The sequence below is a fragment of the Eleutherodactylus coqui genome, chromosome 8, assembly GCF_035609145.1.
Source record: "Eleutherodactylus coqui strain aEleCoq1 chromosome 8, aEleCoq1.hap1, whole genome shotgun sequence".
NCBI lineage: Eukaryota > Metazoa > Chordata > Amphibia > Anura > Eleutherodactylidae > Eleutherodactylus > Eleutherodactylus coqui.
In genome coordinates this window covers 54,658,858-54,730,946 of record NC_089844.1, presented here as the reverse complement: position 1 = coordinate 54,730,946, position 72,089 = coordinate 54,658,858, and the positions used below count along the sequence as shown (strand labels likewise).

Below are 72,089 nucleotides of genomic sequence, written 5' to 3'. Positions count from 1 at the left end.
AATGTAGTGGAGTTTGCCTTGCCTCCCATGATGGCATACCGCAGGGGCCATAACTTTAAAGATACGTTGGTGCACAATTTTAACCATTTCCAATCCACTGTCTAATGTCTAAAGACATTCTGATTGAAGGCTGTACCGCTCCAATGTCGGAAGACGTCCGGCAGGGTATTCTTACTGTAGATTACTGGTCGGTTGGACCCTTCAGAATGTCACATACCGCAGTACTGGCTCTAGCCAGCAGATGGCGGAATTTTATAATGGCAGAAAGAGAAAACCCCAAAGGAAACCCTGAATCCAAAATTGGATTGCAAAGGGTTAAAAACAAAACCTTCCAATGATTCACAGTGCACGTTGGCGCCGATTAGAAACGGTTGTGTTCCTTGCTTGAATTGTGCAGCTTGTAGTAATTTCCTTAAAGGAGACCCTTCCGCACACCCCTACACTGATACTCAATACCGCATCAGAGGTCACTTTACATGTGCATCATCGTATGTATTTTATATGGTTACGTGCCCTTGCGGTACATTGCACATTACATGGTACATTGGAGAAACCATCACAGAAATATGCAAACGTATTGCCAATCATAAGAGTAGCATTAGGATTGGCAAAGTTGACCTGCCAGTGCCCAAGCATTTTATTGAATCTTGGCATTCGGTGAAACCATCACAGAAATACGCAAACGCATTGCCAATCATAAGAGTAGCATTAGGATTGGCAAAGTTGACCTGCCAGTGCCCAAGCATTTTATTGAATCTGGGCATTCGGTGAGTCAGCTCCGCTACAAGATCATAAATGCAGTTCCTTTAAATATACCTGGTGGCAACAGGGAGAAACAGCTAAGTCTCCTTGGGGTACGGTGGATCTTCCAGCTGGACACCTTACAGCCTAGGGGGTTGAATATAGATTATAACCCCCTGACGTACGCCATATAAATAAGATAGGGTTGTTGCTATGACTATAACTCTCAGGTCTCCCACCCACTGGCGATATTTTCTCAACTGCGATTCTAAAGTTAAAGTCTCGCATCGCAGTGCGAGAAAAAAATCGGCCTGACGCCGGGATATCAGCATCACGCCGACATATCGCCAGTCTTTTCAATGGGGCCAGCTAAGATATAGCTATTCATGAATGAATAGCTAAGAGCTATGTGTGATTGGCTGAGCCCTCAGCCAATAGCTAAGCAGTAGCTGCTATTGGCTGAGCCCTCAGCCAATCTGCACAGCCCTTTCAGGAGGCGGGGATTTTTAAATCCCCGACTGCTGAAAGAGCTTCATAGCAGTGCCGGGGAGCCAGCAGGAGGACGCGGCTGAGGAGAGGTGAGTAATATTTTTTTCATTTTTTCACCACTTATTGATGATTATCGGGGAAGGGCTTATATTTCAAGCCCTTCCCCAATAATCATTCTGCGGGGCTTGGCTGAAACCATTGATTTCAATGGGATCGGCAGCAGTGCCGATCCCATTGAAAGCAATAGAAGAGAATGCCGCGGACTTCTGCCACAGCTGTGACAGCTGTGGCAGAGGATTCCTTCATCCCCGCGGTCTCATATGGTTTCAATGGGGCTAGCTCTGCTGACGCTGGCCCCATTGAAACCACTTGCGATATGCTGGTTCTATACTGGCCTCTTTCTTGCGCTGCGAGGCGAGAGTTTTCTCGTGCTCTCGCAGCAAGCAAGAGAGAAAATATCGCCAGTGGGTGGGAACCCTCAGGGTGATGTTGTGGGTTGCTCTTTTAATCTGGTTTTTATTATTTCTGCTTTCCATAGATGCCCAGATGCAGGGTGCTGCATGCAGTATGGTCGTAACTAGATGACGGATCCCGACCATTGGGGACGACGAACGGACCTTTGAAAACAGTGGAATAGTTACAGCTATTATAATGTCTGAGTACTAGATGCGGGATGTCTTTTTGCACTTTATGTACTTTGAGATCAAAATTAAACTTTTAGAGCAAGTTATGAGCGCACTTTTTTCATCTACACCTCTGTATAAGGTTGATCGGCAATAGTGTGGTGTGATATAACATCTCAGCAATGTAGTATAAAGGTATAAGTAATGCTATACATATATGTCAATTGTATTAGAAATAACCCGCTGCTGCTGCCCTGTACACCTTGACGGCATCAGTCCCATTCTATACGTGCTCCCATGACAACAGCATATCACAGTGAGGAAGGGGTTAAATACATCAATTTATCATTTTTCTATAGATTTTGCTCTGCATGCACTGATCACGCAGAATTTTACACATGTGTGAGCCGACCTGTAGGCCAGTCTCAGGCACAGCGTGGGGAAAAGCTGCGATTTTGATAGCGGCGTTTTTCTGCGATTTTACCGTTGTTTTCTATTGCAGGTTACTATTAATCTGCAATAGTAACCCCATAATTGTGATGGGTGATGAGGGGCATTAAAATCACATAAATGCGGCAAAATAGAGCAGACAGCGCTCAAAAATCGCATAGTTTGAAAATGGTGCGTTTGAGTGCAGGTCTGTGAGGCTCCATTGAAGTCAATAGGAGTGTTCTGCTGTGATTACCGTGGCGTTCAGCATTTACGTTCGCACGTCTGCAGTGTATAATCGCCGGAAAGAACGTTTTTCGGCGATCACGAGCAGAGCTAGAAAGTGTATTCTCATCTGTTCCTACTTTTCAAACTATCTTTTTGGCAATCGTATATGCATTGGCGCATATTTCGGTCGCGTATGTTCTATTTTCTGCAGGTTGCTGTTTTTTACACGCCGTAAAATCGCCCGTGTGAACAAATACATTGGAAACCAATGCCTCAGATGGTCGCGTATATACGGTCGGGCGTAAAAACACACCGTTAATGCGCTTGTGTGAATGCACCCTAATGCTGTGTTTTAAATGCCGCGATAAATGCTGTAAGACACCTCCATTGATTTCAATGGGGCTTCTCAGAGAATCTTTTTATTAATTCACTTTTTATTGAAAGAGTTTTTCATACATGGTATTCAACTTTACATAAGTACCAGCTGTTTGTCTAAACTTCAGTAACATAGAGTTTCTTACAAAATTATATGCGTATGTTACCATCATAACATTATGTTCTTATCAAACTGACTTGTATCTGAACTGCCCATCCCGGCCAGACACTGGCACATAGGCTTTATTTATCTGGCCAGAGTGGGCATAAATCATCACATTCAAGTACCTAAACTAATCAAATCTCTACAACTTATCAGAAGAGTAAGGCTTAAAGGCAAGGGTGGGGGGGGGGGGGGTGGTCACAAGTCTCTGTATTCAGACTACAACCTTTAGTTCTGCGGTTAACGCCACTTGGGTGGGCGTGGTACGTAATCTGTTGTCTTCCACGCGACCCCTACTTTAATCCAAATGAGGATAATGAGGTTATTTCCCCATATCTCTAAGTCCCTGAGGCAAATTTCAGGATTAGTCGCATGTGTGTGGGCGGTCACGTCCCCACCGGGGGGGTGCAGGGACGCGAGCGCCCCAGCGACGTCCTCCCGACATCTCCCGATTGGCAGCTCTCTAGGCACCCTGAAACTCTGTGGTCTTACAAGCGGAAGGGGGTAGGTCTGTCATGTCTCAAGTCTTGTGAGGTGCTATAGCTCAGAGCTGGCGTGAGAAGATTGTTCTAGTGTATGGCTTTGGAGGATTGAGTTTGTTGTGTGAGGTGGATTATTTCCAGCTAGTATCTTTACTTGTTCGCTACTAGGCTTTGACTCTATTTCAGTGCAATCCGGACTCCTCTCAGGTTATATCAACTAGGAAGACTATTATGGAGGCTCCGGTGGAGTTACCTCCCTCAAATCAAGAGGGGTCCGCTGCGGGGAATCCGCCTTGTGTTGTGGTACTAGAGCAAGAGTCTACCCACGGCGACCATATTGTCAAAAATGTTGGATATGTCGAGTTTGTCCAACTAAGGATCTCCTCAAACTGGTATATCTGGTTGATCTTTGTTTTCCACATCGTAATAGGGGGGGGGGGGGGGTGCAGGGCTTTTCCAGTGGAGGGGTATTAACGCTTTAGCTGCCGCCACCATAAAAGCGGCTAGTTTGTCCTTTAGGGGATTGAATGACTTGTTTGGTCTATTTAAAATTATCGTGTCTGGAGTCAAGTCAATTGCTTTTCCCAAAATTCTATGCATTTCGCTTTCAATCGCTGACCAAAAGGGTTTAATTATTTTGCAATTCCACCAGATGTGTAAGTAAGATCCCACCTCCTCCTGGCATCTCCAGCACCTGTTTGAATCTGCTAGTTTGTAGTTATACAACCACTCGGGGGTTTTATACCATCTGGACAATAGTTTGTAGTTGTTTTCTTGGAGGCGAACGCAAGGGGAAGCGCCATAAGAAGCTTTAAATATCGTTTTAATTTCTATTTCCGATAACTTAATGTCCAGCTCCTTCTCCCACGAGGAGATATAAGATGGTCTACTTAATGTATGAGGTGTTGTGAAGTTTTTAAAAAGCGAGGAAATTTTCCTGAGTTCTGTATTCTGTGATTTTATTAACCTTTCAAATTCCGTAGTTGGTCTTGTGGAGGGGTAATCTTTTTTAAATGTAGCTATTGTGTTCGCAATATGCGCAATATGGAGATTTTGTAGTTTCTTTTGTATGCCTAGGGAGTTGATAATAGTGGTGGGTTCCTCGTGCATAATGTTTTGAAAATCCTGAATTGTATTTCCTTCAAAAATGTTCCAGAGGTTCTCTGGAATGCCAGTCTTAGGATTTTTGAGGGTGTTGGGGAGCAGGCTTAAAGGTGTGTATGGTGATGGCAGGGGGGCCAGTCTGTGGGATAGGGAGTCCCAGGTCTCGCAGATACCTCTCAGCAGGATGCTAAATTCTTTGGCTCTGTACTTTTTTGGGCAGGGAAGCCACAAATCTCTTATCAGGTTGTTACCATAAGTTTGTTGTGTGATTTTCCTTAACTTTTGGCTTTTGGTCGGGGCCACCATACCCAGCCATCTATTAAGGTTTATTGCCTTGTAGTATTCCATTATATTAGGGAGGCCCACACCTCCGTGTTGTCTTCTTCTAGACATTAACGAGTATGCTAGTCGCGGACGTTTGTATTTCCAGAAGAAACGCGAAAATTGTGAGTTGATTTCCTTGAAAAAGGATTTGGGTATGTGTATTGGTAGCATTTGTAATTTGTATAGAATTTTAGGTAGAATGTAAGTTTTAATGAGGTTTTTCCTCCCAAACCAAGAAATTATGGGAAAGTTATATGCGGTGAGAAGTGATGAGATTTCTGTAATTAACGGTCCCAAATTGATCTCATAAAGTTTGGACAGGTTATTTGAAATTTTGATACCTAAATAGTCTAATGAATGATCTGCCCATATATATGGTGATGATCTCTTCACTTCTTCTGCCCTGTGGGGGGGCAGCGAAATATTAAGTATTACCGATTTATTTGTATTCACTTTTAGGTTGGAGAAGCTGCCATATTCATCTAGCAAGAGATTTAAGCTATTGAGTCCCTGTGCCGGATTTGTGATCAGGAATAACACATCATCTGCAAATGCAGCAGATTGTATACAATCTCCTCCAACCTCCAGGCCTCGAATTTCTGGGGATTGTCTAACCGCCTGGAGGAGAATTTCCAGTGTAAGGATGAATAATGTGGGAGAAAGTGGGCATCCCTGGCGCGTGCCGTTTGTTATATTAAATGGTTGGGATAAGATATCATTAATTTTTATTCTGGCGTAGGGTTTTGCGTAGAGGGAGAAGATAGCGTCGGTTAGTTGGCTAGGGAAATTAAATTTGTCTAGAGTCGCTCTCATGAATGACCAATTAACTCTATCGAATGCTTTTTCAGCATCGATCCCCAGGAAAATTAGGGGGATGTTCTTTTTCTTAGCATATTGTATCGAATGTAGGAGTATGGCGGCGTTGTCCTTTCCCTCTCTACCTTTAACGAACCCTGACTGTTCATCAGAAACTAGTTTGGGTATAATGCTGCTCAGGCGATTAGCAATTATTTTTGCCCAGATTTTTATATCTACGTTCAGTAGAGAGATTGGGCGGTAGTTGTTACATAGGGTTGGGTCTTTGCCTTCTTTATGTATTAAGGCGATGTGGGCCTCCTGCGTTTGTGTGGGGAATGTGGCTCCGTTCATAATAGCGTTTAACGTAGTTCTAAGATGGGGTTCCAGACTTTGTAGTAGTGTTTTATAGTAGCCTGTAGTGAGGCCATCAGGGCCCGGGCTCTTGCCGTTAGGGAAGCTATTTATTACTTCTGTCAGTTCTTCTTGACTCACAGGAGTCAGTAGATCTGTGGCTTCTTCTGAGTTAATCTTGGGAAGGGTGAGCTTTTTAAGGAATATCTCCATGTTCTTGTGTTTTCTTTCAAGCTCTATTTGTGTGAGTTTGCCTTCAATGTTGTATAGATTTGTGTAGTAGTTATGGAATTCTGTCGCTATATCTTTAGATGATGTAGTTTTCCCTCCCGAGGCTTTTTTAATCTCTTTGATATGGGTTTTTTCCCTCGCTTTTTTAATGAGGGTTGACATCAGCTTTCCACCCTTGTCTCCGTGTGCATAGATCTTTTGTTTGTAATTTATAGAGGATTTAGTGAATTTTTTGTCAAGGATTGATCTTAATTGATCTCTGAGGGAATTAAGTTCGATTTGTGCCTTTTCTACAAGTGCTAGTTTTCTTTTTCGCTCTAAGACTGCAATTTTTGTTAATAGTTCATCTATTTTTTTTTGTTTCTGTTTCTTCAGTTTCGAACCCAGGGAAATGAATAAGCCTCTCACGAAAGCCTTGTGCGTTTCCCATATCAAGGGAGCATTTGTGTTGTCTTTTGAATTAATTTCGAAAAATTCAGAGAGATTTTTTATCAGCTCTTGTTTGTATTCCTCTTCTCTTAATATCGACTCGTTCAAGGACCATCTCCATTCCCCTAGGTTGTTCGAAAATATATTTAAACTCGTGTGCATTGGGGCATGGTCTGAAATTGTTATGCAATCTATTTGAGAACTGTGTATTGCTTTTAGTAGATTGTTTGACACAAAAATGTAATCGAGTCTCTGATGTGAGGTGTGAATGTGCGAGTAGAATGTAAAATCTTTTTCTCCTGGGTGTCTATATCTCCAGGAGTCAGTTATATTTAGTTCCTGCAAGGCTAAATGAATTTTTTTCAGCGCCCTCTGCGAGACCTGGGACTTGCCCCTCGAGGTGTCTAGTAACGGGTTTAATGTCACATTTAGATCCCCACCCAGAATCACCTGACCCTCTGCAAAAGCTCTCAGTGTATGCAGAGTATCCGAGAGCCACTTAGTTTGGTTCGTGTTGGGCCCATAGATGTTAGCTAGGGTGTATGGGACTCCTCTAATTTTGCCTTTAACGAATATAAAGCGTCCCTCTGTATCTGTTAGTTGTTTTTCACACTGGAATGGGAAATCTTTGTGAATTGCAATTGTGACTCCCTTAGAGGCTGAGGAGGGGTTGCAGCTGTGAAACCATTGTTTGAAATAGTTTTTGGGGAGGATTGGAATCTTGTTACTTTTAAAATGGGTCTCTTGGAGGAATGCGATTTTGGTTTTATTTTTCCTCAATAGCCATATCATATGGTGTCTTTTGTTAGGGGAGTTTAAGCCTTTAGCGTTGAAGGTGGTAAATGTTGTGCTACCTGTTTGGGGGGATGTGGAGAAACACTGTTGTTTTTTCTGTTTGTATTGTGGGGTATCGGCATTGTTAAGATGTCTTGCAGACATATTTCTGGGTTCTGTATACGTGTCTATTTGCGCGGAAAATGAGGGTGGAGGGGAAATCGGTTAAACTGTTAGCAGAAGGTCTGCAATTAACGTTGGGTTCTTGACTGGTGTGTATATGTCCAGTCAACTGTTGTATGTTCTGTGTTTGTTTTGTGTGGATCAGAAGCACCCCGACAACCTCCCCTTGCGGGTCTCTGTTGTCGGTGTCTTTCTCATCTCGGTATTGCCCTTGAATAAGGGCAGGTGTTGGAGTTCAGTGTGTGGTAAGTTCACTCACATGTGTGGCCTCCCCTGATGGCGCGTGGTCGGATGTTATTCTCTGTTCCGCTTGTGCCGTCTGGAGAATTTTTCTCCGCCCTCTGGGCGGGCACCTCCCTCCACCGGCAAAGTCCTGGTGTTTTTGGCTTAACCTGGGTATGGAGAAAGGCTAGTCGGAGCAGCAGAAAGTGGACGAGGTGAGAGGTAGAAGGAAAAAGAAAGGCACGTTAACATAGAACAATAATAAGTGCAACAGTATCCTTTGTAGCCCATATGACACATTCTGCCTAGGAACTTATTATAACTAGAGTAAGCTGGTGAGCCAACTTGATCAAACCGCTCTCGCGCTGTGATCCCCGGGCGGGGAGGGAACCCGGCGGGCCGACCCCCGTACGGCCCCCAGGCCCCACCCAGCCCCAGGACCCAGCCTCCTGGCCCAAACCCCCCAATGCACAATCCCGACCAATAAAGGCTAAATACCGCTGACAACACAGAATTTACTTAAAACATTTTGCTTTAACATCCGGTGCTCATACCCTCTTCTTATGCTGGTCTGGACGTACACGGGGAGGACAGCACGAGAAGTCCCCTGTGCATTCTTGAGTATTGCGAGGAGGAGCCCGCCAGCGTCTCTTTTTCAATAACGTTACTGTTGAAAAAGACAGTGTGAAGAGGTTCGCTCATTACTCAGAAAGTAAAAGTCTCGTGTCTGGGTCTCACTCTCATTAGTCCACAGTGCCACTCCTCTGGGGGACCATCACCACTCCAACAACGAGGAAAAGACTCTTAAAGTGTCCTAAGATGAGGTTTTTGCGCCATGTTTTTTGCTTCTGGGTGATTTGAGCTTTGTTGTTAACTTCCAAGGCTCTATCTCCGGAAGCGGTGGTATAGTTAGATCGTATTGTGTCGGCATCCAGGAAGGTATATATATTGGATCTATTTTCAGTTGTTGCCAAATCACCTCGAGATCTTTCGGGGTTCTGACCGTCAATCTGTGTCCTGCATCATTGATTGCTAGGCCAAATGGAAACAGCCAGGAGTATTGAATTCCTTTTGATTTCAGAGCTTCTAGAAGCGGTCGCAGTATCCGCCTTTTTGCCAGAGTAGATGGCGCGATGTCTTGGAAGAAGAGTAGTGTCGCATCGTTATATTTAAATGTCTGGTGAGTTCTTGCGGCATTTAAAATGGCACTTGTGTCTGTGAAGGAGAGCAGGCCGCAGATAACATCCCTTGGCGGGTCTCCGTTTTTTGGTTTGGGTCTAATTGCTCTGTGAATTCTTTCGATTTGGATGTGAGTGGCCCTCTCTTCGCCCAGTAAGTCAGTAAAAATCTCTTCAGCCACTTTGCGTAAGGATTCTGCTGCCCAGGATTCCGGTAGCCCTTTTATCCGGATGTTGCAGCGCCTGCTACGGTTTTCTTGATCTTCAATTAAGGTAAGCGCTCGGTCAAGGTATGAGCGGTGGACCCCCACCACTTGCGTGGTGGCTTTTGCATGTTCTATGATGGCTGAGCATGAACCTTCCAGGTCCTCCACTCTGTGGCCCATTTGTTGTAACTCGGTTTTGATGTCCGCTAGTTCTGACATTATTGGTTGGGTGACTTTCAGAAGTGCTTTTTGAAGGAAGGATTTAGATATTTGGGTATTGAGGTCGCACTCTTCCTCTTCCATGTCGCTGTCTAGCTCTGAATCTGGGGTTGCTTGGTCAGAGGTGTTTTGTGGGGGAAACGATTTTGCAGAGGTGCTTGGAGATTGTAAGTTTTTCTTTTTTAGAAATTTCTGCATGTCAACTTGATTTTTTTGTCCTCTTGGTGTATTTGGTGGATCACTACTGCGGTCTCTGCTACCCCTCACCATTTTATGCGATTGTAAGGGGTTTGTTGGAGTTTGTTTGACGGTCAGAAAGGTCCCGGGAATCAGCCGTATATTATCGTGCCCGGCGTTATGGGTCAGGTCAAGGTGCAACTTCTTCCACACTAGTTAGAATTCAGCCTGTCATCTTTGTAGGCGAGTTTCACCCCATGGGAAGATGGTGTTACAAGATGACAGAGGAAAAATTGAATTTTGCGGTTTTGGCAGACTTATTTCTATCGTCCTAAAAATTTTTTCACAGATCTGTGTGATACAGCTCCGTAGAAGGTTTGAACTATGCTTTTGGAGGGGTCTCTTCTTTTCTTTTCAGCGAGCCTGTGGGCTATTTGCTTGTTAGTGATGAAAAAAAAAAAATTGTTTTGTGGGTTGCAGTGCTAGCCTGCGTGCGTCTAAAGACTTCAAAAATTGAAAGAGTTTTGGAGCTGGATAAACCAGCTCCGAAAAAATTAGGGCAGTGCCCTTTAAAGAAATTTTGCCTTGCTAAAACTTGTGCCGTTTGGCCTGACAGCTCCTTTAATATAGAGCTACTGCACTCTGTAATGGCCGCAGGCACTGTGGGGGAAGAGGGAGGGGGGGGGGGCTGGATGGCGGGAAATTCTGGCGGGAAGCGGGTTTGCTGGCAGGGAATTGGCGTTCAGAGTAAAATAAGCGATCTTTAAGCCCTGGGGAGCATGCCTAGTATGTGGGAAGGCTTATCAGGGTCTCCGGTACTCACTACTTTTGAGAACGTTGTTTTCTCTCCTTCTTGCCTGTTGCCGTGGCTCCCGCTCGCGGGGCTGTCTGGATAAACGTCCTGTGAGCCGTTCCTATTCCCTGGGCTCTCCTCAGCTTCCCTCCACCAGCGCTGCCGGTAGGGGTACACCGGGGATCCTCCGCTATAGAGGAACAGTTCCTAAGCGACTCCTCTGCACACCCCGCTCTCTCTCCTCTCCTCCTCTTCCGTGCAGGACTCTGTGCCGGCTCCGCGCTCAGCGCACCGAGACTCCCAGACTGCCGGAGAAGTGTCCCGTGAGCCGCCCCTGTTCTCCTGGCTCTCCTCGGCTCACCTCCGCCGGCGCTGCCGACAGGCGCTCACCAGGGATCTTCCGCTGCAGGGAAACAGTTCCTCCGAGGCTTCTCTATGCGCACCGCTCTCTCTCCTTACTCCCGCTCCCTTGCCGGACTCCGTGCTGGCTCAGCGCACCGAGCCTCCCGATGTCCCGATTTCGTGGGGAAACCGCTCTGAATGATCTTCACACTGCAGGTAAGATCTTGCTGTTAGCGTGGGAAGCACTTGCTGGCTATAATATGCCAAAAGATGCCTTAAAAGCCTCTATGACTCCGGAGCCACGTTTCAGTGCGTCCTCACACTTTGCAGGCTTGGCCACGCCCCCCTCAGAGAATCTTTTTAACGCCGCGTTTTTTAAGTGCTGTCTGTTCGATTTTCAGACGTTTTAGTCTTTTTAAATGCGATGCATCACCCATTGTAATGAATGCGGGGCATTTTCAGCGCGGTCAGAAACGAATGTCAGCGCAGCTAAAACCGCAGTAAATGCTGCGTTAAAAAACACAGCATTTTTTCGAGCGCCTGTGTGAGGGTGACCTTGGCCCTGTTTTATTATATACTACATTCTCCATTTATATCAGTCACATTTCAAGCGCGGGGGATATTCACACACTCCCTAACAAGACAGAACTGAACTTTGGCCACATAAGACTTGTTTCATCCTGAAACTATGTGAAGGTCATTAGTAACAGACAACTCCTGCATATATTAATGTATCCAATAGAATCAATCTGCAAACATTAAACAACCAATAAGGATGAGGAGCTGATATATAATAATTCTGTATTATCTTGAACTGCGCTGTAGGTTACAAAGAAAAGTTATCTTCCCGAACTCCTTCCTGCTGTGTGCAGTAAATGTCTTATGTCTGACTATGGGCCCACTACCAGAGGGGATCTAATTACCATCTTCCAGGCCTTTAGGAGGTAAGTCATAGGGATTCCCCACTTTCCCTCCACCAAGTAAGTGGATTTAGCATTTCTTTTGATACTAATCTCTTGCATAATCGTATTCCCTATTCCTGAGCTTTGTTCTTCTCTCTTTGCCTATCTCTAGTGAGGGAAATTCCACAACCGTACAGATGTAGCAAAGTTTAAGTTGCCTGTAGAGATGAGCGAGCACGCTCGGATAAAGCAGATACTCGAGCGAGCATCGCTTTTCTTGAGTAACTGCTTACTGGTCCGAGCAGGCTCGGGGAGGGGGGGGGGGGGGGAGCGGGGGGCGGCAGGGGGTAGCGGGGGAAAGAGTGAGAGAGATCTCTCTCTCTACCCCCCGCTAACACCCGCTGCCCCCTGAGCCTGCTCGGACCAGTAAGCAGTTACTCTTTAAGTAACTGCTTTATCCGAGCGTGCTCGCTCATCTCTAGTTGCCTGTGATAACGTTCTGCAATTCCACCAAAAGGCTCAATGCACATGGATGGATTTGCATTGTGGAATCCGAAGCAGGCGTCCGCCTTCGGACTCCGCAGCAAATACCTGCCATAACATGCAATGTAAAAGCGGGTTTCCATGCCAATGAGCGGAAATCAATTGCGATTTTATGCTACCTAGGAGGGATAACTAATAGAGATGAGCGAACGTACTCGTCCGAGCTTGATACTCGTTCGAGTATTAGCGTGTTCGAGATGCTCGTTATTCGAAACGAGCACCACGCGATGTTCGAGTTACTTTCACTTTCATCTCTGAGACGTTAGCGCGCTTTTCTGGCCAATAGAAAGACAGGGAAGGCATTACAACTTCCCCCTGCGACGTTCAAGCCCTATACCACCCCCCTGCAGTGAGTGGCTGGCGAGATCAGGTGTCACCCGAGTATATAAATCGGCCCCTCCCGCGGCTCGCCACAGATGCATTCTGACATAGTTCAGGGAAAGTGCTGCTGGTGCCTGGAGCTGCTATAGGGAGAGCGTTAGGAGTTATTTTAGGCTCCAAGAACCCCAACGGTCCTTCTTAGTGCCACATCTAACCGTGCGCAGTAGTGTGGAGGCTGCTTTTTGCAGTGTTGCACATTTTTTCTTTTTTTGTATATCGGCCGTGCAGAGCATTGCGTCCTGCAGTAATTTTACAATGTCCAGGGCCAGTAGTGGTGAGGCAGGGACAGAAGACATATTTAGTGTATATAGGCAGTGGGCCTTTCCAAAAACATTTGGGAAAAAAAATCTATTTGGGCTGCCTGTGACCGTCCTCAGTGTACTGGGTCTCTGCTGGGGGTAGTTGTCCTAATTCATACGCAGCCAGCTAAGTGTTACAGCAGGCTTGCGCAAAATTCTTTCCTGCCTCTGCTGTGCGTTCCGTAAGCGAAGTCAGCCTCCAACCACAGGCCAATAAGCGGCACATTTAATTACAGCGTTCTGTTTCTGCACTACTGGTAATACAGCATGCTGAGGGGTAGGGGTAGGCCTAGAGGACGTGGACGCGGAGGCCCAAGTCAGGGTGTGGGCACAGGCCGAGCCAGTGCGGTGGCCAGGGGTAGAGGCAGGGCCAGACCGAATAATCCACCAACTGTTTCCCAAAGCGCCCCCTCGCGCCATGCCACCCTGCAGAGGCCAAGGTGCTCTAAGGTGTGGCAGTTTTTCACAGAGACGCCTGACGACCGACGAACAGTGGTGTGCAACCTTTGTCGCGCCAAGATCAGCTGGGGAGCCACCACCACCAGTATGCGCAGGCATATGATGGCCAAGCACCCCATAAGGTGGGACGAAGGCCGTTCACCGCCTCCGGTTTGCACCACTGCCTCTCCCCCTGTGCCCCAACCTGCCACTGAGATCCAACCCCCCTCTGAGGACACAGGCACGAGTGCCTACCGGCCTGCACCCACACCCTCACCTCCGCTGTCCTCGGCCCCATCCAGCAATGTCTCTCAGCGCAGCGTCCAGACGTCGCTAGCGCAACTGTTTGAGCGCAAGCGCAAGTACGCCGCCACGCACCCGCACGCTCAAGCGTTAAACGTGCACATAGCCAAATTGATCAGCCTGGAGATGCTGCCGTATAGGCTTGTGGAAATGGAGGCTTTCAAAAGCATGATGGCGGCGGCGGCCCCCTGCTACTCGGTTACCAGTCGCCACTACTTTTCCCGATGTGCCGTCCCAGCCCTGCACGACCACGTCTCCCGCAACATTGTTCGCGCCCTCACCAATGCGGTTACTGCCAAGGTCCACTTAACAACGGACACGTGGACAAGCACAGGCGGGCAGGGCCACTATATCTCCCTGACGGCACATAGGGTGAATTTAGTGGAGGCTGGGACAGAGTCAGAGCCTGGGACCGCTCACGTCCTACCCACCCCCAGAATTGCGGGCCCCAGCTCGGTGCTGGTATCTGCGGCGGTGTATGCTTCCTCCACTAAACCACCCTCCTCCTCCTCCTCCAACGCAACCTCTGTCTCGCAATCAAGATGTGTCAGCAGCAGCAGCAGCACGTCGCCAGCAGTCGGTGTCGCGCGGCGTGGCAGCACAGCGGTGAAACTACTCAGCTTAGGAGAGAAGAGGCACACAGCCCACGAACTGCTGCAGGGTCTGACAGAGCAGACCGACCGCTGGCTTTCGCCGCTGAGCCTCCAACCGGGCATGGTCGTGTGTGACAACGGCCGTAACCTGGTGGCGGCTCTGCAGCTCGGCAGCCTCACGCACGTGCCATGCCTGGCCCATGTCTTTAATTTGGTGGTTCGGCGCTTTCTGAAAAGCTACCCACACTTGTCAGACCTGCTCGGAAAGGTGCGCCGGGTCAGCGCACATTTCCGCAAGTCCAAGACGGACGCTGCCACCCTGCGGACCCTGCAACATCGGTTTAATCTGCCAGTGCACCGACTGCTGTGCGACGTGTCCACACGGTGGAACTCTATGCTCCACATGTTGGCCAGACTCTATGAGCAGCGTAGAGCTATAGTGGAATACCAACTCCAACATGGGCGGCGTAGTGGGAGTCAGCCTCCTCAATTCTTTACAGAAGAGTGGGCCTGGTTGGCAGCCATCTGCCAGGTCCTTGGAAACTTTGAGGAGTCTACCCAGATGGTGAGCGGGGATGCTGCAATCATTAGCGTCACCATTCCTCTGCTGTGCCTCTTGAGAAGTTCCCTGTAAAGCATAAAGGCAGACGCTTTGCGCTTGGAAACGGAGGCGGGGGAAGACAGTATGTCGCTGGATAGTCAGAGCACCCTCATGTCTATATCTCAGCGCGTTGAGGAGAAGGGGAAGAAGCATGAGGAGGAGGGGGAAGAGACAGCTTGGCCCACTGCTGAGGGTACCCATGCTGCTTGCCTGTCATCCTTTCAGCGTGTATGGCCGGAGGAGGAGGAGGAGGAGGAGGAGGAAGATCCTGAAAGTGATCTTCCTAGTGAGGACAGCCATGTGTTGCGTACAGGTACCCTGGCACACATGGCTGACTTCATGTTAGGATGCCTTTCTCGAGACCCTCGCGTTACACGCATTCTGGCCACTACGGATTACTGGGTGTACACACTGCTCGACCCACGGTATAAGGAGAACCTTTCCACTCTCATACCCGAAGAGGAAAGGGGTTCGAGAGTGATGCTATACCACAGGACCCTGGCGGACAAACTGATGGTAACATTCCCATCCGACAGCGCTAGTGGCAGAAGGTGCAGTTCCGAGGGCCAGGGGAGGCGCAGAGATCAGGCAGCATGTACAGCGCAGGCAGGGGAACATTCTCCAAGGCCTTTGCCAGCTTTATGGCTCCCCAGCAAGACTGTGTCACCACTCCCCAGTCAAAGCTGAGTTGGCGGGAGCACTGTAAAAAGGATGGTGAGGGAGTACGTAGCCGATCGCACGACCATCCTCGGTGACGCCTCTGCCCCCTACAACTTCTGGGTGTCGAAGCTGGACACGTGGCCTAAACTCGCGCTGTATGCCCTGGAGGTGCTTGCTTGTCCTGCGGCTAGCGTCTTGTCAGAGAGGGTGTTTAGTGCGGCTGGGGGAATCATCACGGATAAGCGTACCCGCCTGTCAACCGACAGTGCCGACAGGCTAACACTCATCAAGATGAACAAAGCCTGGATTTCCCCAGACTTCTCTTCTCCACCAGCAGACTGCAGTGATACCTAAGCAATACGTAGGCTGCACCCGCGGATGGAAGCATCGTTCTCTATCACCATCAAAAACGGGGACCTTTTTGCTTCATCAATCTGTGTATTCTATTCATCCTCCTCCTCCTGCTCCTCCTCCTGAAACCTCACGTAATCACGCCGAACGGGCAATTTTTCTTAGGCCCACAAGGCTCAGTCATATAATTTTTGTAAACAATTTTTATACGTTTCAATGCTCATTAAAGCGTTGAAACTTGCACCTGAACCAATTTTTATTTTAACTGGGCTGCCTCCAGGCCTAGTTACCAATTAAGCCACATTAACCAAAGTGATTAATGGGTTTCACCTGCCCTCTTGGTTGGGCATGGGCAATTTTTCTGACGTACATTAGTACTGTTGGTACACCAATTTTTTGGGACCCTCGCCTACAGTGTAATCCAATTAATTTTTTGCCCACCTGCATTAAAGCTGACGTTACATCAGCTGTGATGGGCAATGCAATGGGATATATTTCTGTACTGCCGGTGGCTTCCTGGCACCCACCCACGCTGTGGGTCCACAGGGAGTTGTAACTGCATGTGTCTACTTCTAAAGAACCCCAGTCTGACTGGGGCATGCAGTGTGGGCCGAAGCCCACCTGCATTTAATCGGACGTTACCTCAGCTGTGATGGGCACTGCAATGGGATACATTTATGTACAGCCGGTGGGTTCCAGGGAGCCACCCATGCTGTGGGTGCACACGGAATTCCCATTGCGGAGTTGTACCTGCCTGTGACTATTTATAAAAAACCGCGGTCTGACTGGGGCATGCAGATACCTTGACAGAATGAATAGTGTGTGGCACATAGGTTCCCCATTGCTATGCCCATGTGTGCAGCTCCTGATGACGGTGGCACAGGATTGTATTTCTCATTTCTTCTGTACAGCATTGTGGGCTATCGCCCCGCCCCTTTTAAAGAGGGTCGCTGCCTAGCTGTGCCAACCCTCTGCAGTGTGTGCCTGCGGTTCCTCCTCATGGCAGACGCACTTATAAATAGACATGAGGGTGGTTTGGCATGAGTGCAGCTGAAGGCTGCGCAGGGACACTTTGGTGTGCGCTCTGGACACTGGGTCGTGCGGTGGGGTTGTTCAGCATGTAACCCAGGAGAAGTGGCAGCGGAGTGTCATGCAGGCAGTGATTGTGCTTTGTTGGAGGTAGTGTGGTGCTTAGCTAAGGTATGCATTGCTAATGAGGGCTTTTCAGAAGTAAAAGTTGTTGGGAGGGGGGGGCCCACTCTTGCCGCTATTGTGGCTTAATAGTGGGACCTGGGAACTTGAGATGCAGCCCAACATGTAGCCCCTCGCCTGCCCTATCCGTTGCTGTGTCGTTCCCATCACTTTCTTGAATTGCCCAGATTTTCACAAATGAAAACCTTAGCGAGCATCGGCGATATACAAAAATGCTCGGGTCGCCCATTGACTTCAATGGGTTTCGTTACTCGAAACGAACCCTCGAGCATCGCGATAATTTCGTCCCGAGTAGTGAGCACCCGAGCATTTTAGTGCTCGCTGATCTCTAATAACTAACACTAGGAAAGAGAGGGAGAGTATTAAAAAAGATCTAGACAAGCTTGAACAGTGAGCAGCGACTAACAGAATGGTATTTAACAAGGAGAAATGCAAAGTCCTATATCTGGGCAAGAAAATTTTAAAAAGCACATACAGAATGGGAGGAATTGGGCTAAGCATCAGCACATGTGAAAAAGACTTGGGTATACTAATAGATCATAGACTGAACATGAGTCAACGATGTGATGCAGCAGCCAAAAAGGCAAACACAATTCTGGGATGTATTAGAGAAGCATAGAGTCTAGATCACATGAGGTCATTATACCCCCTCTACTCTTCCTTAGGCAGACCTCATCTGGGATACTGTGTCCAGTTCTGGGCACCCCACTTTAAAAAGACATAGACAAACTAGAGAAAGTTCAGAGAAGAGTTACCAAGATGGTAGCAGTCTACAAATTATGTCTTATGAAGAACGGTTAAAGAATCTAGGAATGTTTAGGTTGCAAAAAAGAAGGCTGAGAGGAGACTTAATAGCGGTCTACAAATATCTGAAGGGTTGTCACACTGCAGAGCGATCAGCCCTATTTTCATTTGTACAAGGAAAGACTAGAAGCAATGTGATGAAACTGAAAGGGAGGAGACACAGATTAGATATTACAAAAAACTTTTTGATAGTGAGGGTGATCAGTGAGTGGAACAGGTTACCATGGGAGGTGGCGAGTTCTTCCTTCAATGGGAGTCTTCAAACAAATGCTGGACAAATATCTGTCTGGGATGATTTAGTGAATCCTGCACTGAGCAGGGGGTTGGACCCGATGACCCTGGAGGTCACTTCCAACTCTACCATTCTAGGATTCTATGAGCATGCTCTATTTTAAGCTGGATTCTGTGCAGACGTCTTCCATTGAAGCCAACGGAAGACGTCTCACGGAGGGAAAAAAAAAAAAATCGCAGTGTGCTCTATTTTTGAACAGATTCCGTGCGGACGGCTTCCATTGAAGACGGCTTCTATTGAAGTTAACGGAAGCCACCTGACTCACAGCCCTTCCGCAATTAACATTGTGGAAAGGTCGCAGGCACCCACGTCATTGTCTAGTGACGGCGTGGGAAGATCAGTACTGTGCATGTCGGACTGACCATCCGCAGGACAAAAAAAGACAACTGACAGGTACACAGGGTCGCTCGCCACAGTCAGGGCGGGATTCCGCATGCAGAATTCGGCTCTACCGTGTGCAGGCGGCCTTAATTGCCATATAGTAATTGCCATATTGTTCCGCAACTCTTGCACCATGGAAACTGTAAAAGGCCTAATCCAATATTACCCAACTCAAGCTGCTGGCCCATGCTGCTGATCTGTTTCAATCCTAGCAACGCCCCTAGTTCATAATGAGATAGAAGCAGAAACCAAAAAGCGGCAACAGCACTCAAAACACATTTACCATCAGAGGTATGCATACCTATAATCAGAGGCGTAACTTGAAGATTCAGGGCCTCAATGCAAAATCTGTAACAGGGCCCTCCAACTATAATGCTTTACTCATACTACTAGGCAACCTATATGGAGGGGTGAGCCCTTATGGGTCCCCTAAGGCTCCTGGGCCCGGGTGCAACCACATCCCCTGCATCCTCTATAGTTACGCCCCTGCCTATAATCAATACTCTAACCTCAATAAATGATGCAAGGCTCTTGGTATATAATTAGATTAAATTACAGATATTGTGGAGTTGTTGCTGCCTCCACCTGGTCGTGTACGTCCGACACCCATTTACCTTCTGTCCTTCCTATTGTACCATATGAATGGTATCTTTCCTTCCCTGGTATTATTTATAGTCTTAGTCCCAAGAGAGGAGCATTCTTATAGTTAGGTACCCATCTTTACCAGGTCGAGATTATACCACCTGGCTTTAGCGTTAGGACCCATCAGAGAGCTTGGTCACCTGGACATTGGTAGATGGGCCAATATGATTTGATCAAATTATATACCAAGAACCTTGCATTACTTAATGTGGTTAGCATATATATTTTAGGTATGTATACCTCTGATAGTAAATGTATGTTGCGTGCTGTTATCAGGACTGTCCTATTAATTGTTTTGTAGCATGTATGACTGCTTTTTGAATGTCTCCCCATTCATTGCAAATGTTTAACTATGAAATGTGTCTTGTGTCCCAGATTTATCTTGCTACAACAATCTCCTGTTTTGGACCAAAGACCTTGTGGACAGAAGAATCAATGTCCGAAATGAACGAAGAGATAAAAATATCATTATTGCCAGAATTTAAAGAAGCGTGTTGGCCAGCAATGATAATATGGGACCGGATTAACCATGCGTATACATCGGATTCTCCCCCGCAGCACTGGGGGTATCAAAAAGGGGATTATGGCATTCAATATTGGGTTTTTACTTCCCAGACTGAAAGTTATACTGTGGCCTGGGATACCTTGCACTCATACTGGAAGGTGAAAACTCCATTTGGACCATCGTTATTTTTGATTGGACCCCCGTTTATTGGCCAATCAGGAAGTGAGTCACAAGCAGCACCACAATTTTCAGTGTCGATATCAGAGACGGATGTATTAAAGCCTGCCTCACCTCTGAAGGTGAATGAAAGAATGCTAAAAATTGCTCGTTTTGTTTTTTAAAGAAGGATATAGCAACATTATGATTTAATATATCAATAATCCGAGTAGCAAAGAGGCTCTTATGAGTAACAAAAAAATGGTTCCCGCTGTGTAGGACCACTCGAATACTGTATTTTATGTTGGTGTTTCCTGTCTTACTTGCAGTAAACTTTTTATCTCATTATTAGCCTCTGTTTATTTGATTTTACCTTCCCAGGGGTTTCATATATGCATCATTTTTTTGGAAAAAAAAGGTGTTTTTTTGTGGCATATTTTTTTGCTACCTTTTTTTGTTACAAAAACACGATGGCCAGAGGTCAGCTGTAGGTCAATCGGGAAACATGAAAAGCACTTAGAATATGTTCACACAGTGGACTTCGTCGCAGACTTTTCCATGGCAAATTCCACCTCTAAAAACTGCAGCATTCTGCCACTGGTCTGTACGCGGAATTTGCCCTGTCAATAGGCAAAATCTGCTTGCGGGATTCCAATGCAAAAACTCAAGAACTTACGTGTCTTTTTAGTTTCCACGTCATTTTTCTATAGATTTTGCCCTGCATGCACTGATCACATGACGCTGACATCACCACAGGTCCTCCAGTCACCACCTTTTTTTGCTCATTGTTGAGCTCCGCCCCCGAGGGTTTGTCCATGCACTGCAGATTTAGCACTGATTCGCTCTGCATTTCTTGCTCTTTTTAACCCTTTCCAATGCAATTTGTATCCTGGTTTCCTAGGGGGCTTACTCTTTTTCTGCTGTTATACAACAGCGCTATCTGCTGGCTAAAGCCAGTACTGCATGAGGTGACACGTTGGATAGGCTCCAACAGCAGAGAGGCTGGCAATATACAGTAAGAGAACCCCGACGGACGTCTTCCAACATCGGGGCTGTACAGCCTTAAATCATAATGTCTGCAGACGTCAGACAGTGGATTGGAAAGGGTTAATTGGTGAAATCTGTGGTATAATCTGCAGCGGGTCAATTTATGCTCCAGATGTTTTCCACAGCTCTGGGTTTTCTGGTGTAATATGCAGTGAATAGAAGCCACTGACTTCAATGGGTTTGGTAACGTGCGATTTTTGTGTGCGCAATTTGGTTGCACGAAAAAAAGTGGCATGTCCTACTACACAACAATTAGCCCGTATTAAACCTAATTGCCCATTGAAATCAAAGGGAGCATGCTTTACGTGTTTTTCTGTGCGCTCAAATATGCAGGGTATGTGCGCGTAAACGATACGGTAAAAAAGTATTTTCATCTGTGCCACGTTTATACGCAATTTCGCTGAGTATCAGAGTGGGAAACTGAAAAAAACTCATACACATTGAAGAATCGCTGGCCTACAAAGCGATATGCATGCTCGACGCCGGCTCGCACAGCGGGGAAACACTGTTATACACGCAGAATTTTACTCGTGTGAGCCGACCTGTAAGCCAGTCTCAGGCACAGCGTGGGGAAAAGCTGCTATTTTGATAGCGGGGTTTTGCTGCAATTTTACCGTTGTTTTCTATTGCAGGTTACTGCGTTCAACAGAGTTTTCTAACGCACCCCATAATTGTGATGGGTGATGAGGGGCATTAAAATCACTTAAATGCGGCAACATAGAGCAGACAGCGCTCAAAAATCGCAGTTAGAAAATGGTGCGTTTGAGTGCAGGTCTGTGAGGCTCCCTTGAATTCAATGGGAGCGTTCTACTGTGATTACCGTGGCGTTCAGCATTTAACGCTGTGTTTTAAATGCAGCGATAAATGCTGTAAGACAGCTCCATTGATTTCAATGGGGCTTCTCAGAGAATCTTTTTAACGCCACGTTTTTTAAGCGTCTGTTCAATTTTCAGACGTTTTAGTCTTTTTAAATGCGATGTGTCGCCCATTGTAATGAATGCGGGGCATTTTCAGCGCTGTCAAAAACGAATGTCAGCGCAGCTAAAACTGCAGTAAACGCTACGTTAAAAAACACAGCATTTTTTCGAGCGCCTGTGTGAGGTCGGCCTTGGCCGCTGTTTTGTTATAGACTACATTCTCCATTTATATCGGTCACATTTCAATGGCTGGGGATATTCACACACTCCCTGACAAGACAGAACTGAACTTTGGCCACACAAGACTTGTTTCATCCTGATAGCCATTTATGGACTATGTGAAGGTCATCAGTAACAGACAACTCCTGCATATATTAATGTATCCAATAGAATCAATCTGCAAACATTAAACAACCAATCAGGATGAGGAGCTGATGTATAATAATTAGGGATGAGCGAGCGTACTCGTCCGAGCTTGATGCTCGTTCGAGTATTAGGGTACTCGAGATGCTCGTTACTCGAGACGAGTACCACGCGATGTTTGAGTTACTTTCACTTTCATCTCTGAGACATTTGCGCGCTTTTCTGGCCAATAGAAAGACATGGAAGGCATTACAACTTCCTCCTGTGACGTTCCAGCCCTATACCACCCCCCTGCAGTGAGTGGCTGGGGAGATCAGGTGTCACCCGAGTATTAAAATCTGCCCCGCCCGCGGCTTGCGACACATGCATTCTGACAGAGATCATTAGGTGTTATTTTAGGCTTGAAGAACCCCAACGGTCCTTCTTAGGGCCACATGTGACCGTGTGCAGTACTGTTGAGGCCTTAGTCAGACGGGCGATTTTTCGCGCGATTTGCGCATGCGCATGCGTCCGGCAATTTTATAAAACCATTGCTTTGCAATGGTATCGGACACATGAGCGCTTTTTATGCGCTCGTCCGATAAATTATCGAACAAAAAATCGCAGATCGCACCTATCTGCGATTCCTGTTCTCTTCTCTATATGCGCACAATGGGGCCGGCGGCAGCAGCGCCGACCCCATTGAGAACATATAGAAGACAAACGATGTTTGCCCATTGAATTCAATGGAGCGGCAATACAGCCGCTCCATTGAAAGCAATGGGCTGCCGGCGTGCGCGGGGTGAATTGTCGGGAAGGGGTTAAATATATAAACCCTTCCCTGCAATTCATTCTAAAATGTGTTAAAATGAAAAAAAATTGTATACTAACCTTTCCGCTGCAGCAGGAGTCCAGCCACGGCCGCTGTCAGTTCTCCTGAACTGCTTCTTGGCACTATTCAGCCGGCGGGGCTTTAAAATCCCCGCCTGCTGAATGATCTGCCTCTGATTGGTCACAGCCCTGACCAATCAGAGGCTGAAAACACTCACACACCCATTCATGAATTCATGAATGGGTGAGTGACTGCTGCCTCTCAGCGCTGAGCCAATCAGGGGCAGGTCTGACTCACATCCATTCATGAATTCATGAATGGGTGTGAGTGAGGCATGCCTCTGATTGGCTCAGCGCTGAGCCAATCAGGGGGCAGGTCTGACTCACACCCCCTTCACACCTACTGCAGGACGGCCACGCGGAGCTCCGGCTGCCGGGAGAGGGTGAGTATACAATTTTTTTTTATTTTAACACATTTTAGGATGGATTGCAGGGAAGGGCTTATATATTTAAGCCCTTACCGACAATTCATCCCGGGCTCGCCCGCAGCGCATTGCTTTCAATGGAGACGGCTGTATTGCCGTCTCCAGTGAATGCAATGCGCTGGACAGCTCCGGCCCGTTTCTAATGAAACGCGGCTAGGAGCAGATTATCGGGCGATTTGCGGGCGACTTGCGCGCACCGGTCACGCGATTTGCGGATGCGCATCCGTCATGCGATCCGCAAATCGCGCGAAAAATCGCCCGTCTGCCTAAGGCCTGAGGCTGCTTTTAGCAGTGTTGCACAATTTTTTTTTTTTTGTATATCGGGCGTGCAGACCATTGCGTCCTCAGTCTGCAGTCATTTTACTCAGTATAGGGGCAGTACTGGTGAGGCAGGGACAGTGGGGAGGTTAAAGAGATATACTGTCTATATAGGCAGTGGGCTTTTTCAAAACAATTGGGGAAAAATACTATATTTGGGCTGCCTGTGACCGTCTTCAGTGTACTGCATGTCTGCTGGGGGTAGTAGTCCTAATTAATACGCAGCTAAGCGTTACAGCAGGCTTGCGCAAAATTGTTTCCTGGCTCTGCGGTGCCCCTTACATCACCGCCGTGATAGCGCCAGAGGGAAACAGTAAACATAATATACGCTGCATACAGTATCTGTCTGCTGTTTCAGCTCACCATTTAAAAAAAGGGAAGCCAAATACTTAAGGCGTACCACTGCCCTTTGGCGACTTGACTGCTTCTGCGCTGTGAATTCAACTACCTCAGTCCTACGCACCTACATCTCACTACAGGCATGAGCAAAATTGTTTCCTGGCTCTGCTGTCTCCGTTATATCACCGTCGTGATAGCGCCAGAGGGAAACAGTAAACATAATATACGCTGCATACAGTATCTGTCTGCTGTTTCAGCTCACCATTTAAAAAAAGGGAAGCCAAATACTTAAGGTGTACCACTGCCCTTTGGCGACTTGACTGCTTCTGCGCTGTGAATTCCACTAGCTCAGTCCTACGCACCTACGTCTCACTAGAGGCGTGCGCAAAATTGTTTCCTGGCTCTGCTGTGCGTTCCGTAAGCGAAGTCAGCCTCCAACCACAGGCCAATAAGCTGCACATTTAATTACAGCATTCTGTTTCTGCTCTACTCGTAATACACCATGCTGAGGGGTAGGGGTAGGCCTAGAGGACGTGGACGCGGGCGAGGACGCAGAGGCCCAAGTCAGGGTGTGGGCACAGGCCGAGCTCCTGATCCAGGTGTATCGCAGCCGACTGCTGTGGGATTAGAAGAGAGGCAAGTTTCAGGGGTCCCCAGATTCATCTCACAATTATTGGGTCCACGCGGTAGACCTTTATTAGAAAATGAGCAGTGTGAGCAGGTCCTGTCGTGGATGGCAGAAAGTGCATCCAGCAATCTATCGACCACCCAGACTTCTACGCCGTCCACTGCTGCAACTCTGAATCCTCTGGCTGCTGCTCCTCCTTCCTCCCAGCCTCCTCACTCCATTACAATGACACATTCTGAGGAGCAGGCAGACTCCCAGGAACTGTTCTCGGGCCCCTGCCCAGAATGGGCAGCAATGGTTCCTCTCCCACCGGAGGAGTTTGTCGTGACCGATGCCCAACCTTTGGAAAGTTCCCGGGGTCCGGGGGATGAGGCTGGGGACTTCCGGCAACTGTCTCAAGACCTTTCAGTGGGTGAGGAAGACGATGACGATGAGACACAGTTGTCTATCAGTGAGGTAGTAGTAAGGGCAGTAAGTCCGAGGGAGGAGCGCACAGAGGCTTCGGAGGAAGAGCAGCTGGACGATGAGGTGACTCACCCCACCTGGTTTGCTAAGCCTACTGAGGACAGGTCTTCAGAGGGGGAGGCAAGTGCAGCAGCAGGGCAGGTTGGAAGAGGCAGTGCGGTGGCCAGGGGTAGAGGCAGGGCCAGACCGAATAATCCACCAACTGTTTCCCAAAGCGCCCCCTCGCGCCATGCCACCCTGCAGAGGCCGAGGTGCTCAAAGGTCTGGCAGTTTTTCACTGAGAGTGCAGACGACCGACGAACTGTGGTGTGCAAGGTTTGTCGCACCAAGATCAGCCGGGGAGCCACCACTACCAGCCTCACCACCACCAGCATGCGCAGGCATATGATGGCCAAACATCCCACAAGGTGGGACGAAGGCCGTTTACCACCTCCGGTTTGCACCACTGCCTCTCCCCCTGTGCCCCAACCTGCCACTGAGATCCAACCCCACTCTCAGGACACAGGCACGACCGTCTCCCGGCCTGCACCCACACCCTCACCTCCGCTGTCCTCGGCCCCATCCAGCAATGTCTCTCAGCGCAGCGTCCAGCCGTCGCTAGCGCAACTGTTTGTGCGCAAGCGCAAGTACGCCGCCTCGCACCCGCACGCTCAAGCGTTAAACGTGCACATAGCCAAATTGATCAGCCTGGTGATGCTGCCGTATAGGCTTGTGGAAACGGAGGCTTTCAAAAACATGATGGCGGCGGCGGCCCCGCGCTACTCGGTTCCCAGTCGCCACTACTTTTCCCGATGTGCCGTCCCAGCCCTGCATGACCACGTCTCCCGCAACATTGTACGCGCCATCACCAACGCGGTTACTGCCAAGGTCCACTTAACAACGGGCACGTGGGCAAGCACAGGCGGGCAGGGCCACTATATCTCCCTGATGGAACATTGGGTGAATTTAGTGGAGGCTGGGACCGAGTCAGAGCCTGGGACCGCTCACGTCCTACCCACCCCCAGAATTGCGGGCCACAGCTCGGTGATGGTATCTGCGGCGGTGTATGCTTCCTCCACTAAACCACCCCCCTCCTCCTCTTACGCAACCTATGTCTCGCAATCAAGATGTGTCAGCAGCAGCATGTCGCCACCAGTCGGTGTCGCGTGGGGTGGCAGCACAGCAGTGGGCAAGCGCCAGCTGGCCGTGCTGAAACTACTCAGCTTAGGAGAGAAGAGGCACACGGCCCACGAACTGCTGCAGGGTCTGACAGAGCAGACCGACCGCTGGCTTTCGCCGCTGAGCCTCCAACCGGGCATGGTCGTGTGTGACAACGGCCGTAACCTGGTGGCGGCTCGGCAGCTCGGCAGCCTCACGCACGTGCCATGCCTGGCCCATGTCTTTAATTTGGTGGTTCAGCGCTTTCTGAAAAGCTACCCACGCTTGTCAGACCTGCTCGGAAAGGTGCGCCGGGTCAGCGCACATTTCCGCAAGTCCAAGACGGACGCTGCCACCCTGCGGACCCTGCAACATCGGTTTAATCTGCCAGTGCACCGACTGCTGTGCGACGTGCCCACACGGTGGAACTCTACGCTCCACATGTTGGCCAGGCTCTATGAGCAGCGTAGAGCTATAGTGGAATACCAACTCCCACATGGGCGGCGTAGTGGGAGTCAGCTTCCTCAATTATTTACAGAAGAGTGGGCCTGGTTGGCAGACATCTGCCAGGTCCTTGGAAACTTTGAGGAGTCTACCCAGGTGGTGAGCGGTGATGCTGCAATCATTAGCGTCACCATTCCTTTGCTATGCCTCTTGAGAAGTTCCCTGTAAAGCATAAAGGCAGACGCTTTGCGCTCGGAAACGGAGGCGGGGGAAGACAGTATGTCGCTGGATAGTCAGAGCACCCTCATGTCTATATCTCAGCGCGTTGAGGATGAGGAGGAGGAGGGGGAGGAGCATGAGGAGGAGGGGGAAGAGACAGCTTGGCCCACTGCTGAGGGTACCCATGCTGCTTGCCTGTCATCCTTTCAGCATGTATGGCCTGAGGAGGAGAAGGATCCTGATAGTGATCTTCCTAGTAAGGACAGCCATGTGTTGCATACAGGTACCCTTGCACACATGGTGGACTTCATGTTAGGATGCCTTTCTCGTGACCCTTGCGTTACACGCATTCTGGCCACTACGGATTACTGGGTGTACATACTGCTCGACCCACGGTATAAGGAGAACCTTTCCACTCTAATACCCGAAGAGGAAAGGGGTTCGAGAGTGATGCTATACCACAGGACCCTGGCGAACAAACTGATGGTAAAATTCCCATCCGACTGCGCTAGTGGCAGAAGGCTCAGTTCCGAGGGCCAGGTAGCAGGGGAGGTGCAGAGATCAGGCAGCATGTACAGCGCAGGCAGGGGAACACTCTCCAAGGCGTTTGCCAGCTTTATGGCTCCCCAGCAAGACTGTGTCACCGCTCCCAATCAAGGCTGAGTCGGCGGGAGCACTGTAAAAGGATGGTGAGGGAGTACGTTGCCGATCGCACGACCGTCCTCCGTGACGCCTCTGCCCCCAACAACTACTGGGTGTCGAAGCTGGACACGTGGCCTGAACTCGCGCTGTATGCCCTGGAGGTGCTTGCTTGTCCTGCGGCTAGCGTCTTGTCAGAGAGGGTGTTTAGTGCGGCTGGGGGAATCATCACGGATAAGCGTACCCGCCTGTCAACCGACAGTGCCGACAGGCTTACACTCATAAAGATGAACAAAGCCTGGATTTCCCCAGACTTCCCTTCTCCACCAGTGGACAACAGCGGTACCTAAACAATACGTAGGCTGCACCCGCGGATGGAAGCATCGTTCTCGATCACCAGCAAAAACGTGGACCTTTTAGCTTCATCAATCTGTGTATTATATTCATCCTCCTCCTCCTGCTCCTCCTCCTGAAACCTCACGTGATCACGCCGAATGGGCAATTTTTCTTAGGTCCACAAGGCTCAGGCATATTACTTTAGTAAACAATGTTTATACGTTTCAAATCTCATTAAAGCATTGAAACTTGCATCTGAACCAATTTTTATTTTAACTGGGCTGCCTACAGGCCTAGTTACAAATTAAGCCACATTAACCAAAGCGATTAATGGGTTTCACCTGCCCTCTTGGTTGGGCATGGGCAATTTTTCTGAGGTACATTAATACTGTTGATACACCAATTTTTTTGGGCCCTCGCCTACAGTGTAATCCTAGTAATTTTTATGGGCTTCGCCTGCACTCATGGTACAGCAAGGTGTGTGGGGTTGGCCTACACTTTTGCTACATAAATGTAACTGGGGCCTTGTCTATACTGCAACTACTGAAATGTGAAAGAGACTGTTATCTCCCTAAACTGCTGCAACGGGCATGTTAATGTGGCCTGTCTTGACTGCTACTACTACTGAAATGGAACTAGTACTGTGCTCCCCCTATACTGCTGCTTCGGAATTGTTACTGGGGCCTGTCTGGACTGCTACTACTACTGAAATGGAAATAATACTGTGCTCCCCCTATAATGCTGCTAGTGATATGTTACTGGGGCCTGTCCCTAATGCTACCTCTGAAATGTTACTAATTCTAGGCTCTACCTATACCGCTGCTAATGCTATGTCACTGGGGTGTGGAAACGGAGGCTTCCCAAAGACATGATGGTGGCGAGGCCATTTCCCACCAACGCGGTTACTGTTAAGGTGCATATAACCACGGACACGTGTAGAGGACACGTAGTGCCTCAAAAACATCCCCCTCCTCCTCCAACAATGAAAACATTCTTGGCAAATACCTTTGCATTGGTCCGTCTGGTGGCAGTCCAACAATTTCACCTTTACCGACACAACAAGAGAGCCCCCCCACCATCCCCCCGCCACGGCCCACTTAATCCTGGCCACATTCCGAAAACCAACTAAATAAAACCGCGCTACTAGGTCCGCAGTCGCCACCACATTCCCACCAACGCGGTTACTGTTAAGGTACATATTACCAGTCTGACTGGGGCATGCACTGTGGGCCAAAGCACACCTATATTGTATGTGACGTTAGCTCTGCTGAGCAGGGCACTGCAATGGGATACATTTATGTACCGCCGATGGGTTCCAGGGAGCCACCCATGCTGTGGGTCCACAGGGACTTCACATTAGGGATTTGTACCTGCCAGTGTCTATGTATTAAAAACCCCGGTCAGACTGGGGCATGCAGTGTGGGCCGAAGACCATCTGCATTTAATCGGACGTTACCTCAGCTGTGATGGGCAATGCAATGGGATATATTTATGTACTGCCGGTGGCTTCCTCGGACCCACCCATGCTGTCGGTCCACACGGAGTTGTAACTGCATGTGTCCACTTCTAAAGAACCCCAGTCTGACTGGGGCATGCAGTGTGGGCCGAAGCCCACCTGCATTAAACCTGACGTTACCTCAGCTGTGATGGGCAATGCAATGGGATATATTTATGTACCGCCGGTGGCTTCCTGGGACCCACCCATGCTGTGGGTCCACAGGGACTTCACAATAGGGAGTTGTACCTGCCTGTGTCTACTTATAAAAAACCCCAGTGTGACTGGGGCATGCAGTGTGGGCCAAAGCCCACCTGCATTTAATCGGACGTTAGTTCTGCTGTCCAGGGCACTGCAATGGGATACATTTATGTACAGCCGGTGGGTTCCAGGGAGCCACCCATGCTGTGAGTGCACACGGAATTCCCATTGCGGAGTTGTACCTGCCTGTGACTATTTATAAAAAACCCCGGTCTGACTGGGGCATGCAGACACCTTGACAGAATGAATAGTGTGTGGCACATGGGTTCCCCATTGCTATGCCCACGTGTGCAGCATTGTGGGCTATCGCCCCGTCCCTTTTAAAGAGGGTCACTGCCTGGCCGTGCCAACCATCTGCAGTGTGTGCCTGCCGTTCCTCCTCATGGCAGACGCACTTATAAATAGACATGAGGGTGGTGTGGCTATGAGGCCAGCGTGTGGCATGAAGGCAGCTGAAGGCTGCGCACGGACACTTTGGTGTGCGCTGTGGACACTGGGTCGTGCGGGGGGGTTGGGCAGCATGTTACCCAGGAGAAGTGGCAGTGGAGGGTCATGCATGCAGTGATTGTGCTTTGTTGGAGGTAGTGTGGTGCTTAGCTAAGGTATGCCTTGCTAATGAGGGTTTTTCAGAAGTAAAAATTGTTGGGAGGGGCCCACTCTTGCCGCTATTGTGGCTTAATAGTGGGACCTGGGAACTTGAGATGCAGCCCAACATGTAGCCCCTCGCCTGCCCTATCCGTTTCTGTGTCGTTCCCATCACTTTCTTGAATTGCCCAGATTTTCACAAATGAAAACCTTAGCGAGCATCGGCGATATACAAAAATGCTCGGGTCGCCCATTGACTTCAATGGGGTTCGTTACTCGAAACGAACCCTCGAGCATCGTGAAAAGTTCGTCTCGAGTAACGAGCACTCGAGCATTTTGGTGCTCGCTCATCTCTAATAATAATTCTGTATTATCTTGAACTGAGCTGAAGGTCACAAAGAAAAGTTATCTTCCCGAACTCCTTCCTGCTGTGTGGAGTAAATGTCTTATGTCTGACTACGTGTCCACTACCAGAGGGGATCTAATTACCATCTTCCAGGCCTTTAGGAGGTGAGCCATAGGGATTCCCCACTCTCCCTCCACCAATTAAAGGGGTTGTCCCGCGCCGAAACGGGGTTTTTTTTTTTTAACCCCCCCCCCCCCCCCCGTTCGTCGCGAGACAACCCCGATGCAGGGACTTTAAAAAAAAACAGCACAGCGCTTACCTGAATCCCCGCGCTCCGGTGACTTCTTACTTACCGGTTGAAGATGGCCGCCGGGGTCTTCTCCCTCCGTGGACCGCAGCTCTTCTGTGCGGTCCATTGCCGATTCCAGCCTCCTGATTGGCTGGAATCGACACGTGACGGGGCGGAGCTACACGGAGCTACACGGAGCCCCATTGAGAAGATAAGAAGACCCGGACTGCGCAAGCGCGTCTAATTTGGCCATTAGACGGCGAAAATTAGACGGCAACCATGGAGACGAGGACGCCAGCAACGGAACAGGTAAGTGAAAAACTTTTTATAACTTCTGTATGGCTCATAATTAATGCACAATGTACATTACAAAGTGCATTAATATGGCCATACAGAAGTGTATAGACCCACTTGCTGCCGCGGGACAACCCCTTTAAGTGGATTTAACATTTCTTTTGATACTAATCTCTTGCATATTTGTATTCCCTATTCCCGAGCTTTGTTCTTCTCTCTTTGCCTATCTCTAGTGAGGGATATTCCACAACAGTACAGATGTAGCAAAGTTTAAGTTGCCTGTAGAGATGAGTGAGCACGTAAGTGCTCGAGTAACTGCTTACTGGTCCGAGCATGCTCGCTCATCTCTAGTTGCCTGTGATATCGTTCTGCAATTCCACCAAAAGGCTCCAATGCACATGGATGGATTTGCATTGTGGAATCCGAAGCAGGTGTCCGCCTTCGGACTCCGCAGCAAATACCTACCATAACATACAATGTAAAAGCGGGTTTCCATGCCCACGAGCGGTAATAAATTGCAATTTTATGCTCGCTAAGAGTTATAGCTAACACTAGGGAAAAGAGGGAGAGTATTAAAAAAGATCTAGAAAAGCTTGAACAGTGAGCAGCGACTAACAGAATGGTATTTAACAAGGAGAAATGCAAAGTCCTACATCTGGGCAAGAAAAATGAAAAAAAGCACATGCAGAATGGGAGGAATTGGCTAAGCAGCACATGTGAAAAAGACGGGTATACTAATAGATCATAGACTGAACATGAGTCAACAATGTAATGCAGAAGCCAAAAAAGCAAACACAATTCTCGGATGTATTAGAGAAGCATAAAGTCTAGATCACGTGAGGTCATTATCCCCCTCTACTCTTCCTTAGTCAGACCTCATCTGGAATACTGTGTCCACCTCTGGGCACCCTATTAAAAAAAAAAACATAGACAAACTGGAAAAAGTTCAGATAAGAGTTACCAAGATGATGAGCAGTCTACAAATCATGTCTTATGAAGAACGGTTAAAGAATCTGGAAATTTTTAGCTTGCAAAAAAGAAGGCTGAGGGGAGACTTAATAGCTGTCTACAAATATCTGAAGGGCTGTCACAGTGCAGAGGGATCAGCCCTATTCTCATTTGTACAAGGAAAGACTAGAAGCAATGGGATGAAACCAAAAGGGAGGAGACACAGATTAGATATTAGAAGAGACTTTCTGACAGGGTGATCAATGAGTGGAACAGGTTACCATGGGAGGTGGTGAGTTCTTCTTCAATGGAAGTCTTCAAACAAATGCTGGACTAATACCTCTCTGGGATGATTTAGTAAATCCTGCACTGAGCAAGGTGTTGGACCCGATGACCCTGGAGGAGATTATACCACCTGGCTTTAGCATTAGGACCCATCAGAGAGCTTGGTCACCTGGACGTTGGTAGATGGGCCAACATGATTTGATCAAATTATATACCAAGAACGTTGCATTACTTAATGTGGTTAGAATATTTATTATAGGTATATATACCTCTGATAGTAAATGTATGTTGCGTGCTGTTATCAGGACTGTCCTATTAATTGTCTTGTAGCATGTATGACTGCTTTTTGAATGTCTCCCCATTCATTGCAGATTTTTAACTATGAAATGTGTCTTGTGTCCCAGATTTATCTTGCTACAACAATCTCCTGTTTTGGACCAACGCTCCTCCAAAGATATTGTGGACAGAAGAATCAATGTCCGAAATGAACGAAGAGATAAAAATATCATTATTGCCAGAATTTAAAGAAGCGTGTTGGCCAGCAATGATGATATGGGAGCGGATTAACCATGCGTATACATCGGATTCTCCCCCATGGCACTGGGGGTATCAAAAAGGGAACTATGGATTTTTATATTGGGTTTTTACTTCCCAGACTGAAAGTTATACTGTGGCCTGGGATTCTCTTCGCTCGTACTGGAAGGTGAAAACTCCATTTGGACCATCCTTATTTTTGATTGGACCCCCGTTTATTGGCAAATCAGGAAGTGAGTCACAAGCAGCACCACAATTTTCAGTGTCGATATCAGAGACGGATGTATTAATGCCTGCCTCACCTCTGAAGGTGAATGAAAGAATGCTAAAAATTGCTCGTTTTGTTTTAAAAGAAGGATATAGCAACATTATGATTTAATATATCAATAATTGGTGAAGCAAAGAGGCTCTTATGAGTAACAAAAAATGGTACCCGCTGTGTAGGACCACCCGAGTACTGTATTTTATGTTGGTGTTTCCTGTCTTACTTGCAGTAAACATTTAATATTTTCTCTCATTATTAGCCTCTATTTACTTGATTTTACTTTCACAGGGGTTTTACATATGCATCATTTTTTGGAAAAACACAGTTTTTTGGGGTTTTTTTGTGGCATATTTTTTTGCTACCTTTTTTGTTCGAAAAAACACGATGGCCAAAGGTCAGCTGTAGGTTAATCGGGAAACATGAAAAGCACTTAGGATATGATCACACGGTGGACTTCGTCGCAGACTTTTCCATGGCGAATTCCACCTCTAAAAACTGCAGCATTCTGCCACTGGTCTGTACGCGGAATTTGCCCTGTCAATGGGCAAAATCTGCTTGCGGAATTCCAATGCAAAAACTCAAGAAGTTACGTGTCTTTTCAGTTTCCACGTCATTTCTGCATCGGAATTCCTCATGCAGAAACAATGCCGTAACTACAGGAAGTGACATCACTTTTATTTAGTTTCCATATTGGAAGTAGAAACGGAATTATTCACCGAAAATTCTGCGGCGAATGCCTCCTTGTGAACATACACCTAGGTATGTGGTTCCTCGCTCTATGCATAGAGAAATAGCCTGGATTCATACACCGTGTTTACAGGATTCTCTGTGGTATTACAATGGCATTTTTTAAAACACATCTTTTTTTTTTTACATAAACGTTGTGGTCAGATGTTACTTTATAAGAGGGTTTTGAAAAGTGTAGAAAAACAGGATTTTTATTTTGGGCATTTTTAGGTTTGTGTCTCCCAGTGCCCCATAAATGCAGCATGCCACAGACTTCTTTACATGGCATCAAAGAGGGCAGAAAAAAATGCATTATACAAATGTAACAAAAAAACACCCACCAAATACACTTGTAGAAAATGCCATGAAAAACACTGCAAAAATTAGTATGTGCGAAGGAGATCTTAAATAAGTATTTCAACAGCAGAAACTTGTGGCATGTTCCAGTGCTGAGACCTCACCATGTTGTACAGTTGAGAGCTTTCTCCCCAAAGGTGGAGCTCACAGAGCTGGGACCCTCACCTACAGAACATTTCTTGTATAGGCCATACTTTTCTTCTCTATCTTGCCCAGACTGGCATAATGACTTCTCCTGGTCGCAATTTGTCTCCCGAATTTGACATTCATATCTATGAGCCCCAAGTTTTCCAGCGTGGCTTTGTTTGCACAACCTTCACACTTTCTCCCCAGATAGTAATAATGTCACCCATGATACCCGCACATAAATAATATCCCTCTTTGAACAGAGGCGCAGGTGTGACTAATCGACCTGACAAGGGGACTCCAGGTTTGCCCCTGGGCTTTGCCTACACCGAAGATCACACCACTTGAATATTGGCGAATTCAGAAATGGAAATTGCCTTTCTGACTACTCCAGATGCCAACTTAGTTGCACGCAAGTATGAGTCTTTGAACAGACATTTAATTTCTCTTAAACTGCACTCAGTCGCACTGCGAGAATATTAAATGGCAAAATGTATACCACGAGGTCTGCGCCCACATGTGAGACCTACTCTAATGACAAACAACGATGAATATTGCAATAAATTTGTGGCAATTTCCGATAAATATGCTTTTGATTTGATCCTGTTAAAGTTTGAGTACCTACAGATGGAAATCTCGAATACAGTTTCCGCAGCTTCCTATGCTGAGTAGGAATTAAAGTCGCCTAGCACAGCAGAGGAATGGAAAGACATCTCCGACAGAACCAGCCAGGCCCTACAGAAATTTAATAGCGAAGCTGAAACTACGAAAAGGAATAAATGGGCACGGGACCTGGGGGACTATCGACTGGGCCAGATCTACATTTGGCAGAACCACCCTAAGGGTCAAGGTTCGTATGGTCGACAACAATGACAACATCTCAGATTCAGCGACAGGCCAGGAGACGTCACCGCCATGCCAACTCCAATTTTGGGTGGTCATCTGCTGGTTCAGAGTCAGCAGAGGAATCAACATTGAGATCAACCAGTGAAGTACCTTTTTTAGGGGGCCGTCCATCGAGAGTAATCACTAGAGATGAGCGAGCACCAAAATGCTCGGGTGCTCGTTACTCGGGACGAAATTATCGCGATGCTCGAGGGTTCGTTTCGAGTAACGAACCCCATTGAAGTCAATGGGCGACCTGAGCATTTTTGTATTTCGCCGATGCTCGCTAAGGTTTTCATGTGTGAAAATCTGGGCAATTCAAGAAAGTGATGGGAACGACACAGCAACGGATAGGGCAGGCGAGGGGCTACATGTTGGGCTGCATCTCAAGTTCACAGGTCCCACTATTAAGCCACAATAGCGGCAAGAGTGGGCCCCCCCCCCTCCCAAAAACTTTTACTTCTGAAAAGCCCTCATTAGCAATGCATACCTTAGCTAAGCACCACACTACCTCCAACAAAGCACAATCACTGCCTGCATGACACTCCACTGCCACTTCTCCTGGCTTACATGCTGCCCAACCGCCCCCCCCCTCCCCCCCACAGCGCACACCAAAGTGTCCCTGCGCAGCCTTCAGCTGCCCTCATGCCACGCCACACTCATGTCTATTTAGAAGTGCGTCTGCCATGAGGAGGAACCGCAGGCACACACTGCAGAGGGTTGGCACGGCTAGGCAGCGACCCTCTTTAAAAGGGGCGGGGCGATAGCCCACAATGCTGTACAGAAGCAATGAGAAATATAATCCTGTGCCACCGCCATCAGGAGCTGCACACGTGGGCATAGCAATGGGGAACCTATGTGCCACACACTATTCATTCTGTCAAGGTGTCTGCATGCCCCAGTCAGACCGCGGTTTTTAATTCATAGACACAGGCAGGTACAACTCCCTATTGTGAAGTCCCTGTGGACCGACAGCATGGGTGGCTCCCTGGAACCCACCGGCGGTACATAAAAATATCCCATTGCAGTGCCCATCACAGCTGAGGTAGTAATGTCATGTTTAATGCAGGTGGGCTTCGGCCCACACTGCATGCCCCAGTCAGACTGGGGTTCTTTACAAGTGGAAACAGATGCATTTATAATTCCCTGTGGACCCACAGCATGGGTGGGTGCCAGGAAGCCACCGGTGGTACATAGAAATATCCCATTGCATTGCCCAACACAGCTGAGGTAGTAATGTCGTGCTTAATGCAGGTGGGCTTCGGCCCACACTGCATGCCCCAGTCTGACTGGGGTTCTTTACAAGTGGAAACAGATGCATTTATAATTCCCTGTGGACCCACAGCAGGGGTGGGTGCCAGGAAGCCACCGGCGGTACATAGAAATATCCCATTGCATTGCCCAACACAGCTGAGGTAGTAATGTTGTGCTTAATACAGGTGGGCTTCGGCCCACACTGCATGCCCCAGTCAGACTGGGGTTCTTTACAAGTGGACAGATGTAGGTTAAACTCCGTGTGCACCTACAGCATGGGTGGCTCCCTGGAACCCACCGGCGATACACAAAAATATCCCATTGCATTGCCCAACACAGCGGATGTAACGTCAGCTGTAATGCAGGTGGGTTAAAAATTCATTTGATTACACTGTAGGCGAGGGCCCACAAAAATTGCTGTATCAACAGTACTAATGTACATCCAAAAAATTGGCCATGGCCAGCCAAGAGGGCAGGTGAAACCCATTAATCGCTTTGGTTAATGTGGCTTAAGTGGTAACTAGGCCTGGAGGCAGCCCAGTTTAACGAAAAATTGGTTCAAGTTAAAGTTTCAACGCTTTTAAGAGCATTGAAACATATAAAAATTGTTTAGAAAAATTATATGAGGGAGCCTTGTGGCCGTAAGAAAAATTGCCCGTTCAGCGTGATTACGTGAGGTTTCAGGAGGAGGAGCAGGAGGAGGAGGAGGAATATTAGACACAGATTGATGAAGCAGAAATGTCCCCGTTTTGGATGGTGAGAGAGAACGTAGCTTCCATCCGCGGGTGCAGCCTACGTATTGCTTACGTATCGCTGCTGTCCGCTGGTGGAGAAGAGAAGTCTGGGGAAATCCAGGCTTTGCTCATCTTGATGAGTGTAAGCCTGTCGATAATGTCGGTTGGCAGGTGGGTACGCTTATCCGTGATGATTCCCCCAGCCACACTAAACACACTCTCTGACAAGACGCTAGCCGCAGGACAAGCAAGCACCTCCAGGGCATACAGCGCGAGTTCAGGCCACGTGTCCAGCTTCGACACCCAGTAGTTGTAGGGGGCAGAGGCGTCACGGAGGACGGTCGTGCGATCGGCTACGTACTCCCTCACCATCCTTTTACAGTGCTCCCGCCGACTCAGCCTTGACTGGGGAGCGGTGACACAGTCTTGCTGGGGAGCCATAAAGCTGGCAAAGGCCTTGGAGAATGTTCCCCTGCCTGCGCTGTACATGCTGCCTGATCTCTGCGCCTCCCCTGCTACCTGGCCCTCGGAACTGCGCCTTCTGCCACTAGCGCTGTCGGATGGGAAGTTTACCATCAGTTTGTCCACCAGCGCACTGTGGTATAGCATCATTCTCGAACCCCTTTCCTCTTCGGGAATGAGATTGCAAAGGCTCTCCTTATACCGTGGATCAAGCAGTGTGTACACCCAGTAATCCGTAGTGGCCAGAATGCGTGTAACGCGAGGGTCACGAGAAAGGCATCCTAACATGAAGTCAGCCATGTGTGCCAGGGTACCTGTACGCAACACATGGCTGTCCTCACTAGGAAGATCACTTTCAGGATCCTCCTCCTCCTCCTCTTCCTCCTCCTCAGGCCATACACGCTGAAAGGATGACAGCCCAGCAGCATGTGTACCCTCACCAGTGGGCCAAGCTGTCTCTTCCCCCTCCTCCTCATCCTCCTCATGTTCCTCCTCCTCCTCCTCAACGCGCTGAGATATAGACAGGCGGGTGCTCTGACTATCCAGCGACATACTGTCTTCCCCCGGCTCTGTTTCCGAGCGCAAAGCGCCTGCCTTTATGCTTTGCTGGGAACTTCTCAAGATGCATAGCAGAGGAATGGTGACGCTAATGATTGCAGCATCGCCGCTCACCACCTGGGTAGACTCCTCAAATTTTCCAAGGACCTGGCAGATGGCTGCCAACCAGGGCCACTCTTCTGTAAATAATTGAGGAGGCTGACTCCCACTGCGCCGCCCATGTTGGAGTTGGTATTCCACTATAGCTCTACGCTGCTCATAGAGTCTGCCCAACATGTGGAGCGTAGAGTTCCACTGTGTGGGCACGTCGCACAGCAGTCGGTGCACTGGCAGATTAAACCTATGTTGCAGTGTCCGCAGGGTGGCAGTGTGCGTGTGGGATTTGCGGAAATGTGCGCAGAGCTGGCGCACCTTTCCGAGCAGGTATGACAAGTGGGGGTAGCTTTTCAGAAAGCGCTGAACCACCAAATTAAACACATGGGCCAGGCATGGCACGTGCGTGAGGCTGCCGAGCTGCAGAGCCGCCACCAGGTTACGGCCGTTGTCACACACGACCATGCCCGGTTGGAGGCTCAGCGGCGCAAGCCAGTGATCGGTCTGCTCTGTCAGACCCTGCAGCAGTTCGTGGGCCGTGTGCCTCTTCTCTCCTAAGCTGAGTAGTTTCAGCACGGCCTGCTGACGCTTGCCCATCGCTGTGCTGCCACGCCGCGTGACACCGACTGCTGGCGACGTGCTGCTGACACATCTTGATTGCGAGACAGAGGTTGCGTTGGAGGAGGAGGAGGAGGAAGGTGCTTTAGTGGAGGAAGCATACACCGCCGCAGATACCACCACCGAGTTGTGGCCCGCAATTCTGGGGGTGGGTAGGACGTGAGCGGTCCCAGGCTCTGACTCTGTCCCAGCCTCCACTAAATTCACCCAATGTGCCGTCAGGGAGATATAGTGGCCCTGCCCGCCTGTGCTTGTCCACGTGTCCGTTGTTAAGTGGACCTTGGGAGTAACCGCGTTGGTGAGGGCGCGTACAATGTTGCGGGAGACGTGGTCGTGCAGGGCTGGGACGGCACATCGGGAAAAGTAGTGGCGACTGGGAACCGAGTAGCGCGGGGCCGCCGCCGCCATCATGCTTTTGAAAGCCTCCGTTTCCACAAGCCTATACGGCAGCATCTCTAGGCTGATCAATTTTGCAATGTGCACGTTTAACGCTTGAGCGTGCGGGTGCGTGGCGTCGTACTTGCGCTTGCGCTCAAACAGTGGCACTAGCGACGTCTGGACGCTGCGCTGAGAGACATTGCTGGATGGGGCCGAGGACAGCGGAGGTGAGGGTGTGGGTGCAGGCCAGGAGACGGTAGTGCCTGTGTCCTCAGAGGGGGGTTGGATCTCAGTGGCAGGTTGGGGCACAGGGGGAGAGGCAGTGCTGCAAACCGGAGGCGGTGAACGGGCATCGTCCCACCTTGTGGGGTGCTTGGCCATCATATGCCTGCGCATGCTGTTGGTGGTGCCTCCCCAGCTGATCTTGGCGCGACAAAGGTTGCACACCACTGTTCGTCGGTCGTCAGGCGTCTCTGTGAAAAACTGCCACACCGTAGAGCACCTTGACCTGTGCAGGGTGGCATGGCGCGAGGGGGCGCTTTGGGAAACAGTTGGTGGATTATTCGGTCTGGCCCTGCCTCTACCCCTGGCCACCGCATTGGCTCGGCCTGTGCCCACACCCTCACTTGGCCCTCCGCGTCCTCGGCCGCGTCCACGTCCTCTAGGCCTACCCCTACCCCTCAGCATGCTGTATTACCAGTGATTTGATTTCCCAGGCAGGAAAGAAATTGGCGCAAGGCTGCACTCAACCGTAGCTGGTTGCGTCTGATTTTTTTACATTCTCCACGCAGCACAGACGTACCCAGAGCCCTTAGGACTGACACAGGCAGGGCAAATATACTTTCTTCCCTTTTGTTTAAAAGGATAGGCCCACTGCGTCTATTCACTGAATAATAAGTTTAATAACTGTGTTGCGGCCCTGCAAAACTGTCACAGAACTTTACTGTTGCAGAGTTACTAACTGTGGCAGAGCAGGTATTTCCCAGGCAGGAAAGAAATTGGCGCAAGGCTGCACTCAACCGTAGCTGGTTGCGTCTGATTTTTTTACGTTCTCCACGCAGCACAGACGTACCCAGAGCCCTTAGGACTGACACAGGCAGGGCAAATATACTTTCTTCCCTTTTGTTTAAAAGTAGAGATGATCGAACGTGTCCGTTACGGACACTTACGCACCCGGACACCGGCTTTCCCGAACACTTCAGTGTTCGGGCGTAAATGTTCGGGGGCCGCCGGGGCTCGCCGTGGCAGCGCGGGCGGCAGCAGCGGGGAACAGGGGGGAGCCCTCTCTCTCTCCCTCTCCCCCCCACTCCCCGCCGCACCCCCCCCGCGCTGCCACGGCGACCGCCGAACATTTTTCGCCCGAACACGGAAGTACTCGCAAAGTTCGGTGTTCGGGCGAAAAGGGGCGGAGCCGAACATGTTCGATCATCTCTATTTAAAAGGATACGCCCACTGCGTCTATTCACTGAATAATAAGTTTAATAACTGTGTTGCGGCCCTGCAAAACTGTCACAGAACTTTACTGTTGCAGAGTTACTAACTGTGGCAGAGCAGGAATTTCCCAGGCAGGAAAGAAATTGGCGCAAGGCTGCACTCAACCGTAGCTGGTTGCGTCTGATTTTTTTACGTTCTCCACGCAGCACAGACGTACCAAGAGCCCTTAGGACTGACACAGGAAGGCCAAATAGAATTTTTTCCCTGCTTTTTACAAGGAACACCCACACTGTGTCTATTCAATGAATAATGTATGTCTTCTGGCCCTGCCTACACAATTCTATCCCTGTAGTATTAATGCCGGGTGCAATGCTCTGCACAGCCGGTTTTGAGAAAAAAAAAAAAATGTGCAACACTGCTAACAGCAGCCTGGACAGTACTGCACACGGATAGATGTGGCCCTAGAAAGGACCGTTGGGGTTCTTGAAGCCTACACTAACTCCTAACACTCTCCCTGCCTAACCCCCACTTCTGTCCCTATTGCAGGGCGCAATGCTCTGCAGATCCAATTTTGGAAAAAAAAAATAAAATACTGTGCTAACACAGTACTGCACACTAGTAGATGTGGCCCTAAGAAGGGCCGTTGGGGTTCTTGAAGCCTACACTAACTCCTAACGCTCTCCCTACAGCAGCTCCAGCACGATAGTACTTTCCCTCAGCTAAGTCACAAGGCATGTGTGGCGAGCCGCGGGAGGGGCCGATTTTTATACTCGGGTGACATCAGATCTCCCCAGCCACTCACAGCAGGGGGGTGGTATAGGGCTTGAACGTCACAGGGGGAAGTTGTAATGCCTTCCCTGTCTTTCAATTGGCCAGAAAAGCGCGCTAACGTCTCAGAGAGGAAACTGAAAGTAACCAGAACACCGCGTGGTACTCGTTACGAGTAACGAGCATCCCGAACACCCTAATATTCGCACGAATATCAAGCTCAGACGAGTACGTTCGCTCATCTCTAGTAATCACAGATCAAAGACCCCCAGGAGAAGAGGCAGCAAGAAATATTGCAGAATACGACAAAGGGACCCGGAGATTGTGAACACGTTCAAATATGAAGGGTCGACCGCTCCAAGATCGTCAGTGGTAAATATATCATCTAAAGTATTAACTGAGCCTCAAATCAGTGTTCTTCCAAGGGGACTCTCTTTCTCTCCTATTTCCAGGACTGATTGGTTCAAATTGGACATAGACTGTAAAATGTTTTTCAGAAAACTGAAATTGAAGTCTTTTTTTGCTAATCGTAATCTGGATGGGCTGTCTTGCGGTGCGCAGTCCAACCCCCATGATGGCTTCATGTCGGCTGGGGTTGGACTGGGTAGCACGAGCAGCTTCCAACCACATAAGGGGAATCATGCTGTTGAAACGTATTCTAATTTGGTAAGGCGTGATTTAACATCTTTTAGAGTCTCAGGAGTTTAGGGTCAAACATAAAAACTATTTGAGCAAAAATGACTGGAAGTTGTTACATGATCTCGGGGTGGACGACAATATCACTATACGCCTGGCCATATAGTGATATTCAACATACTACCATCAGGAGATCATGTCACAATTGTCCGACACAGCAGTTTATGAACCCCTCCCCAAGAATCCAACTACCATGTTTAAAATGAATTGCAATTATTGTTGAATGAGGCGCTAATATGGGGTTTAATTGATAGACAGTTGTACGAGTTTTTGCTACCGGCTTTTCCTTTGGTGCCTATTTTTTTCACATTCCCAAAGATACACAAGGACCTTCACAAAGGACCTGGTCACCACCATAATTTCGGGGAGGGGAACGCTTTGTCTAAAAACCAAGAGGTGTTATTTTAGATACCACTGATTTTTTGGTTTGGTTACAAAGCCTTACGGTAGGCGAGGGGGCCATATCGGACTCCTTTGATGTTATGTCCCTCTATACCATCATACAACATGATGTTGGCCTAATGACAACCAGACACTATCTCCAACAATCGGAACTCTCCAATAGTTGTATGGAGTTTGTCATGGCCTTACTGTCCTTGGTTTTGAATAACATCTTTTTTTGCTTAACAATAGGTTCTACTGCCAATGGAGAGGGACCACTATGGGGTCTAATGTAGTCCCCTCATAGGCCAACCTCTTCATGCGGTATATAGAGGACACGTCTCTGTGTGCCTCCCCATCCTGGACCTTGGTCCAGGTGTGGTGGGGGTACATAGATGACGTGTTCTTCATCTGGAATGGGACGGAGGGCCAATTGAATATATTCCATCAGGGGCTGAATAACATCCGCCCTGAGTTAAAATTTACTATGGTGGCTTCAAGAGATTCATTGCAATTTTTGGACATGTCCATAATCCAACAGGGGACGTCCCTACACACGGATTTACGCACAAAAGCGACAGATCAGGGAGTACAACTTTATCCAGTTTGTGGCAACTTATGGGCCTATTAGTAGGGGCATGAAACGTATCATCAACAAACATTGGCATATTTTGTCTGGATGCCACCCCAATGTAGTGGAGTTTGCATTGCCTCCCATGATGGCATACCGCAGGGGCCATAACTTTAAAGATACGTTGGTGCACAATTTTAACCATTTCCAATCCACTGTCTGATGTCTAAAGACATTCTGATTGAAGGCTGTACCGCTCCAATGTCGGAAGACGTCCGGCAGGGTATTCTTACTGTAGATTACTGGTCGCTCTGTTGTCGGTTGGACCCTTCAGAATGTCACATACCGCAGTACTGGCTCTAGCCAGCAGATGGCGGAATTTTATAACGGCAGAAAGAGAAAACCCCAAAGGAAACCCTGAATCCAAAATTGGATTGCGAAGGGTTAAAAACAAAACCTTCCAATGATTCACAGCGCACGTTGGTGCCGATTAGAAACGGTTGTGTTCCTTGCTTGAATTGTGCAGCCTGTAGTAATCTCATTAAAGGAGACCCCTCAGCACACCCCTACACTGATACTCAATACCGCATCAGAGGTCACTTTACATGTGCATCATCGTATGTATTTTATATGGTTACGTGCCCTTGCGGCTTATGGTACATTGGAGAAAACATCACAGAAATACGCAAACGCATTGCCAATCATAAAAGTAGCATTAGGATTGGCAAAGTTGACCTGCCAGTGCCCAAGCATTTTATTGAATCTGGGCATTCAGTGAGTCAGCTCCGCTACAAGATCATAAATGCAGTTCCTTCAAATATACCTGGTGGCAACAGGGAGAAACAGCTAAGTCTCCTTGGGGTGCGGTGGATCTTCCAGCTGGACACCTTACAGCCTAGGGGGTTGAATATAGATTATAACCCCCTGACGTACGCCATATAAATAAGATAGGGTTGTTGCTATGACTATAACTCTCAGGGCTCCCACCCACTGGCGATATTTTCTCAACTGCGATTCTAAAGTTAAAGTCTCGCATCGCAGTGCGAGAAAAAAATCGGCCTGACGCCGGGATATCAGCATCACGCCGACATATCGCCAGTCTTTTCAATGGGGCCAGCTAAGATATAGCTATTCATGAATGAATAGCTAAGAGCTATGTGTGATTGGCTGAGCGCTCAGCCAATAGCTAAGCAGTAGCTGCTATTGGCTGAGCCCTCAGCCAATCTGCACAGCCCTTTCAGGAAGCGGGGATTTTTAAATCCCCGACTGCTGAAAGAGCTTCATAGCAGTGCTGGGAAGCCAGCAGGAGGACGCGGCTGAGCGCAGGAGAGGTGAGTAATATTTTTTTTTATTTTTTCACCACTTATTGATGATTATCGGGGAAGGGCTTTTATTTCAAGCCCTTCCCCGATAATCATTCTGCGGTGCTTGGCTGAAACCATTGATTTCAATGGGATCGGCAGCCGATCCCATTGAAAGCAATAGAAGAGAATGCCGCGGACTTCTGCCACAGCTGTGACAGCTGTGGCAGAGGATTCCTTCATCCTCGCGGTCTCCCTATGGTTTCAATGGGGCTAGCTCTGCTGTCGCTGGCCCCATTGAAAGCACTTGCGATATGCTGGTTCTATACTGGCCTCTTTCTTGCGCTGCGAGGCGAGAGTTTTCTCATGCTCTCGCAGCGCAACAGAGAAAATATCGCCAGTGGGTGGGAGCCCTCAGGGTGATGTTGTGGGTTGCTCTTTTAATCTGGTTTTTATTATTTCTGCTTTCCATAGATGCCCAGATGCAGGGTGCTGCATGCAGTATGGTCGTAACTAGATGACGGATCCCGACCATTGGGGGCGACGAACGGACCTTTGTAAACAGTGGAATAGTGACAGCGGGGATATTATAATGTCTGAGTACTAGATGTGGGATGTCTTTTTGCACTTTATGTACTTTGAGATCAAAATTAAACTTTTGGAGCAAGTTATGAGCGCACTTTTTTCATCTACACCTTTGTATAAGGTTGATCGGCAATAGTGTGGTGTGATATAACATCTCAGCAATGTAGTATAAAGGTATAAGTAATGCTATACATATATGTCAATTGTATTAGAAATAACCCGCTGCTGCTGCCCTGTACACCTTGACGGCATCAGTACCATTCTATACGTGCTCCCATGGCAACAGCATATCACAGTGAGGAAGGGGTTAAATACATCAATTTATCATTTTCCTATAGATTTTGCCCTGCATGCACTGATCACATGACGCTGACATCACCACAGGTCCTCCAGTCACCACCTTTTTTGCTCATTGTTGAGCTCCGCCCCTACTGATCATGTGATGATGACATCATCACAGGTCCTTCGGTTGTTGCAGTATTGGCGTTCAGCATTTACGTTCGCACGTCCGCAGTGTATAATCGCCGGAAAGAACGTTTTTCGGCGATCATGACCAGAGCTAGAAAGCGTATTCTCATCTGTTCCTACTTTTCAAAACTTTTCAAACTATCTTTTTGGCCATCGTATATGCATTGGCGCGTATTTCGGTCGCGTATGTTCTATTTTCTGCAGGTTGCTGTTTTTTACACACCGTAAAATCGCCCGTGTGAACAAATACATTGGAAACCAATACCTCAGATGGTCGCGTATATACGGTCGGGCGTAAAAACACACCGTTAATGCGCTTGTGTGAATGCACCCTAATGCTGTGTTTTAAATGTAGCGATAAATGCTGTAAGACACCTCCATTGATTTCAATGGGGCTTCTCAGAGAATCTTTTTAACGCCGCGTTTTTTAAGCGCTGTCTGTTCGATTTTCAGACGTTTTAGTCTTTTTAAATGCGATGCATCGCCCATGTAATGAATGCGGGGCATTTTCAGCGCAGTGAAAAACGAATGTCAGCGCAGCTGAAACCGCAGTAAACGCTGCGTTAAAAACACTGCTTTTTTTCGAGCGCCTGTGTGAGGGTGACCTTGGCCCTGTTTTCTTATAGACTACATTCTCCATTTATATCGGTCACATTTCAAGCGCGGGGGATATTCACACACTCCCTGACAAGACAGAACTGAACTTTGGCCACACAAGACTTGTTTCATCCTGAAACTATGTGAAGGTCATCAGTAACAGACAACTCCTGCATATATTAATGTATCCAATACAATCAATCTGCAAACATTAAACAACCAATCAGGATGAGGAGCTGATGTATAATAATTCTGTATTATCTTGAATTGCGCTGTAGGTTACAAAGAAAAGTTATCTTCCCGAACTCCTTCCTGCTGTGTGCAGTAAATGTCTTATGTCTGACTATATGTCCACTACCAGAGGGGATCTAATTACCATCTTCCAGGCCTTTAGGAGGTAAGTCATAGGGATTCCCCACTCTCCCTCCACCAAGTAAGTGGATTTAGCATTTCTTTTGATACTAATCTCTTGCATATTTGTATTCCCTATTCCTGAGCTTTGTTCTTCTCTCTTTGCCTATCTCTAGTGAGGGAAATTCCACAACCGTACAGATGTAGCAAAGTTTAAGTTGCCTGTAGAGATGAGCGAGCACGCTCGGATAAAGCAAATACTCGAGCGAGCATCGCTTTTCTTGAGTAACTGCTTACTGGTCCGAGCATGCTCGGGGAGGGGGGGGGGGGAGCGGGGGACAGAGGGAGAGAGATCTCTCTCTCTACCCTCCGCTAACACCCGCTGCCCCCTGAGCCTGCTCGGACCAGTAAGCAGTTACTCTTTAAGTAACTGCTTTATCCGAGCGTGCTCGCTCATCTCTAGTTGCCTGTGATAACATTCTGCAATTCCACCAAAAGGCCCAATGCACATGGATGGATTTGCATTGTGGAATCCGAAGCAGGCGTCCTCCTTCGGACTCCGCAGCAAATACCTGCCATAACATGCAATGTAAAAGCGGGTTTCCATGCCAATGAGCGGAAATCAATTGCGATTTTATGCTAGCTAGGAGGGATTGCTAACACTAGGGAAAAGAGGGAGAGTATTAAAAAAGATCTAGACAAGCTTCAACAGTGAACAGCGACTAACAGAATGGTATTTAACAAGGAGAAATGCAAAGTCCTACATCTGGGCAAGAAAAACTAAAAAAGCACATACAGAATGGGAGGAATCGGGCTAAGCATCAGCACATGTGAGAAAGACTTGGGTATACTAATAGATCATAGACTGAACATGAGTCAACAATGTGATGCAGCAGCCAAAAAGGCAAACACAATTCTGGGATGTATTAGAGAAGCATAGAGTCTAGATCACATGAGGTCATTATCCCCCTCTACTCTTCCTTAGGCAGACCTCATCTGGAATACTGTGTGCAGTTCTGGGCACCCCACTTTAAAAAAGACATAGACAAACTGGAGAAAGTTCAGAGAAGAGTTACCAAGATGATGAGCAGTCTACAAATCATGTCTTATGAAGAACGGTTAAAGAATCTAGGAATGTTTAGCTTGCAAAAAGAAGGCTGAGAGGAGACTTAATAGCTGTCTACAAATATCTGAAGGGCTGTCACACTGCAGAGCGATCAGCCCTATTTTCATTTGTACAAGGAAAGACTAGAAGCAATGGGATGAAACTGAAAGGGAGGAGACACAGATTAGATATTAGAAAAAACTTTTTGATAGTGAGGGTGATCAATGAGTGGAACAGGTTACCATGGGAGGTGGCGAGTTCTCCTTCAATGGGAGTCTTCAAACAAATGCTGGACAAATATCTGTCTGGGATGATTTAGTGATCCTGCACTGAGCAGGTGGTTGGAGCCGATGACCCTGGAGGTCACTTCCAACTCTACCATTCTAGGATTCTATGAGCATGCTCTATTTTAAGCTAGATTCTGGGCAGACGTCTTCCATTGAAGCCAACGGAAGACGGCTCACGGAGGGAAAAATAAAATAAAATCACAGTGTGCTCTATTTTTGAACGGATTCCGTGTGGACGGCTTCCATTGAAGATGGCTTCCATTGAAGTTAATGGAAGCCACCTGACTCACAGCCCTTCCGCAATTAACATTGTGGAAAGGGCGCAGGCAGCCACGTCATTGTCTAGTGACGGCGTGGGAAGATCAGTACTGTGCATGTCGGACTGACCATCCGCAGGACAGAAAAAGACAACTGACAGGTACACAGGGTCGCTCGCCACAGTCAGGGCGGGATTCCGCATGCAGAATTCGGCTCTACCGTGTGCAGGCGGCCTTAATTGCCATATAGTAATTGCCATATTGTTCCGCAACTCTTGCACCCTGGAAACTGTAAAAGGCCTAATCCAATATTACCCAACTCAAGCTGCTGGCCCATGCTGCTGATCTTTTTCAATCCTAGCAACGCCCCTAGTTCATAATGAGATAGAAGCAGAAACCAAAAAGCGGCAACAGCACTCAAAACACATTTACCATCAGAGGTATGCATACCTATAATCAGAGGCGTAACTTGAAGATTCAGGGCCCCAATGCAAAACCTGTAACAGGGCTCTCCAACTATAATGCTTTACTCATACTACTAGGCTCCCTATATGGAGAGGAGAGCTCTTATGGGCCCCCTAAGGCTCCTGGGCCCGGGTGCAACCACATCCCCTGCATCCCCTATAGTTACGCCCCTGCCTATAATCAATACTCAAACCTCAATAAATGATGCAAGGTTCTTGGTATATAATTAGATTAAATTACAGCTATTGTGGAGTTGTGGCTGCCTCCACCTGGTCGTGTACGTCCGACACCCTTTTACCTTCTGTCCTTCCTATTGTAGCATATGAATGGTATCTTTCCTTCCCTGGTATTATTTGTAGGCTTAGTCCCAAGAGAGGAGCATTCTTATAGTTAGGTACCCATCTTTCCCAGGTCGAGATTATACCACCTGGCTTTAGCGTTAGGACCCATCAGAGAACTTGGTCACCTGGACGTTGGTAAATGGGCCAATAGGATTTGATGAAATTATATACCAAGAACCTTGCATTACTTAATGTGGTTAGGATATTTATTATAGGTATATATACCTCTGATAGTAAATGTATGTTGCGTGCTGTTATCAGGACTGTCCTATTAATTGTTTTGTAGCATGTATGACTGCTTTTTGTATGTCTCCCCATTCATTGCAAATGTTTAACTATGAAATGTGTCTTGTGTCCCAGATTTATCTTGCTACAACAATCTCCTGTTTTGGACCAACGCTCCTCCAAAGACCTTGTGGACAGAAGAGTCAATGTCCGAAATGAACGAAGAGATAAAAATATCATTATTGCCAGAATTTAAAGAAGCGTGTTGGCCAGCAATGATGATATGGGAGCGGATTAACCATGCGTATACATCGGATTCTCCCCCACGGCACTGGGGGTATCAAAAAGGGGATTATGGCATTCAATATTGGGTTTTTACTTCCCAGACTGAAAGTTATACTGTGGCCTGGGATGCTTTGCACTCGTACTGGAAGGTGAGAACTCCATTTGGACCATCGTTATTTTTGATTGGACCCCCGTTTATGGGCAAATCAGGAAATGAGTCACAAGCAGCACCACAATTTTCAGTGTCGATATCAGAGACGGATGTATTAAAGCCTGCCTCACCTCTGAAGGTGAATGAAAGAATGCTAAAAATTGCTCGTTTTGTTTTAAAGGAAGGATATAGCAACATTATGATTTAATATATCAATAATTGGTGAAGCAAAGAGGCTCCTATGAGTAACAAAAAATGGTACCCGCTGTGTAGGACCATCCGAGTACTGTATTTTATGTTGGTGTTTCCTGTCTTACTTGAAGTAAACTTTTTATATTTCCTCTCATCATTAGCCTCCATTTGTTTGATTTTACCTTCACAGGGGTTTCATATACACATCATTTCTTGGAGAAAAAAAAAGGTGTTTTTTATTGTGGCAGATTTTTTGCTACCTTTTTTTGTTACAAAAAACACGATGGCCAGAGGTCAGCTGTAGGTTAATCGGGAAACATGAAAAGCACTTAGAATACGTTCACACGGTGGGCTTCGTCACAGGCTTTTCCATGGCGAATTCCACCTAAAAACTGCAGCATTCTGCCACTGGTCTGTACACGGAATTTGCCCTGTCAATGGGCAAAATCTGCTTGCGGAATTCCAATGCAAGAACGCAAGAAGCTACGTGTCTTTTCAGTTTCCGCATCATTTCTGCATCGGAATTCCACATGCAGAAACAATGCCGTAACTAAAGGAAGTGACATCACTTTTGTTTAGTTTCCATATCAAAAATAGAAACGGAATTCGCCACCGAAAACTCTGCGGTGAATTCCTCCATGTCAACATACACCTAGGTATGTGGTTCCTCGCTCTATGCATAGAGAAATAGCCTGGATTCATATACCATGTTTTCCAGGATTCTCTGTGGTATTACAATGGCATTTTTTAAACACATCTCTTTTTTTTGTCATTAACGTTGTGGTCAGATGTTACTTTAGAAGAGGGTTTTGAAAAGTGTAGAAAATCAGGATTTTTATTTTGGGCATTTTTGGGTTTGTGTCTCCCCGTGCCCCATAAATGCAGCATGCCACAGACTTCTTTACATGACATCAAAAAGGGCAGAAAAAAAAAAAAAATGCATCATACAAATGTAACAAAAAACACCCACCAAATACACTTGCAGAAAACGCCATAAAAAACACTGCAAAAATTAGTATGTGCGAAGGAGATCTTAAATAAGTATTTCAACAGCAGAAACTTGTGGCATGTTCCAGTGCTGAGACCTCGCCATGTTGTACGGTTGAGAGCTTTCTCCCCAAAGGTGGAGCTCACAGAGCTGGGACCCTCACCTACAGAACATTTCTTGTATAGGCCATACTTTTCTTCCCTATCATGCCCAGACTGGCATAATGACTTCTCCGGGTCGCAATTTGTCTCCCGAATTTCACATTGATATCTGTGACCCCTAACTTTTCCAGCGTGGCTTTGTTTGCACAACCTTTACATTTTCTCCCCAGATAGTAATAATGCCACCCATGGTGCCCACACATAAAAATAATATCCCTCTTTGAACAGAGGCGCTGTTGCGACTGATCGACCTGACAAAGGGACTCCAGGTTTGCCCCTGGGCTTTGCATACACAGAAGATGACGCCACTTGAATATTGGCGAATTCAGAAATGGAAATTGCCTTTCTGACTACTCCAGATGCCAACTTAGTTACACGCAAGTATGAGTCTTTGAACAGACATTTAATTTCTCTTAAACTGCTCTCAGTCGCACTGCGAGAATATTACATGGCAAAATGTATACCACAAGGTCTGCGTCCACATGTGAGACCTACTCTAATGACAAACAACGATGAATATTGCAATAAATTTGTGGCAATTTCTGATAAATATGCCTTTCATTTGATCCTGTTAAAGTTTGAGTACCTACAGATGGAAATCTCGAATACAGTTTCTGCAGCTTCCTATGCTGAGTAGGAATTGAAGTCGCCTAGCACAGCAGAGGAATGGAAAGACATCTCCGACAGAACAAGCCAGGCCCTACAGAAATTTAATAGCAAAGTTGAAACTACGAAAAGGAATAAATAGGCACGTGACCTGGGGGACTATCGACTGGGCCAGATCTACATTTGGCAGAACCACCCTAAGGGTCAAGGTTCGTATGGTCGACAACAATGACAACAATATCCCAGACGTCACCGCCATGCCAACTCCAATTTTGGGTGGTCACTTGCTGGTTCAGAGTCAGCAGAGGAATCAACATTGAGATCAACCGGTGAAGTGCCTTTTTTAGGGGGCCGTCCATCGAGAGTAATCACAGATCAAAGACCCCTAGGAGAAGAGGCGGCAAGAAACATTGCAGAATACGACAAAGGGACCCGAAGATTGTGAACACGTTCAGATATGAAGGGTCGACCGCTCCAAGATCGTCAGTGGTAAATATATCATCTCAAGTATTAACTGAGCCTCAAATCAGTGTTCTTCCAAGGGGACTCTCTTTCTGCCCTATTTCCAGGACTGATTGGTTCAAATTGGACATAGACTGTAACATGTTTTTCAGAAAACTGAAATTGAAGTCTTTTTTTGCTAATCGTAATTTGGGTGGGCTGTCTTGCGGTACGCAGTCCAACCCCAGCCGACATGAAGCCATCATGGCTGGGATTGGACTCCGTAACACGAGCAGCGCCCACCCACATCAGGTAAATCATGCTGTTGAGACGTATTCGAATTTGGTTAGGCGTGATTTAACATCTTAGAGGTCTCAGGAGTTTAGGGTCAAACATAAAAACTATTTGAGCAAAAATGACTAGAAGTTGTGACATGATCTTGGTGTGGACGACAATATCACTATATGCCTGGCCGTATAATGATATTCAACATACTACCATCAGGAGATCATGTCACACTTGTCCGACACAGCAATTTATGAACCCCTCCCCAGCAATCCAACTACCATGTTTAAAAATGAATTGCAATCATTGTTGGATGAGGCGCTACTATGGGGTTTAATTGATAGACAGCTGTACGAGTTTTTGCTCCCGGCTTTTCCTTTGGTGCCTATTTTTTTCACATTCCCAAAGATATACAAGGACCTTCACAAAGGACCTGGTCGCCACCATAATTTCGGGGAGGGGAACGCTTTGTCTAAAAACCAAGAGGTGTTATTTTAGAGTTTTACAACAGTTTGCGAGTGCAGCATCCTTGTACATAAAAGATACTACTGATTTTTTGGTTTGCTTACAAAGCCTTACGGTAGGTGAGGGGGCCATATTGGGCTCCTTTGATGTTATGTCCCTCTATACCATCATACAAAATGATGTTAGCCTGATGTCAACCAGACACTATCTCCAACAATCGGACCTCTCCATTGGCTGTATGGAGTTTGTCATGACCTTACTGTCCTTGAACAACAACTTTTTTTTGTTTAACAATAGGTTTTATCGCCAATGGAGAGGGACCACTATGGGGTACAATATGGCCCCCTCATCTGCCAACCTGTTCATGCGGTATATAGAGGACACATCTCTGTGTGCCTCCCCATCCTGGACCTTGGTCCAGGTGTGGTGGGGGTACATAGATGACGTGTTCTTCATCTGGAATGGGATGGAGGACCAATTGAATATATTCCATCAGGGGCTGAATAACATCCGCCCTGAGTTAAAATTTACTATGGTGGCTTCAAGAGATTCATTGCAATTTCTGAACATGTCCATAATCAAACAGGGGACGTCCCTACACACGCATTAACGCACAACAGCAACAGATCATGGAATACAACGTATCCCGTTTGTGGCAACTTATGTGCCTATTAGTAGGGGCATGAAACGTATCATCAACAGACATTGGCACATTTTGTCTGGATGCCACCCCAATGTAGTGGAGTTTGCCTTGCCTCCCATGATGGCATACCGCAGGGCCGTAACTTTGAAGATACGTTGGTGCACAATTTTTACTCTTACCAATCCACTTTTGGATGTCTAAAGACATTCTGATTGAAGGCTGTACCGCTCCAATGTCGGAAGACGTCCGGCAGGGTATTCTTACTGTAGATTACTGGCCGCTCTGTTGTCGAGGGGCCTCTCCAGCATGTCTAATACCGCAGTACTGGCTCTAGCCAGCAGATGACAGAATTGTATAATGGCAGAAAGACAAAGCCCCCTAGGAAACCCTGAATTTGAAGGGTTAAAAACAAACCCTTCTAATGATTCACAGCGCACATTGGCGCCGATTAGAAACGGTTGTGTTCCTTGCTTGAATTGTGTAGCCTGTAGTAATCTCCTTAAAGGAGACCCTTCCGCACACCCCTACACTGATACTCAATACCGCATCAGAGGTCACTTTACATGTGCATCATCGTATGTATTTTATATGGTTACATGCCCTTGCGGTTTATGGTACATTGGAGAAACCATCACAGAAATACGCAAACGCATTGCCAATCATAAGAGTAGCATTAGGCCTCCTTCCCACGAGCGTGACGGGCTCCGCCGCGTAATATTACGCTGTGAAGCCCGTCACGGCGCCCCCCAGAGCCCCTATACTCACCTGCGGGAGATAGCGTGAAATCGCTTCCCCGCCCACCGCCACCGCGTCACCGCCCGTCACCGCCCACCGCCTCGCGTCACCAGCCGTGTCACGTGCACGGCCGGCCGTGTCACGTGACGCGGCCGGACTGCGTCATTTGGCGTCATATGACGCTCGGCGGTGGGCGGGAAAGCGTTTTTTCACGCTATCTCCCGCTGGTTACAGCGGGAGATAGCGTGAATGGACGGCTTCCATTGACTGCAATGGAAGCCGTCAGTGCGTACAGCCCGTCCTCACCCGCAGAAAATAGAGCATGCTGCGGGTGAGGACGGGAGAAATCGCGGTGCGTAATTCCGCGGTGGAATTACGCATCGTGAGCATTGTGCTATTAGGTTCAATAGAACCTAATAGCTGCGGGCAACGCAGCGGATTTTCGCCGCGAATTACGCGGCGGAAATCCGTTCGTGGGAAGGAGGCCTTAGGATTGGCAAAGTTGACCTGCCAGTGCCCAAGCATTTCATTCAATCTGGGTGAGTCAGCTCCACTACAGGATCATAGAGGCAGTTCCTTCAAATATATCTGGTGGTAACCAGATGACGGATTCCGACCAATAGGGGCGACAAACGGACCTTTGTAAACAGTGGAATAGTGACAGCGGGGATATTATAATGTCTGAGTACTAGATGCCTTTTTGCACTTTATGTACTTTGAGATCTACACCTCAGAGAGCGCACTTTTTTCATCTACACCTTTGTATAAGGTTGATCGGCAATAGTGTGGTGTGATATAACATCTCAGCAATGTAGTATAAAGGTATAAGTAATGCTAGAAATATATGTCAATTGTATTAGAAATAACCCGCTGCTGCTGCCCTGTACACCTTGACAGCATCAGTACCATTCTATACGTGCTCCCATGGCAACAGCATATCACAGTGAGGAAGGGGTTAAATACATCAATTTATCATTTTTCTATAGATTTTGCCCTGCATGCACTGATCACATGACGCTGACATCACCACAGGTCCTCCAGTCACCACCTTTTTTTGCTCATTGTTGAGCTCCGCCCCCGAGGGTTTGTCCACGCACTGCAGATTTAGCGCTGATTCGCTCTGCATTTCTTGCTCTTTTTAACTCTTTCCAATGCAATTTGTATCCTGGTTTTCCTAGGGGGCCAGAGAGGCTGGCAATATACAGTAAGAGAACCCCGACGGACGTCTTCCAACATCGGGGCTGTACAGCCTTAAATCATAATGTCTTCAGACGTCAGACAGGGGATTGGAAAGGGTTAATTGGTGAAATCTGTGGTATAATCTGCAGCGGGTCAATTTATGCTCCAGATGTTTTCCACAGCTCTGGGTTTTCTGGTGTAATATGCAGTGAATAGAAGCCACTGACTTCAATGGGTTTGGTAACGTGCGATTTTTGTGTGCGCAATTTGGTTGCACGAAAAAAAAGTGGCATGTCCTACTACACAACAATTAGCCCGTATTAAACCTAATTGCCCATTGAAATCAAAGGGAGCATGCTTTACGTGTTTTTCTGTGCGCTCAAATATGCAGGGTATGTGCGCGTAAACGATACGGTAAAAAAGTATTTTCATCTGTGCTGCGTTTATACGCAATATCGCTAAGTGTCAGATTGGGGAACGGAAAAAAACTCATACACATTGAAGAATCGCTGGCCTACAAAGCGATATGCATGCTCGACGCCGGCTCGCACAGCGGGGAAACACTGTTATACTCGCAGAATTTTACTTGTGTGAGCCGACCTGTAAGGCAGTCTCAGGCACAGCGTGGGGAAAAGCTGCGATTTTGATAGCGGCGTTTTTCTGCGATTTTACTGTTGTTTTCTATTGCAGGTTACTGCGTTCAACAGAGTTTTCTAATGCATCAAATAATTGTGATGGGTGATGAGGGGCATTAAAATCATGTAAATGCGGCAGCATAGAGCAGACAGCGCTCAAAAATCGCATAGTTAGAAAATGCTGCGTTTGAGTGCAGGTCTGTGAGGCTCCATTGAAGTCAATGGGAGCGTTCTACTGTGATTACCGTGGCGTTCAGCATTTACGTTCGCACGTCCGCAGTGTATAATCGCCGGAAAGAACGTTTTTCGGCGATCACGACGAGAGCTATAAAGCGTATTCTCGTCTGTTCCTACTTTTCAAACTATCTTTTTGGCCATCGTATATGCATTGGCGCGTATTTCGGTCGCGTATGTTCTATTTTCTGCAGGTTGCTGTTTTTTACATGCCGTAAAATCGCCCGTGTGAACAAATACATTGGAAACCAATGCCTCAGATGGTCGCATATATACGGTCGGGTGTAAAAACGCTTGTGTGAATGCACCCTAATGCTGTGTTTTAAATACCGCGATAAATGCTGTAAGACACCTCCATTGATTTCAAGGGGCTTCTCAGAGAATCTTTTTAACGCCGCGTTTTTTTAAGCGCTGTCTGTTCGATTTTCAGGCATTTTAGTCTTTTTAAATGCGATGCATCGCCCATGTAATGAATGCGGGGCATTTTCAGCGCTGTCAAAAACGAATGTCAGCGCAGGTAAAACCGCAGTAAATGCTGCGTTGAAAAACACAGCATTTTTTCGAGCACCTGTGTGAGGGTGACCTTGGCCCTGTTTTGTTATATACTACATTCTCCATTTATATCGGTCACATTTCAAGCGCGGGGGATATTCACACACTCCCTGACAAGACAGAACTGAACTTTGGCCACATAAGACTTGTTTCATCCTGAAACTATGTGAAGGTCATTAGTAACAGACAACTCCTGCATATATTAATGTATCCAATAGAATCAATCTGCAAACATTAAACAACCAATCAGGATGAGGAGCTGATGCATAATAATTCTGTATTATCTTGAACTGCGCTGTAGGTTACAAAGAAAAGTTATCTTCCCGAACTCCTTCCTGCTGTGTGCAGTAAATGTCTTATGTCTGACTGTGTGTCCACTACCAGAGGGGATCTAATTACCATCTTCCAGGCCTTTAGGAGGTAAGTCATAGGGATTCCCCACTCTCCCTCCACCAAGTAAGTGGATTTAACATTTCTTTTGATACTAATCTCTTGCATATTTATATTCCCTATTCCTGAGCTTTGTTCTTCTCTCTGTAATGGAAATTATTTGATTGTAAGGTATTATAATAATTATATGAATTTAAACTGTGCAATGAGAGACACCATTGAAATATACCAGGAGAAGTTACTTCACAAACTAGGGACATATGTCTAGATGAGATAAGAATATCAAGAAGCTTCCACATGTTAGCTGAAGGGGCCCTAGGAATAACAAGATACTAAGGGAGGGGTTGACGCCTCACACTAAGACTAGAGAATAATGTTCATAAACTAGAAATATGTGTATATGTATATATGTGCATATGTATGTGTATGAAGGTGCACATGTATGTATGTGTGCCTATATGTATGTAAATGTGGGTATATAAGTAATATTTAATATTACGCCACAGAGTCATGAAAAGGACTACACAAAATGGCCGACCACATGCTTTGCTAAAGTACAGGGAATACATGTGTGTTGATAAGATAAGAACTTCGAGCTACTTGGGCCCCTCAGCACTCCATCAAGAGGTTATTCACTGCTGACTTGGAAGATTCTGGAAGGTATGCAAATGAAGGGTTAAGTTGACCTATGACAAATGTTGGATTGGAAACTAACCAATAAACTGCATAGTTAATTGTCCAATGATGTTGCGACACCCCATTGTAAGGGGACTATAAATAAAGATGCCCGACATCGATTTGTTGGGAATTCTTTGATGAATCCATAACTGTGTGGCTCTGTCATTTAATTCCTCCGTCATATGACGTACTGAAGTCATGGTGTGGCAGCCCTACTGCACGGGTCACCTAGACTTCAGTCACAGGGTACACTCTGCTGTCCCTCAGCAGGCTATCGCCCTAACATGGGTCATATGACGTCATTCACGAGGTACACTCCGCTTTCCCTAGACGGCCATATATTTTTGCCGCGACATCTCTTTGCCTATCTCTAGTGAGGGATATTCCACAACTGTACAGATGTAGCAAAGTTTAAGTTGCCTGTAGAGATGAGCGAGCACGCTCGGATGAAGCAGATACTCGAGCGAGCATCGCTCTTCTTGAGTAACTGCTTACTGGTCCGAGCAGGCTCGGGGAGGGGGGTGGGGAGCGGGGGACGGCAGGGGTTAGAGGGGGTAGCGGGGGACAGAGTGAGAGAGATCTCTCTCTCTACCCTCCGCTAACACCCGCTGCCCCCTGAGCCTGCTCGGACCAGTAAGCAGTTACTCTTTAAGTAACTGCTTTATCCGAGCGTGCTCGCACATCTCTAGCTGCCTGTGATAACATTCTGCAATTCCACCAAAAGGCTCAATGCACATGGACGGATTTGCATTGTGGAATCCGAAGCCAGCGTCCGCCTTCGGATTCCGCAGCAAATACCTGCCATAACATGCAGTGTAAAAGCGGGTTTCCATGCCAACAAGCGGAAATCAATTGCGATTTTATGAGGGAGAGTATTAACCCCTTAGTGACGAAGCCTGTTTGCGCCTTAGTGACGGAGCCAAATTTTGGAAATCTGACATGCGTCGTTCAATGTAGCATAACTTCGTAAAGGCTTTACATATCCAAGTGATTCTGACATTGTTTTTTCGCCACATGTTGTACTTCATTTAGGTTGTAAAAAGAGACCGATATCATTTGCGTATATTTATTAAAAGTACCAATATTGGAAAAATTTTGAAAAAATTGTCATTTTTTCACATTTTCAACTGTAATATCTCAGATATGTCCAAACATACTGTACAAATGTTTGATAAGATATATATTTCCACCCGTTTACTTTATTCTGAATGCACACTTGAAAAACTTTTGTGTTTTTTTTAACCATTTAGAGGACGTACAAATTTAACATTACTTTTCAGCATTTTGAGGAGCACTTTGTTTTCCTGCACCAAGCCAAGTTTGCAAAGGCTCATAAGTGTCAAAATAATAGATACCCCCACAAATGACCCCATTTTAAAAACTACACCCCTTAACGTATTCACTGAGGGGTGTCATGAGTATTTTGACCCCACCAGTTATTTCAGGAATTAGTTCAATTTAGGGGAGAAAAAATAAAATTTCATATTTTTGCAAATATGTCATTTTAAAGACATATTTTTTTTTCCTATAGAACCCATGTAAATGAGGATTTACACCCCAAAATGGATACCCCCGTTTCTCCCGTGTTCAGAAACATACCCATTGTGGCCCTAATCTTATGTCTGGATGCACAACGGGACCCAAAATGAAAGGAGCAGTCGGTGTCTTTCAGAACATAAATTTTGCTTGACGGCGTTTTAGGCCCCATAGCACTTTTGTAGAGCTCTTGAGTGGCCAAAACCAAAGAGAACCCCCACAAGTGACCCCATTTTGAAAACTAGACCCCGTAACGAATTTATCTAGGGGTGTACTACCCATTTTGACCCCACAGTTTTTGAATGAATTCAAGCCAAGCAAAAGGAAAAAATTGTGATTTTCGTTTTTTTGTCAATTCTGTCATTTTAAAAACAGCTTTTTTGTACAGCACACACATGAATGAAGCCTTTCACCCCAAAATGGATACCCCTGTTTCTCCCGTGTTCAGAGACATACCCATTGTGGCCCTAATCTTATGTCTGGATGCACAACGGGGCCCAAAACGAAAGGAGTAGTCGGTGGCTTTCAGAACATAGATTTTCCTTGAAGGCGTTTTAGGCCCCATAGCACATTTGCAGAGCCCTTGAGCGGCCAAAATCACAGAGAACCCCCACAAGTGACCCCATTTTGGAAACTAGACCCCTTAACGAATTTATCTAGGGGTGTACTGCCCATTTTGACCCCACAGTTTTTGAATGAATTGAAGCAAAGCAAAAGGAAAAAATTGTAATTTTTGTTTTTTTGGCAATTCTGTCATTTTAAAAACTGTTTTTTTTTGGTACAGCACACACATGAATGAAGACTTGCACCCTAAAATGGATACCCCTGTTTCTCCCGTGTTCAGAGACATACCCATTGTGGCCCTAATCTTATGTCTGGATGCACAACGGGGCCCAAAATGAAAGGAGTAGTCGGTGGCTTTCAGAACAGAAATTTAGCATGAAGGTGATTTAGGCCCCATTGCCCACTTGTAGAGCCCTTGAGCGGCCAAAACGACAGAGAACCCCCAGAAATGATCCCATTTTGAAAACTAGACCCCCTAACAAATTTATCTAGCGGTGTACTGTGTATTTTTACACTACAATTTTTGAATAAATCTAAGCAAAGCAGTAGGAAAAAAATTACAATTTTTTATTTTTTTGGCACTTGTATCAATTTAAAAACTGTTTTTTTTGTACAGCACACATAGGAATGAAGACTTTCACCCCAAAATTGATACCCCTGTTTGTCCCGTGTTCAGAACCATACCCCTTGTGGCCCTAATCTACTTAAAGGACACATGGCTAGGCCTATAATGGAAGGAGCACCCATTGGATTTTAGGGTACAACGGAATAAATTCCAGGCCCCATTGCCCACTTGTAGAGCCATTGAGCATCCAAAACTATAAAGAACTCCCACAAATGACCCCATTTTAAAAACTAGACTCCTTAATGAATTCATCTAGGGGTGTATTGCATATTTTGACCCCACAGTATTTGAATAAATTTAAGCAAAGCAGAAGGAAAAAATTACGATTTTCATTTTTTTGGCAATTTTGTCAATTTAAAAACAGTTTTTTTCTGTACAGTGTACATAGGAATGAAGTCGTTCACCCCAAAATGGATCCCCCCGTTTGTCCCGTGTTCAAAAACATACCCATTGTGGCCCTAATCTACTTACAGGAAACATGGCAAGGCCTGTAATGGAGGGAACACCCGTTGGATTGCAGGGCACAACTGAATAAATCCCAGGCCCCATTGCTTATTTGTACGGAATAAAAATTGACTCCCTAAAAATATCACCCCCCCCCCTCCGCGCGTTCCCCAAATCTTAGATAAAAGTAATAATGTGAACTGTGTGGTATTTCCGAAGACAGGGGTAATTACAGAGGCTGGTTGGGATGGGTACATGGGGCAATAAAACCGTGTATCCCCCCTCCTCTCATGCTTTTTGGGGGTCATTTCTTGACCTCAGTGGCAGGTATGGGGTGTAAAAAGTGGCACTCTGTGAATCTTCGTAAGCTTGATGAGGTGCGGCGGTCTCACACAGAAGGCGCTCAACAAGCTGCTCCTGGAACTGCAGGAAGGCGAGCGTTCCCGGGGCTTCTTGTAAATTACGTATTACAGGTAGCGGTCTGAATAACGCCGGGCTCACGCAGCCGTAGGTGGAATCCGCTTGCGGAGTCCCGCAGCGGATCCCAGCTGTGAGCCCGGCTGTGACCCTGCGTACGGCCATGTAATGTACTGCGCATAACCGCCTACTCTCACAGGCGGTCATTCGCAGTACTTTTATTTTTTGTTTGTATTTCCCGCACCGTCGCTTAGCGATGACGCGGGTACCCGCAGCCCGTATACAACGTAGTTGCGTATGGGCTGCGGGTATATCCACGACCATGGAGCACAATAGGCTCTATGCTGCAGATAGCCGCGGTAAAATAGAATCTGCTGTGTTCTCTTTTCTGCGAGTGGATTACATAATTCCAACCCACTAATGTGAGCGGAATTGTGTAATCCAATGCGATTGATCTGCGTAATACCGCGGATCAGACGCATGCCGAATCCGTAATTCCTATCCAGTCATGTGAGACCGGCCAAAGGTAGATCGCTACCTTTTTTTTCACGTGACCGGGGACCGCTCAATGAGGCCACCCGTCACTGCTCCAGGCTCTCGGCGACCGATGGTTGCTGAGAGCAAGGAGATTTTAAGTTTCCTGGGCTCCCCGACTCCTGTGCATGTGTCCAGTGTTTTGCCGGCGGTCGCATGCGCAGAATACGGGAAAGTTCACGGAAGAAGATTGCGTCGGGGTGCAAATACGGAGGCCTCCGGTAAAAAGTTTCATCTCCTCTCACTGATCGCATTGGTGAGGGGAGATGAACCTTCACCTTTTTTTAACTTTTACGTGATCGCCATTATTCATTGGATAACAGCGAACACGTGATCAGGGACCACTCACTGCGGCCCCCCGTGAAATCTCCAGGCTCTCGGCTAAGTTTTGTAGCCAGGAGCAGGGAGATTTTAAATTACCACGGCTTTTGCGCATGCACCTGCTATATTGGCGACGGCGGCGTGCGCAGAAGCTGGGGTAAGGTCCGCGGATAAATCCGCGGGCCTTAGGTACGTCATTTCATCCTCCCTCACAGATATGATCCGTGAGGGGAGATGAAACGCAAGCTTTTTTAACTTTTTTAAACTTTTTTTTTTACTTTTTGCACTTTTTTTCTTTTTTTTTTTACTTTTTACCCCTTTTTTCTTTTTTTTTTACTTTTTGCACCTTTTTTTTTAACTTTACATGATCACTGTCATCCATTGGATGACAGTGATCATGTCCCCAGTGACATCCCTCTGCTCTTGGCTACACATGGCAGCCAGGAGCAGAGGAATTTTGAATTTCCCGGGGCTCGAGCCCGTCTGTGCACGCGCCCGATGTCAATCATCGGGCGCGCAGGCGCAGACGGGGATTTCGGGTCCCGGGACATCGCAGAGGACCGGGGGTGATTATTTTCACTTCCCCTCATGGATCCGATCCATGAGGGGAGGTGAAACTTCACTTTTCTTTTACTTTTTCAACTTTTTTGCGATCGCCGCTATCCAATGGATAGCGTCAATTGCGGGCCCGGGGACCGCTCACAGCAGTCCCTGGTAACACCTCCTGGTTCCCGGCTACCTTCAGGAATCGGGAGCCACGAGATTTTAAATTTGCCGGGGACACCCGGGCTTCTGCGTGTGCGCGTGACGTTATCGCCTGGCGCGCATGCGCAGAAGGCCGCCGGCTGGTCCGGGTGGACCAGATCTCCGGGGGACACCGCCGACAAGCCGTGGGAGTATTTTCAGCTTCCCTGATGGATCCGATCCATCAGAGCAGCTGAATTACTACTTTCTTACACATTTTTGTTTACTCTTTTGCGATCAGCGCTATCCATTGGATAGCGCCGATCGCAATACCGGGGGGGACTGCCCACATCCTGGGATGACAGCTCCATGCTGTCGGCTACCTGCGGGCACCGACAGCATGGAGCTGTCACGTCCTCCGGCCAGTGGGCATTAATCCAAAGAGGATGCATAAAACTACGTCCTCTAGGATTAAAGCCCACTTTCTGAGGTCGTAGTTTCCCGATGGGGCCGTCGTTAAGGGGTTAAAAAAGATCTAGACAAGCTTGAACGACTTGAGCAACGAATAACAGAATGGTATTTAACAAGGAGAAATGCAAAGTCCTACATCTGGGCAAGAAAAATTAAAAAAGCACATGCAGAATGGGAGGAATTGAGCTAAGAAGCAGCACATGTGAAAAAGACTTGGGTATACTAATAGATCATAGACTGAACATGAGTCAACAATGTGATGCAGAAGTATGGGACGTATTAGAGAAGCATAGAGTCTAGATCACGTGAGGTCATTATACCCCCTCTACTCTTCCTTGGTCAGACCTCATCTGGGATACTGTGTCCAGTTCTGGGCACCCCACTTTAAAAAAGACATAGACAAACTGGAGAAAGTTCAGAGAAGAGTTACCAAGATGGTGAGCGGACTGCAAATCATGTCCTATGACGAACGGTTAAAGGATCTGGGAATGTTTATCTTTCAAAAAAGAAGGTTGAGAGGAGACTTAATAGCAGTCTACAAATATCTGAAGGGCTGTCACACTGCAGAGCGATCAGCCCTATTCTCTTTTGTACAAGGAAAGACTAGAAGCAATGTGATGAAACTGAAAGGGAGGAGACACAAATTAGATATTAGAAAAAACTTTCTGATAGTGAGGATGATCAATGAGTGGAACAGGTTACCACGGGAGGTGGTGAGTTCTCCTTCAATGGAATTGTTCAAACAAAGGCTGGACAAATATCTGTCTGGGATGATTTAGTGATCCTGCACTGAGCAGGGGGTTGGACCCGATGACCCTGGAGGTCCCTTCCAACTCTACCATTCTAGGATTGAGCATGGTCTATTTTAAGCCGGATTCTGTGCAGACGTCTTCCATTGAAGCCAACGGAAGACGGCTCACGGAGGGAAAAAAAAATCGCAGTGTGCCCTTCCGCAATTCACATTGTGGAAAGGTCGCAGGCACCCACGTCATCGTCTAGTGACGGCGTGGGAAGATCTGTACTGTGCATATCGGACGGACCATCCGCAGGACAGAAAAAGACAACTGACAGGTACACAGGGTCGCTCGCCACAGTCAGGGCGAGATTCTGCATGCAGAATTCGGCTCTACCGTGTGCAGGCGGCCTTAATTGCCATATAGTAATTGCCATATTGTTCCGCAACTCTTGCACCATGGAAATTGTAAAAGGCCTAATCCAATATTACCCAACTCAAGCTGCTGGCCCATGCTGCTGATCTTTTTCAATCCTAGCAACACACCTAGTTCATAATGAGATAGAAGCAGAAACCAAAAAGCGGCAACAGCACTCAAAACACATTTACTATCAGAGGTATGCATACCTATAATCAGAGGCGTAACTTGAAGATTCAGGGCCCCAATGCAAAATCTGTAACAGGGCTCTCCAACTATAAGGCTTTACTCATACTACTAGGCTACCTATATGGAGGGGTGAGCCCTTATGGGCCCCCTAAGGCTCCTGGGCCCGGGTGCAACTGCATTCCCTGCATCCCCTATAGTTACGCCCTTGCCTATAATCAATACTCTAACCACATTAAATGATGTAAGGCTCTTGGTATATAATTAGATTAAATTACAGATATTGTGGAGTTGTTGCTGCCTCCACCTGGTCGTGTACGTGCGACACCCTTTTACCTTCTGTCCTTCCTATTGCACCATGTAAATGGTATCTTTCCTTCCCTGGTATTATTTGTAGGCTTAGTCCCAAGAGAGGAGCATTCTTATAGTTAGGTAACCATCTTTCCCAGGTCGAGATTATACCACCTGGCTTTAGCGTTAGGACCCATCTGAAAGCTTGGTCACCTGGACGTTGGTAAATGGGCCAATATGATTTGATCAAACTATATACCAAGAACCTTGCATTACTTAATGTGGTTAGGATATTTATTCTAGGTACATATACCTCTGATAGTAAATGTATGTTGCGTGCTGTTATCAGGACTGTCCTATTAATTGTCTTGTAGCATGTATGACTGCTTTTTGAATGTCTCCCCATTCATTGCAAATGTTTAACTATGAAATGTGTCTTGTGTCCCAGATTTATCTTGCTACAACAATCTCCTGTTTTGGACCAAAGCTCCTCCAAAGACCTTGTGGACAGAAGAATCAATGTCCGAAATGAACGAAGAGATAAAAATATCATTATTGCCAGAATTTAAAGAAGCGTGTTGGCCAGCAATGATGATATGGGAGCGGATTAACCATGCGTATGCATCAGATTCTCCCCCACGGCACTGGGGGTATCAAAAAGGGGATTATGGATTTCAATATTGGGTTTTTACTTCCCAGACTGAAAGTTATACTGTGGTCTGGGATACTTTGCACTCGTACTGGAAGGTGAAAAGTCCATTTGGACCATCCTTATTTTTGATTGGACCCCTGTTTATTGGCCAATCAGGAAATGAGCCACAAGCAGCACCACAATTTTCAGTGTCTATATCAGAGACGGATGTGTTAATGCCTGGCTCACCTCAAAAGGTGAAGGAAAGAATGCTAAAAATTGCTCGTTTTGTTTTAAAGGAAGGATATAGCAACATTATGATTTAATATATCAATAATCGGTGAAGCAAAGAGGCTCCTATGAGTAACAAAAAATGGTAGGACCACTCCTACTGTATTTTATGTTGGTGTTTCCTGTCTTACTTGAAGTAAACTTATATTTTCTCTCACTATTAGCCTCCATTTATTTGATTTTACTGTCACATGGGCTTCATATACACATCATTTTTTTTTTAAAAAGCACCTGGGATATGTTCACAAAGAGAACTTCATTGCAGATTTTTCCATGGCGAATTCCACCTCTAAAAACTGCAGCATTCTGCCACTGGTCTGTACGCGGAATTTGCCCTGTCCATGGGCAAAATCTGCTTGCGGAATTCCAATGCAAAAACTCAAGAAGTTACGTGTTTTTTTTTTCAGTTTCCGCATCGGAATTCCACATGCAGAAACAATGCCGTAACTAAAAGAAGTGACATCACTTTTATTTAGTTTCCATATTGGAAATAGAAACGTAATTCGCCACCGAAAACTCTGCGGTGAATTCCTCCTTGTGAACATACACCTAGGTATGTGGTTCCTCGCTCTATGCATGCAGAAATAGCCTGGATTCATTTACAGTGTTTTCCAGGATTCTCTGTGGTATTAAAATGGCATTTTTAAACACATCTTTTTTTTTGTCATAAACGTTGTGGTCAGATGTTACTTTATAGAAAGGTTTTGAAAAGTGTAGAAAAACAGGATTTTTATTTTAGGCATTTTTAGGTTTGTGTCTCCCAGTCCCCCATAAATGCAGCATGCCACATACATGACATCAAAAAGGGCAGAAAAAAATGCATCATACAAATGTAACAAAAAACACCCACCAAATAAACTTGTAGAAAACGCCATGAAAAACACTGCAAAAATTAGTATGTGCGAAGGAGATCTTAAATAAGTATTTCAACAGCAGATATTTGTGGCATGTTCCAGTGCTGAGACCTCGTCATGTTGTATGGTTGAGAGTGTCATGGAATATAAAGTGTTAAGTTTCAGAATGCAATAAGTGTATGTTTCTTACCTTGTATTGGACTATTGACCCTTAAATAGAAGACTAAAAACCTATGCTTTGTAGTGCCGGGAACTAGGATTTTAAGATAAGAAGTCAACAGACAAATTAAATAAGGCTAAGCTATGTTAACAGAGAAGACACACAGCGATAGCAGAACTATTGTCTAATGCAACAGCAATATCCTGACTTAGGTAATTTCTATGTCTGCGACGAGCCTTAAGAGCTTTGAGACTATTTGGTAGATGTCAATAAGTCTTATGATCAATAATAGAGATGAGCGAGCGTACTCGGAAAAGCACTACTCGCTCGAGTAATTTGCTTTATCCGAGTATCACTGTGCTCGGGTCTGAAGATTCGGGTGCCGGCACGGAGCGGGGAGCTGCAGGGGAGAGCGGGGAGGAACGGAGGGGAGATCTTTCTCTCCCTCTCTCCCGCCCTCTCTCCCCTGCTCCCCGCTGCGACTCACCTGTCAGCCGAAGTGGCACCCGAATCTTCAGACCCGAGCACAGCGATACTCGGATAAAGCAAATTACTCGAGCGAGTAGTGCTTTTCCGAGTACGCTCGCTCATCTCTAATCAATAAGTATTTTTTTAACCTTTGTAACAGTAACCTACTTAACACTAATCTTTGTACCAAGCAACATTTGGATACGCCCTCTTCTTCCTGTATAAAAGTTGACAATGTTAATAATAAAGTAGAATTCATTGAGTTCTCATGGAGAAGTGTCTTGACATAACATGGAGTGATTTCATGCTATTGATAGATAATTGCTAGCAAATCGTCTCATCACGGGCTTCCACATCTACCAATTTGGCACCCGGCAACGAGGTCATCCGATCGGTACCGGTGTGGTCCGATAACAGCTGACGCCCAGAACAGGGACATAGTGACGGGAACCTGTGACCCGACTTACTCTCGAACGGACAGAATGCACAGACCCATAATGAGGACAAAGCTGGCTGGTAAGAAACTGTTATTCTTATCCCTCATTGTGTCTCTGTGATTCTGTCTGCTCAAAGTTGGGTAAGTGTGTTCATTTATATTGAGTGGTTCATTTAAGGTCTAAACTCGGTCTTTTTTATATGACAAAGAACCCTGTCAAATAAGCTGTCTCGTTGTCTAGGTTTGAATGAATGTGTAACTCAGTGTGTTTAAAGGCCATAATAATATCAATAGGTTGAATAATTGTCCTAGTGTGGCTATTCTATGATCTAATTTCCCTAATCTACTGGTAACATGTTCCGGTGTCTGACGAGGGACCAATGGTTTAGGTGGGTCCTGCAATGTGAAGCCTGAGTTTTTAGGGTCACGCAGCAGGAACACCTGTGTATATGGTTTAAGTGGGTCCTGCACTGTGAAGTCTGAGTTTTAGTCACGCAGCGGGAACACTTGTACTGTATATTGTCTGTAGGAAAAGTGTCTGATTTGTGACAAGAATCTCTTGCCGTAGTCGACAGGATATCCTCAGACGGGGTTACCCTCTCCTCAAATAAGGAGGAAAAAGGTTAATAAAAACCCATATAGATTACCAGTAAAACATGGGTAATGGATGGTCTAAGAGAGCCACCTCGGATGAGTCAGAATGGACAATGGCCAAAAACATAGTAAGGAATATGGAAGGTAAAGAGATAGCTAAAGAATGTAAGGCTTTGATGTCTATCATGAAACAAGACACCAGACATGGGTCCCTTTGTCCCAGTCTGTGGTCAAAAGCAATGATAGAATATAAAGGTAGTTTTAAAGATGCTAAACTCCTGGAGGCTGCTGAAGGTTGGGACAGATGTGCCCTCCTGGTTGCTAAAGGGAAGACAGAAGAAAGAATTGAAAATGATGGTGCCAGTAAGTATAGAATGAGAAAGATAATATTATTAACAATGCCAGATCGATCCTAAGAAACAACCCATGGGGTTATTCTATAGATCTTGTCTACAGTTAGCAGGAGTTTATGACTGCTGTTAAAAGACCTAGAAGTGGCCAGACATAAGGCTGATCCCTTCTTCCCCTTGATGATGAAGGAATTTAATCCACCACCTGACCCTAAAGTGTCAGGTTCAGGGGCTATTTTCCTACGTCATCTGAAAGACTGGGCTTCAAAGCGTATGACAGAGTTAGGAATTAGCCTGCATGATGTTAGTCAGGAGAAGATAGAATCAGCAGAAAAATTTTTGTCTAAGATTCTGGTAGCATGGACGGACTTGGGATACAGTCCTAATGTCCCTGCACATGCCCAGCTTCTTACGCAAGCCTTTGTGAAAGGTCTTATAAAGACCCTGAAGGACAAATTAGAAGCCACCCTTCCTGAATGGCGTACTCTAGAGGCTCAGGCTCTTCTTCAAGTTGTCTGTGGTTTTGAGCTAGGCTCCTGTACTACTGTACTTGAAAACCTGGACAATAATGAATCTCGAAAACCTATCACTTGCTTCAACTGTGGCAAACAGGGCTACATGCGTAGACAATGTAGGGCACCTCCTAAGGCTCAGAATGGACAGTCCAAATCCAGACCGTCCTCCTCTGACCATTAGGAAACAGGCAATCCAGTGTCTGTACTCATTGATGACGTCTGCCCTTTGCAAGTTAGCAAACCCAGAAGGGGCCCAGTACCTATTGTCTCTGACTGTAGGTTTAGAAGGTCCTCTCCCCTTTCTGGTAGGCACTGGAGCAGCCACTAGTGTAATACATAGCAGACGTGTCAAAGAGAGTGACATCAGTAAACAAAGTCTTTTATGTGTAGGAGTAGATGGAACACCAAAAGATACTCCTTTGTCTAAGCCAATGGAAGTAAAGTTCACAACCAATTATTCTCTGACTACTCAATTGTTGGTTAGTGAAACCACTCCTCTCAACCTATTAGGAGCAGATTTGCTGCAGAAAATCCACACCTCTTAGAGTTTAGGGAGGATGGGTCGGTTAAAATCACGGGTCAGTTAGCAGAGAAAGAAATCTGTATACTAGCTGCATTTTTTCAGTCTTCAGAAACCCCTATAGCCGTATGCACACCTTTGTTGTCAGAGGAGGAGCTGAAACAATGCTTACAACAAGTTCCAGCCTCGCCTTTGGAGTGAGGGAACAACGGATATGGGCAGACTAGCAGTACCACCTGTTCAGGTTAGGTAGAAACCAGGAGTCCCATTGCCATGTATTTCTCTATCCCTCTGTATAAAAGACGGTAGGTATTTGTTTGCTTTTACACACATAGGCAAGCAATATACCTGGGTTGTGACTCTGCAGGGAGCTCAGAATCCACCCTCCCTGTTCTCACAGCTCATGGGTCAAGTGTTGGAAGGCTGGCAACCTGAATCACAGGCTGTTGTTTTGTTACAATACGTTGATGACCTTTTGCTCTGTGCTCCAGACAAAGCTACATGCATAAAAACTTCAATTTCTCTTCAATTCCTGGTAAAGAACGGATGTAAGGCGTCAAAGAAAAAGCTCCGGTTTTGTTGTTCATCTGTGACTTTTCTTGGACATTGTCTCACGTCAAGAGCTCGTCATCTCACCCAGGACCGTAAATCTGCCGTTATGGACATTAAGATTACCCGCTTCTGTCTCTAAACTACGTACCTTTCTAGGACTTGTTTCTTATTGGAGACCATGGATTGTGAATGCTGTCAGCTGATGTAGCTGATGTGTGACTGTCTCAAGAAAGAACCCTTCCAACTTACAGAAGTAGCCATCTTGGCAGCCCCAGCCCTGGGCCTGCCCAACTACGACAAACCCTTCAGGCTCTACTGCAATGAGAACAATGGACACACAGCAGCACGGAGGGCACCAACAACCTGTAGCCTACTACTCCAGCAGGTTAGACCCCGTCGTCAAACGATCACCACCCTGTCTACGAGCAGTAGTGGCAGTCTCCAGGATGTTGGACAAATCAGCGGACCTAGTTCTGGATCATGAGGTACAATTGTTAGCACCACATGATATCTCTGCCATCCTAACACAGGTTCAGCCCAAGTACTTTTCTGCAGCCCGTTGCCTGAGACTCCAATGTGCCCTCCTGATGCCTGCCAACGTTACCATCACCTGCTGTCAGACTTTGAATCCTGCTACTCTTTTACTGGAATAGGATGACACTGACCAAGAAGACTCAAGAAGAACCTCACAACTGCGCCCAGCTCATGCAGATGGAAACTTGTGGGTTTGATTATGTCAAGGACACTCCACTACTTAGTCCCAATTTAGCCTTGTTCGTTGATGGCTCCAGGTATGCTGTAGATAGACAATTTCACACTGGATATGCGGTCACCACAGAGACCCCTGTTCTTCATCAACAGTCATTACTTGCACATGTCTCAGCCCAACAAGCTGAACTGCAGGCCCTTACACACGCCTGTATGTTGGCACAAGACAGCTAACATTTACACGGACTTGGCAGACCAAGCAACCAAAGAAGCAGCCCTGCTGCCCCCACACCGGCAGTTCTGGCCACCTGCCAAGAAGAAGACAATATGTCACCATCACTAAATGTCTCACAGCATCTTCTTTTGTCTTTTCAGAAACAAGCATCTTCCAGTGAAGTGTCAGGTTGGAAAGCAAAAGGAGCCACTTCAGATTCCAGTGGCATGTGGACACTTCACGGGAAGCCTTGTCTTCCAAGAGCCTTGTTTCCAGTGTTAGCCTCCATAACATATGACCTCACGCATACCTCTAAAACTGCAATGTGTGATCTTGTTTCCAGGTATTGGTATGCGCCCAGTTTTTCGGTAGTTGCTGTCTCTTATACTCAGGGACATATGACTTGTGCACTGTCCAACCCAGGTTGGACTGTGAAAACCCTTTCTAAGCACACGCCTAGGCCCTTGTACCCCTTCCAGAGGTTGCAGATTGACTACATACAACTTCCTCAAATCTGGACCGTTTCAATACGTCCTTGTATGTATTGCTCTCTTCT

General features: G+C 46.9%; 2 long non-coding RNA genes across 3 annotated transcripts; both read left to right on the top strand.

Annotated features, from left to right (window-relative positions):
- The first annotated feature begins 30,786 nt into the window (after nt 1–30,786).
- LOC136577478 (uncharacterized) lies at nt 30,787–33,625 on the top strand. The gene is made up of 2 exons (XR_010786483.1): nt 30,787–30,922; nt 32,979–33,625. It is a non-coding gene; the product is annotated as an uncharacterized lncRNA (long non-coding RNA).
- Nucleotides 33,626–42,105: 8,480 nt separating this feature from the next.
- LOC136576385 (uncharacterized) lies at nt 42,106–66,319 on the top strand. Of its 2 annotated transcripts, XR_010786360.1 has the most exons (6): nt 42,106–42,138; nt 46,644–46,762; nt 49,532–49,971; nt 51,766–52,268; nt 57,250–57,368; nt 65,689–66,319. It is a non-coding gene; the product is annotated as an uncharacterized lncRNA (long non-coding RNA). The 2 variants fall into 2 exon arrangements; XR_010786359.1 differs by lacking the exon at nt 42,106–42,138 and having other exon boundaries at nt 46,526–46,762.
- The last annotated feature ends 5,770 nt before the right edge of the window (nt 66,320–72,089 follow it).